Here is a 60,948-nt window from a genome sequence, read left to right on the forward strand (position 1 = left end):
TAATCTGCCCCTGTCCCTAGCTGGACGCATTAATTCAATAAAGATGGTAACGCTACCTAAAATCTTGTACTTATTCCAAACAGTCCCGATCTTCATACCCAAATCATTCTTTAAAGAGCTTGACAGGCATATCAGTACATTTATATGGAACAAAACTATACCTCGCGTACGGAAAACAGTTCTCGAGAGACGTAAGGAGAATGCTGGGCTAGCTCTACCAAATTTTTTATACTATTATTGGGCTGCAAACATTCACAAATTAGTAATATGGTATGGAGCTTCTATTGGTGGGAGTAGTCCGAGTTGGTGTCTAATGGAACAACATTCATGCTCGTCCGTTTCTTTGGCCTCAATGTTGTGTGCTCCACTGCCAGTGGCGGTGGGTGCACACACGGACAATCCTATTGTAAGAGGCAGCTTACGCATATGGACCCAATTTCGGAAACATTTTGGTCACATACAAGCTTTGGTGTCTATGCCTCTTTCCTCAAACTTTCTTTTTAAGCCATCGCTTATAGATGCGGCCTTTCTCACCTGGACTAGAAAAGGCATAAACAGTGTGGGAGATCTTTTTGTAGATGGCACGTTTGTTTCTTTTGACTATTTGGTTAATGAATTAAGTTTACCAAAAACACATTTTTTTAGGTACCTTCAGGTCCGTGATTTTGTCCGTTCCCAGTTTCGTTCATTCCCCTTAAAACCAAATATCGGCCCTCTTGATCATTGTCTGACGGTCAAGCCTCATCTTTCGGGTGGTGTCTCCCAGCTGTATACTGCTATTCAGGCCATGAAATGCCCTTCTCTACTGTCTCTTAAGGTACAGTGGGAGGAGGATCTAAACACAGAATTGACGGATGAAATTTGGCAAAGAGCTATACATAAAATATACACATCGTCTATCTGTGTTAGGCACAGGTTGATACAATTCAAAGTATTTAATTGCCTGCATCTCTCTAGGACCAAATTGGCCAAAATATATACTAATGTGGATCCCAACTGTACGCGCTGTCACCAAGCCCCTGCCTCTCTGGCTCACATGTTTTGGTCATGCCCAAGCATAGGCACATTCTGGTCTGAGATATTTAATACATTCACCTACATCTGTAAAAAGAATATGGATCCAGATCCTATAATTGCAATATTTGGGGTGGTACATGGTAAATTTGGGGTATCAAGAGACCAATCTCAATTAATAGCATTTTCTACACTGTTAGCTCGTCGACTAATTCTTACAAATTGGAAATCTTCCTCACCCCCAAAACACTCACGTTGGGTGTGCGAAACTATGTCCTTCCTCCAGCTTGAAAAGTTAAGAACTATAGTCCAAAACTCAGCAGAAAGGTTTCAGAATGTATGGCAACCTTTCTTCGATTATTACGAAACTGCATTTGATGCTAATTCTTTAGATTAAAAAAAAAAAAAAGGTATGTTGTCATCTCCTCTTTTCCCCTCTCCTTATTTTTTTATTTATTTATTTATTTATTTTTATTTATTTATTTATTTATTATTTATTTTTATTTTTTATTTTTTTATTATTATTATTTATTTTTATTTTTTGTTTGTTTTGTTTTGTTTTTGGGTGTTCTGTGTGCATTCTCAATATTTGTGCAAACCTTGGATGCCAATCTGCGACGAAAGGGGATATGTGAGATAATGTATAAAGTATGAGGTTTGTGGATGGGGATGCCTTGTATGACATAAGAGAATATATGTCGGTTTGTGTTATGTACATTTAAAACAATAAAAACACTTTGAAATAAATAAAAAATAGTATTTGAAAAAAAAAAAAAAAAAAAAAAAATGTATATTAGTCATTCAAAGATTTCTTTAAATTAAGTTAAATATAAATGTGTATTTGCTGAATGCTGACAGAAAATTAGAAAGTTTGACTTTGACTCTAATAATATAAAAGAAATTGTTATAATACATTTTTTGTATACATTTCAAATCCTTTGTTTAACAGTTCTTTCTGATATTAGACAGATTTCTGTCCATATTAAGCCACGGACACACTACACTTTGAACATGCGAAATACATTCGGACGCTCAAGGTGCAAGACTGCAACACTCCAAACAAAGTGCAACTATACAGTACCTGGCTCAGTGTCTTTATTCAAATGCAAGCTATAGTGCTGAGCTGAGTTCACACATTAGAGCCAGTGAGAGTTTTATTCAATATTCTGTCAAAACGTTTCACTTTCGTTTCTATTTTTTTATGTAGAACGGGGTTTCCTAGATCTGTCAGAAACAATGCAGGACCACAACCGTTACACTGAATTTTTACAATGTACTGTATTATTATTACATCGGTTTCATAATGAGATGTTTATAGGTGGCAATAACCTTGGTGGGTGGTGGTTTATTCTGTGGCTCAGTCGTTTATTTAGGTGGATCAGCATGTACAAACTAAAGGAGGGTCAAAACAATCCACAAAGCTGTGTGTTTGGCTTGATGAGGATAAAAGATGGGCGAGATTCAGTTTTTTTTTTTCATCATTAATTGCATTCGTTATTCATTGAGCAAGTTCTAAATGGATATTTATATTTTTGCAGTTTCTTCAGCAAGCGTTAAAAGCATGTCCTGTGCTCCGTCTACCAGCACAACTGAAGACCTTTCCCCTAATACTCGTTTTCCTCATTTGTTATTTGGTAATTGCCCAGATTTACCATTGCCGCCTTCTTTTTTTATTTTGAGACTCCCTCATTCAAGATGTCCGAGACCACTTGGGAAGTGGTGCTGAACAACCTTTCCCCTCAGACTGGAGGAACTGGCAAACTACATCTCTGGAGAATTGGACAGTAATGAGTCTCTTGATGGTGAACAGTATGTTGTCATATGTTTGTGGACACAAGGCTGCAGTATTGATGTGTTGGGACTGTTTGCGTTGATCACTCTACTGCACAGCCGGAGACCTTTCCACACTTGAAGCCCTGGTGCTTCATAACAGAGCATCCATGGTCGAGGGGTTCTTCAGACACCTGCCGCCATTCACTTTTGTTCAGCAGCACGAGGCAGGGAAATTCTCCTATCATGAAAAAGGTAGTTTTTAAGTCACAGTTTATATAGGCTGTTTTACATTTTACACAAACCTTAGTCTACTCCAAAAAACATGCTGAAAGAAGTTTTGTTTGATAGAAACAAAACCCTCTCTGTTGATTTTTTGGTTTCATTTTTCTCTAATATGCAAACTAATTCTGCTTTTTAGATTGCTTGTTACCAATCTTTCCTCCCTGCTGCGACTGCTCCACTGGGCAAACAAGCTTTTCCAAGGGACAGCCAGTTATTTTAACTGAAATGAATGGTAAAACGTTTTTGATTATTTCTTCATTTTTTGTTTCTTGTGAACAAGAGATAATTGTTTTTCACTGAAATTTCTGGAAGGTACAACCTCTTCCTTCCATCAGTAAACTACTCCTGTGGATAAACCTTGCCAGTGACCATAAGTGATCTGGTTGAAAGTGGATACTGGCTAGCCATTGTCAATTTTTAGACCTTGTATTTGGAGGACTTGTACATCACGTATGATGATCTAAAAATCACTGCCCCAGGGATGTCGAGACAAGCTTTTGTCAGCATGCTCGAGTGTCGTACAAAACTCTTCGGGCCAGTGAGTGGACTCATCATTTAAGTTATCTTGTTTGGATCACCTTTTAAATAAAGGATACATTGTTAGGACATTATTCTTACAATCCCCAAAGTTTCAGCACATTTTTCTTGACAGAGCCCTTTCTTCATCATGACCACAGTCTGAAGCCAACCTTCGAAACAGTTACTCACTGTTTAGTTTTTTCACTTTTGCTCTTTTAACCCACAGCTTATTTTGTAAAAGGTAACTGTGTAAATGTCTGTATTTGCCCTCATCTGTTTAAGAATCCAGGGAAAGGGAGATGTGGTGTGGGTCAGTGGACGAGAGTCCGCCAACAAGTCTGCAAGCAAACTAGACGAGGAAGGTGTTGAAGATGCTGTGTGCTGTCATGGGGTTTTGCTGAAGGGACTGAATATGTTCCGTGGAGAAATATTTGTATACCCATTATATCTCCAGAAACAGCTAGCTTCACAGACCGTCCAGTTTTTTTTGCTCTGATGTGGTCTGCAAATATTGGCCATATCTGCAGAAAGTTGGGGCCCACTGTCCAGAGTTGGAGTACTTTCTGAACATGTGCCCATTTCTCTCCATCATGCATGCAAAAGCGCATTCATGAATATGTAGAGGTAATAATGACAATTAAATTTATTTTTTAACATTTGCACCGAACATTATGATCGTCTATCCTCTGCCCCTACTTGTAGTTTTGCACATTGCTTGAAGCTGGAACAACAATCGGGAAGGGGGTTGAACAGGTTAACACCTTCCTCTCTCTAGCAGCCTTATGTTCCAAGTATATGTCAAAAGCCGGTCAGCATTTTTAATGTATAGTTGTGTCCAAATTGAGACCAAGTGGTTTGAATACCGATGCTCGACTTTTGCATTTCAGAGTTCCATGCATAGGGGCTCCCTTAGAAAACAACTGTGTAGTCAGCACTTTTACACTGATCAGGACTCTAATAATAAAAACGTGTGACATGTTAATTAAGTGTAGGATTATATCCAGGTCTATGTGACAATATTAGAGAATGATCAATGTAGTATCTGACCTGTGGTCCTTATTGTGAACCTAAATTACTGCACATACATTGTGTGTCAAGTTCGCACAGACATGCTAACAATCCAGGAAAGTTGCTGAAACAAGCGAAAAGGCTGGTGGGCAGGAAATAGCCCTAAACTGATCAGCACTCTGGAGAGTCGGGCGAAAGGATGGGTTTTCGTGAAGACCTTTATGGTCTTGGGTTAGGGAGTCACCACGGACGAGGTCACTAGGGCAATGTTGGAGGTGCAGAAAAGATACAAGGGACAGCAACGGCAGAGGTTTCGATATTGGCGATTGTCCTGGTAAGGATTATTTCCGTTTTACAATGTATGGACTTTGGGGAGGGGAAGCAGCAGGGGCAACGTTCCCGGGGGCCCGGGTGTACATCCCGAAAATTAACTTTAACAGGGATTTACTAAGAAGGCAGGTGGAAAACATGCATATGATTAATGAATGTATAGAGGAGGTGGGCCAGGGTATCCCATTGCTACCCAGGGAGAGGTTTAAAACGGAGGGAGACAAGGTCCATTGGAAGGAACAGACGGTGGTGGCCATGTTCCGGCACTGGTTAGATTACATCTCAGCGGACTGAAAAGTTGGATGCTCAGTTGGAGAGGAGTTTTCTTTTTGATGTTTTGATTTGGTTCATGGAGTGTTTTGGTTTGGTGTGTTTGTTTAAGAAGTTGGTCCAGGGAAAGGACTTTTTTTGTTGTGGTTGGTTAAAAAAATTATTTAAAAATTTTCTGGTTGGAAGAAAATAAAAGTTGGCCAGGGAAGCAATGATGTTCCAGGGAGGAGAACAAAACTGATTTTTGTGACAATCCTGGGTTCTGATGCTCCCTATATAAATTAAAAAAGGAACTTGATAAGAGACGTAACCCCAGTTGTTTTAAGCGGGTAGTACCTCATAGTAGGAGAGGTGTGAAACAGCCCCAAGTTAAACTAAGGTTAAACGGTTGAACGAAAGGTGAGAGTTAGATCTGAACCCGCCCACACCCTAACCTTAACCCTCATAGGAGGATGGGCGGAAATAGCTCTGAACCTACCTCCACCCTAAATTAACCCTCATATGATGATGGGCGGGAAAAGCCCTGAACCTACCTCCACCCTAAACTTAACCCTCATAGGATGATAGGCGGGAACAGAGCCATATAGAGAGAGAGTTGCGACAAGGGAAGTTCGAAATGTTTGGTTGTCACGTGATTCGTGTAGACTTCAAATAGTTCCAGGAAGTGCGTTGGCGGCCATTCAAACTGATAGAGTAGAGTGACAGAACTGCGATTTCTGGTAATAAGGAGTCAATAAATGCATTTATTTTATATATTTATACAACAGACATATGTATGTAGCATGAGTATGTAGTTACAGCGATGTTGTTTTTAAAATATCAAATCGGGTAATATTTGAGGATTAGTGTTCAATTACCGTTATTTTAAAAACGTATTTCAGGCTAACGTTAAGTTTTATAAACACGGGTTGCTGTTGCCTTTTTACGTTACATATTGTCCATTTTTTCACTGATCTAATGTTAACTCATGTCATATTGATGACTTTCAGGTAGTACAGAGACAGGCTGGTGACAGGTGATTTTCAGCTCACACCGCACTATGGGTCAATTAACTGTTACCAGCAGTAATTAGCATGTTAAATAAATGTAAAATGAAGCTTACTGTTTATAATTCTTACAATTACATATAGTAATATAATTATGTATTATAAATAATATACCTATTATATCTAGTATAATTCTTACAATACTTATTCATGTACACAATATATTCAGGTTTAAAACAACTTAAGCATACTCGTATATAAACATGTAGACTGCCATTCAAAAGTAATGATGCTGAAAATTCAGGTTGGCATCACAGGAGTATATTCCATTTTAAAATAGAAAACAGTTATTTTAAATTGTAATTATACAATTAACTATTTACAGCAATTCATGAATACATTTCTAATAAATTTTATAGCATGACAAGCTTTTTGTATGTGTCCTTTCTTTCATGTTGCCCTTGCATAGTCTCCACCGTGGTTTACTGTGCTGCATGGGGATGCTCCACTCAGTCAGAGAAAGGTGTGCGAATGTATGGCTTCCCCGCTGACACAGAGAGGAGAAAATAATGGTTGGATCAAGTCAGCAGGAGCAATCTAAATTTAAATAAAAATTACAACAACAAAAAATTGTTAGATTGTTAATTTATTTGCACTTTTTTACATTGACAATGTTTTACTAGAAATAGGGAACAAGCAAAGCCTTGCAAAACCCAGGGAGCTGAGACTCATGGTGAGACATTGCAGGGAGTCATCAGTGTTACCTATAACTGTGCATTTAACCACCATGTGATATGTACTGTAAGTGGGTAGACAAAAAAAAAGGTGTGTGTGGAAACTAAACTGAAGTCAGTATGCATACAAATTGCGGCAAAGCAATTTGTCATGACCAAAAAATTCAAGAGCAGGCTATGACCAGATGTTATTCCCACAATCTTTGTACATTGTCCTGTGGTCAAAAAGAGGAGGGCCCTGCTCCACGATGCACCCCTAGACCTGTGAACAAGAAATGGCTGCTGATTACAGCTATGTTATTTCAGGTGATTCATATATAATAAGTACAAACTCGTACTAGTTGAAGTAAAGTGATGTGATATTTTCAATATTTAAAATTAGCAAAACCATGTATTCTACCTCTATCAGTTTCAAAGGTTGAGGAAAAAAGAACGAGGACACTCAGAGAAAGGAAAGTGAGAGTGAAGAAAAAGGACATGGCTAGAGAGGAGAGACAGGGACAGGTGACACTGCCCAGTCAACCAGCAGCAGTCAGCATTCCAGTGAACCATCAGCCAGTTACCTGGGTCTATTAAAAAAATAAAGAGACATAATAGTCAATTAATCACAACGACTAAAAACACTCCACCCATGTTTTTGCAAACTCAATTCACTCTAAATGTATATCAATAGGGTGCATTGTATTATTAAGGAATTTAATACGTGTAATAAGGAACAAACTTTATAACCTAATTTTTACCACTTCCACTCACCGCTGTCACACGTTATATTGAACTAACGTAATAGGCTAAGTAACGTTAGCTAACTTTCCCCACCCTGCAAAAAAATATGTTTATACTCCTTTTTTCTAATTGCAAACACGATGGATGAAACTGAATTATGAGAACAGATTTTAAAATTATTAGGGTGTTCGTTGCTAACTTTATTCAGCTCCAATCCTAGCCTAATCTGTTAGTTATCTGATAACAAACCTTAAATCTACTCATTTAATGAGTGATAATCTACTAGAAGGTTTTAATTTGCAATTTATGGTTATTAAGATGTACTGATAATATTCAATCTTATTATTTAAACGTCTTACCTGTTAGAAGTGCGTCGCGGACGGTTTGTTCTGCTGCATCTCTACGGCGCGGCATCGGTTTGCTGCCACTTCCGGGAACTATTGAGAGGCTCCACGAGCCGCCATTGCTGTAAAAAAAGCGTTCCATTGGAGTCAATGGAGTTGTCGCAACTCTCACTCTATATGGCTCTGGGCGGGAATAGCCCTGAACCCATTGTCCTGGTAAGGATTATTTCTGTTTTACAATGTATGGACTTTGGGGAGGGGTGGGCTGGTAGAAGTAATGCAAGATATGATGTTTTCTCATGAAATCTTCAGTGCACATGTGTAGCTCTGACATTCCTTGCATACAGCAGTGAGGGAACTTTGTTCAAACAGCCTGATATTGACAGAGTGAAAAAGAGGATGCTTTGTATTTCGGCATTAAAATTCAGCTTATAGCTTAAGGAAGATTCCGACAGGATCTTCTAAGCATGGGTGAAGTACTTGTGAGCGTCACAACTTCTAACCACAACTACAGTGTCCAAAAGTCAGAAGTGCTGATGGGGTATTTGCAAGACTGAGGCACTCCTGAAATGTACGCGTGGTGGATTCCTCTTGATGAAAGACTTCAGTGTCCCTCAACAGATGTCAGCCATGCACTGCTAATTGTTTCTCCAGAGTGCTTTGCTGTGTTCAGAGACAGATCTGGAATATATGGATATTTATTTATTTATAAGTGTTTCACTGATGCAGGAATACACATTCTTCACAAGTTGAGATGTGCATTAAGGATCAAAAGAAAATACAAGCCATACATTTTTTCCAGTCAGGATATACCCAATTCTGATGCAACAAACCAGACTGGGTCCAAAAACATAATGCAAAAGACCATATCTCCATTTCGGTGTCAAATTCTGTATAGTCCAACTTACATCAGCACAGTCTGTCACAGGACCCTTCTTCCAAATCAAGATGTGTAATAGAACATGATAAGTCAAAAATGTTCATATTACAGCCTCTTGCTTAACCGGGAAATATGTTCATGCTTGTGACAGTGCCTGCTCAGTTTCTTGTGCAGTTCCAGAAGAGCGAAGACTGGAGTGGATCTGCCACACCTGTGACAGCCATCTGAAGAGAGGATCCATACCTTCTATTGCAGTGGCAAACAGATTTGAATTGCCTCCCATCCCTGGAGAAGTGCTTGAATTGAATGTACTTGAAAGACAGCTAATCGCCAAAATTGTTCCTTTTGCAAAAATAGTTGCATTCCCCAAAGGACAGCAAAGATCAGTGTATGGTGCTGTTGTGTGTGTTCTGTCTGAGGTGGAGAAAACAGTCAACTGTCTCCCAAGGCCTAACAGTGAGTCCTACAGGTTAATCTGAAAAGACACATCAAGTTCACAGGATACCAACACTTCTATACAGTGAATATGCACAATGTGCTAGCAGCGTTAACAAAACTGAAAGCGATGCATTCAGAATACAGGGACATCTTGATAAGTGATGCTGCCACATTTTAATTTCTCTCTGATGATGAGCTGAATGACACAGAGGAGAAACAGGAAGTTGGTGTCTCTGAACAGGATGACCAGAATGTCAGCACAGAAGAAAAGGATGAAATCAGGCCTGGCCTCACTCTGGACACATGCATGCAGCCACTTGACATAGCTATCGTAAGGTGAGGGAATCTTCAGCATTACTCCTGCTCAAGGATAAAAGCCAGTCGGATTTTTCAAGGTTCCCAATTTGGAAGCCATGGCTTTCCCTGTGCAGTTTCCCACTGGACAGAACACAATTGATGAGGCACGACAAGCTGCATTATCACCAAGCATGTACTTCAATGCTAGACTGTTCTGCGTGGATACTCGTTTTGCCAAAGACCAGAGTTATCTTCTGTGCAGTTTGTCACTGAAACACACATGGCTAGAAACAGCATGTCTATCCAGTTGCGAAAAGGCAAACCTGTTATAAAAGATAGACGTAGAATCTCCAACAAGCATCTTCAGGATGATCTTGATGATGGAAAACTGGTCCATAGCCGTGACACCACAAGGTTTATGCCACCCTTGAGAGGCACTGTCTTATTGGGAAAAAACTTTCCAATTATCAGGCAGTTTGGGACTCCTACTTTTTTATGCACTTTCAGTGCAGCCAAAATGCGATGGTCAGAAGTGATAATGGCAATCAAGGCTCAGCAAGGTGAAGAGGTTGTCTTTTCAGAGATTTAATGGATGACGAAATGTGAAATTCTTCGAGGTAACCATGTCACCGTCATACGGATGTTTGAGAAATGAGTGGATGCGTTAATGACTCATCTGCTTTTGTCACCTGCACAACCCATCAGTGAACTCAAGGATTACTTTTATTGTATCGTGTTTCAAGCCAGAGGAAGCCCACACATTCAGATTGTGGTGTCTATGATCATATAAAGGTGTTATTCCACTGAGCTACTTAGAGAGTACAGCAGCAAGAAGGACGAAAGAGTAGTGAGGCAGCTCCAGGAAGGACACTAGGAAGTAAAGGAAGCAGCAGCAGCATACAGGACGCAGTGAAGATTAGTGTGGCAACTCCAGGGAGGACACAGACAGAAGCCCCTTTCACACTGCATGTTGGATTTGGAAAATTGCCGGAATATTGCCGGGTAGCCTACTGTGTGAACGCAAACACGTCCTGGGATTGATTCCGGGATAAATCCCGGGTTGGGGATCTAATAACATTGCCGGGTTGTTATAAGATGTCACTTCAGTCACTGTACTACTGCACAGGATAACCACATTTAAAGGAATATTGTAATCTAAATTAGATTTTGATGTTTTTCAGGAACCGGCGAGTCAGAATGTCTGAGAAGATCAAGTGTGCTTCTCCACTGATGATGATGAGCTGGATACCAGCTTATGTGCTAATTTCTTTCAGTAAGTTTTAATTTACTTTTTTATTATTATTTTTTTTAGTTTAGTAGTAAATGTGTATGTAGTGATTTTGTTATTCATTTATTAAATACATTGGCAGAGGACAGGACCAGATGTGTTTGGAGTTGAGGACAATACTGAAGACTAAAGAAGCAACGGAAGAAGCACTTTAAAGCAATGAGGTAAAGTTTGTCAATAAAACTGGGAAGCTCTAGTGTTTCAGTGCATTTTATTATACAGTGTGTTTGTTCAGAGGCATGTGGTTTGATGTGAAATCTTAGATTTTAAAGTGTATAAAGTGGATCTCAGAAGTGAGAGAGCAGAAATGTCTCTTGCAAGACATACATCTGACCTGAAAGTTTATGCTTTATAAGTCTTGCAGAATTAAAAAATGTAATTCCATTCACTAACATGATCATATCTGTTTTACCTCCTCTACCTCAGGGTGTCCAGTCTGTTTGTCATGTCAGATCCAGCGGCTAGATGCCGGGAGATGCTTCATTATACCCCTGATTGCATTTAATCATTGGACGTTCAAATAATTAATTTTAATATATTTATAAATTATCTTATTATCATATTAAATATTTGGTCTCAATTTAATATTTTATATATAAGCTTAAATAAGAATGTTATTAGAATGTAGGATGGGTTCCCCCTGATGAGTCTGGTTCCTCTCAAGGTTTTTTATCTCCTTAAGAGTTATTTTCTTGCCACCGTCGCCACTGGCTTGCTCACTGGGGGTGTTGTGTCAAATCCTGTGTCCCTCTTGCATCCCTGATGACCAGGGTTTCCAAAACAACAGTTTCTGAGTTTATTAATATTTTTTTTAATGAATTAAATCATAGAAGATTTTAAATAAACAAGGCTCCACAATTAATTTGAAATAAAGTTATGGCTTAGTTACTAACGATAAAGCAGTAAACCCTGTGACGCCATGATTAACAGTCCTTTCAGAACTGCTAAGGGGCTTTGTTAAAAGGTTTACTGAAATCACAGGGCTTATGGGTTTACTCCTTTTATAAATACTTGCGCAGTTTTGAATGCCAACATGCACAAGGTACACTTTAGAAACTTGAAGGATTTCAAACAAAAATAAGTACTGTGTAAAACAAGTGAACAAATAAGTTAGTAACTAAATATACACTCACCTAAAGGATTATTAGTACTAATACTGTGTTTGACCCCCTTTCGCCTTCAGAACGGCCTTAATTCTACGTGGCATTGATTCAACAAGGTGCTGAAAGCTTTCTTTAGAAATGTTGGCTCATATTGATAGGACAGCATCTTGCATTTAATGGAGATTTGTGGGATGCACATCCAGGGCACGAAGCTCCCGTTCCACCGCATATCAAAGATGCTCTATTGGGTTGAGATCTGGTGACTGCGGGGGCCATTTTAGTACAGTGAACTCATTGTCATGTTCAAGAAACCAATCTGAAATGATTCGAGCTTTGTGACATGGTGCATTATCCTGCTGGAAGTAGCCATCAGAGGATGGGTACATGGTGGTCATAAAGGGATGGACATGGTCAGAAACAATGCTCAGTAGGCCGTGGTGTTTAAACAATGCCCAATTGGCACTAAGGGGCCTAAAGTGTGCCAAGAAAACATCCCCCACACCGTTACACCATCACCACCATCAGCCTGCACAGTGGTAACAAGGCATGATGGATCCATGTTCTCATTCTGTTTATATTTGTGTTTTTTTTTTTTTATAATCTTGTTAATGCAGATATTAGATCCTTTTAATATGAATTTAAATTCATATTTAAATGTGAGCTAGTACGACATTATAGGGTGGGATTTGGCACAACAGGCGTTTTCTAATCTTTATTGTCGTCTTTATTGAATCTTCTTCAATGGCACATTAAAAATGTGTTCTTGTGAACTTCACAGAAGGTCCAGGGGGTATCCCAGTAAGTAAAGTTACTGTCACATATACTCCCAGTTGATTAACCCAAACCTCGCTTGCTCGAGGTATGCTGGTTCCAAAAACGATTTTTCATCAATGCCACAATAGGTCTCTGCATAGTTTCACTGTTTATATATTTTTCATTTTTAATGTCAGGACTAAGGATTACAAAAAATTAAATAACCTTATGGTGTCCAGAAATCCTTGATTTTAATTAATTGACAAAGACCTCGTGGTTAATGCTTAGCATCAAATCTACAATAGTAGTACTATTAACCTTGTGATTCTTTACGGGAGTGAATGCACATCAGTTTGCCACATAAACCAGCATTCTCAAATGGGCTGGGGGTAGCATGAAAGAGGTTCATTCGAAGTATAGTATGTTTTCCAAATAAAATCGAAACAGAAACATATAAGATGGCGGATGACAGAGTACCTCATGTATGGATTGTTGGGAGTTCAATTATTCGAAGGCTGTATGCTCACATCGGTGAAGAGGGCCTCGACAGGAGCCTTGGCCTTCACTGCAGTATTACTTGGGAGGGCAGAGGAGGCAGACTTCTGGAGCAGTTGCTTCCAGTGCTGCGGTCTCTCAGAGCCAGAGCTCCAGCTCCCGACATCTTGATTATTCACCTCGGTGGAAACAGCTTGTGTCGGGAGGTCCGCAACCGACTGGATCTCCTTCGGGAAATAAAGACGGACCTGGCTTCCCAGACTGCTAGGTCTGCATACGGCATCGAACGGAGCCGGCGTTGGCTCAACAATGAGATTGCAGGCTTCTTGGCAGAGAGACAGATGCGCTGCATTCGTCATTCAAACATCAACCTGTCGCATCTGTCCCAAGACGCAGTCCACCTGAGCCCAGAGGGCAATGAGCGCTTGCTGAGTAACCTAAGAGAAGCTCTGCAGGCAGAATTCCAACGATGAAGCCGTCAAATGTCCTTTTAAGGGCAACAACAGCTCTGTTAAGAGCCACCCTTTAATTCAAATAAAGGGCTTTTTTTTCCAAGTCTCCTCATGTTACATAATGTTTTTTTTTTAACATGACATTTATATCACAAACAATGATAAGAAATCGTATGACTTTAATATAATAAAGTGAATTAAGTGAATTAAAGCAATTGTGTTTGGCATGTAAGAGGTTCAGGGTTCAAAACCACCCCTGTATAGCATTTTTTCTAACAATTTACAATAAGTTTCATTAGTTGACATTAATTACTACATTAGTTAACATGAACAAATATTAATACATTCTGTAGCAGTGCAGTTCATTATTGGTTCACGTTAAATTTATTGTCAATATACATTGTAAAAAACGTGTTATGTAAGGAATAATTGACGATGGGCCGTTGAATTATACTCCGCTTTGTGTCGTGATCGCATCACCACTATTTTTATAATAATTCAAATGTCCCAGAGTCAATGATTTGCTTATACTACGGTTACCACACTTAAAGACATCGGTTAATAACACTCAATTAATCATGCAGCCCTAATTTCCACATTCTGTCACACTGGTGATGACTAAACGCCTCTGAAAGAGGTGTATACTGTATTAATGTTAATTATTCATTGATTATTTCATAATTAATTTAAATAAAATGTAATTAAAAACACTGGTGTGATTAAGAAAAATCACTTTTACATTGTGAAGAAGATCCCACTCATGTGCTGCTACAGGAGTTCAGAAGAAGAAACTCTTATCCTAGATCAACTTCTGATGATTTACTGCTACTGAAGAAGATAGATGTAGAAGTCACAGCTGTTTTCTTTAGTCCATTTTGATATCAACTGTTTGTGTTGCTCAAAACATGAAAAATTTGATTCTATGCTGCTGCAGTTCGTTATGAAGTCTCTCACCACTGATTATATTATTTGTTCACCAAATACTTTTAAATGAAGAACAAAGATAAGCAGCAGAGACTACCAATCTGTGTCAGCTGGAGAAATTATTTATTAAGTTGACACATGACTATTTATTGCTTGTATTGAACATTTACTGTTATTTGCATGTTAATTTGGTAGTATAGCACTTCTGAGGAAAAGCAGTGGGGGAATAAATCATTTAAAAGCCAAACAAATTTCATAGAGAAGTATGGCGTTTGCTTACTTGATCGCAGACGAGCTGGAAGCAATAGAAAATCCATTATTTTTGCAATACATTGAGCAGGATGAGCAACGAAGATGAGTAAAGGTTAAATGTAAAAAGTATATTTTTAAACAAATTATAGACACATTATTAACTTAGCTTTAAAGTTACTAGACCTATACCTAGAATCAGAAAATTATATGTTAAATAAAAATACTGTATCGAAAGTCTAAAGTCTTTGCAATGATGTAATGGGTGTTTTTTGCAATCAATAGCTCTTGTTGCTTGCCAATAATTGTTATTATTTTGGTTAAATTAGAGAGAATGACTCATTCTGACAAAGTTTTACTCAAATTTTAACACTTCTGTATAGACTAATTATTTAATTAAAATCCCTATTCAACATAAAACACTGATAATAAATGTTTGACTAATGTACTGTATATTGTGAGTACAATTCCTCTTGTTCTTATATAGAATGGTTCCAAAAATAGACACTTTTGTGGAGGATGTTGTCCCTCTCTACAGTCTCTCAGAATTTAGAAGTCATTTCAGGCTTTCCAGAGAACAAGTGGAGGTTTGTACTGGACTGGTTAATCTCAAATTCATTGAACTATTACAAGTGTTAGCATGTTGTCTTGATTACCTATTTTTCTACCTTTTGCAGGATGTCATCACTACCCTTGGTCCTGTGTATATGAATTTACAACAGACCAAACTGCCACTCACGAACAGTGTTCTTGCCTGCCTTTGGACACTGGTGAATCAGGAGTCATATCGTGGGGTGGCAGATAGATTTAACATGTCAAAATCCACTCTTGCCAAGCATCTCCATGAGTTTTGTTACAATATTAACACATACATGGCCCACCACATATCCTGGCCCAGAGGTCAAAGGCTGGAGATGTCAAAGTCAGGGTTTGACACAGCAGGTTTCCCCAACACTGTATGTGCAGTAGATGGGTGTCACATTCCTATAATGAGACCCCACTGTGATAATCCCCTAGCATACATGAATCGGAAACAGTTTTATTCTGTACATTTAACCAATACGATAAAAAATGTATACGTATACAGTGATACGCGTCTCCGTGTGGACGGGGCCTGGGTTTTGTGACAGTCAGCGGCGCTTCTGTCACATTAGTGTGGGTCACCCTGAGAGTTGGCATGATGCCAGAGCATTTCGCTTCACAGAAGTTTGTCATGTTCTTGAAGAAGATCCTCATTCACTTGTTCCACAGGGAATGCACATAATTGGGGATTCTGCCTACCCTTTGTTGCCTCAACTTAGGAGGCCTTGTAGAGACACTGGCCACTTGTCTGCTAGGCAAAGATATTTTAACAGAAATCTCAATGCAGCTCGCGTGATTATTGAGCATGCATTTGACATTCTAGAATCTAAGTTTAGGAGGCTCCATTACCTGCAAATGAGAAGCATTTCTAATATCAGCTCAGCAGTCTCAGCCTGCTGCATTTTGCATAATCTGGGTTTAGAGCCCAGTTATCAAGTTGTTGTGGTAGGTGATGGTGTTGATGATGAACCATACCCCCAGCAACCCCACAACACTAATGCATGTAATTATAGAGACCAGATTTATGTCCGGATCTAACTTGTATGTGTATACTTAACATACAAAATAAAAGATGAAAAGTAAAGATTTGAATGTTCAGGAAATAAATTTTGAAATAAAGAAATTTGTTTTATTGAACAAAATTATTTTGTCATTAGAAATTGTTATTTGGGGAAAAAAAACATAAGGTGTAAATCAAAAGAGATAACATCTTTAGATTATAATTTTATTGGGGTTCATGTGGGTTCTGTAATAATGCTTAATTTGCTCTCGTTTTTTCCCCATTTTTTTTTTAGCTCCTCCACAATTGTTCCCAAGCTGGTCACCATCTTTTTTTCTAAGGACCTTCTCCGCCTCTCCTGAAGTCGCCGCTATCTCTCCGGGTCTGGCCTTACCAGGGACTCAAGCACAGCAGTCCTTCTCTCTGCATGCTCTTCATAAGAGTCCAGGAATTGTAAGGCTGTGGTCGTCTTTGCCTTCTTGTGACGTTTGCATTTTGTATGGTAGCAGTTCCTGGCTGTTCATCCATACTAGCATCTACCGGCTGGTCTTGAAGAGAAGACGTTGTGGGCATGCTTGTGGAAGAGGTCTGTTCCAAACTCAAGAGGTGTGGAATGAATGGTGCCAGGTGGTGCAGTACCGATCCCCGATGGCCCAAATAAGTCATCCATTAGCATGTTAAACACAAAAGATATTTAATGAATGTTGGTTAACAGACAGTTGAAAGTTGCCATTGACTTCCATGGTAGGAAAAAAAAAGTATACTATGAAAAGTCAATGGCAACCTTTAACTGCGTTAACCAACACTCTTTAATACTTGGCTGAATGTCATGTCACTTCACTTCACTTAAAATATAATTTTGTGTTCAACAGAAGAAAGAAACTCGTACAGGTTTGGGACAAATTGAGGGAGAGTAAATTATGAAATCGGAATCAACTAATTAACTCTAAACACCTGCAAAAGATTCCTGAGGCTTTTAAAAACTCAAATGAACCCAGCCTGGTTCATTACTCAAAACCGCAATCATGGGTAAGACTGCCGACCTGACTGCTGTCCAGAAGGCCACCATTGACACCCTCAAGCGAGTGGGTAAGACACAAAGAAATTTCTGAACGAAAATGCTGTTCCCAGAGTGCTGTATCAAGGCACCTCAGTGGGAAGTCTGTGGGAAGGAAAAAGTGTGACAAAAAACGCTGCACAACGAGAAGAGGTGACCGGACCCTGAGGAAGATTGTGGAGAAGGACCGATTCCAGACCTTGGGAGACCTGCGGAAGCAGTGGACTGAGTCTGGATTAGAAACATCCAGAGCCACCGTGCACAGGCGTGTGCAGGAAATGGGCTACAGAGAAGCAGCACTGGACTGTTGCTCAGTGGTCCAAAGTACTTTTTTTGGATGAAAGCAAATTTTGCATGTCATTCGGAAATCAAGGTGCCAGAGTCTGGAGGAAGACTGGGGAGAAGGAAATGCCAAAATGCCTGAAGTCCAATGTCAAGTACCCACAGTCAGTGATGGTCTGGGGTGCCATGTCAGCTGCTGGTGTTGGTCCACTGTGTTTTATCGAGGGCTGGGTCAATGCAGCTAGCTATCAGGAGATTTTGGAGCACTTCATGCTTCCATCTGCTGAAAATCTTGATGGAGATGAAGATTTCGTTTTTCAGCACGACCTGGCATCTGCTCACAGTGCCAAAACCACTGGTAAATGGTTTACTGACCATGGTATTACTTTGCTCAACTGGTCTGCCAACTCTCCTGACCTGAACCCCATAGAGAATCTGTGGGATATTGTGAAGAGAAAGTTGAGAGACGCAAGACCCAACACTCTGGATGAGCTTAAGGCCGCTATCGAAGCATCCTGGGCCTCCATAACACCTCAGCAGTGCCACAGGCTGATTGCCTCCATGCCACGCCGCATTGAAGCAGTCATTTCTGCAAAAGGATTCCCGACCAAGTATTGAGTGCATAACTGAACATAATTATTTGAAGGTTGACTTTTTTTGTATTAAAAACACTTCTCTTTTATTGGTCGGATGAAATAAGCAAATTTTTGAGATAGGAATTTTGGGTATTCATGAGCTGTATGCCAAAATCATCAGTATTAAAACAATAAAAGACCTGAAATATTTCAGTTGGTGTGCAATGAATCTAAAATATATGAAAGTTAAATTTTTATCATTACATTATGGAAAATAATTAACTTTATCACAATATGCAAATTTTTTGAGAAGGACCTGTATTTGTGGGTCTTGGGATATCTCAAATCCAATGCATACGTGACTCCCAAAAGATAACAGCAGGCTCTGCTGAGATTCCCAAGATTGCGGAGAACAGTGATGCCCTCAATCACAACTCCTACATCGCTGACTGCCCCATCATTGTCCCGAAGGATGTAGATTTTTATGACCTCCTCTGCCAACTCTGCTTGTACGAAGACGGGGTAGATCAGCTGAACCCTACAGGCAAATTTTAAAGATAACTGGTTAGAGCTAACATTCAAACCTGAATGTAACAAGAAAGCGACAAATACACAAATAGCACCTGAAGAAGCAAACATTCTGTTGGACCATATGATAGGTAAAATCTCAAATCAAAGTTTACTAGGGGGAGGAGTTGCAAAAATTAACAGCATTCTTCTTAACAAGAGGACAGGTTAATTTTCTACATAGGGACATTTATTTTTAACAATAAACCTAAAAGAAAAATGAAAAGAGACCAACTGCAAGCTTTTATGCTGTAAATCAATGCTATAGGCTTTTATTGAGGTCCGCATTATTTCAACCAATTTCTTTCTAAACAGGTTTAATATTTAAGTAAAATGACTAATGGTTTTGACACAAAAAAGCTTGTTTAATTGCACTACTTGAAAAAAAAAAATGCATTGCATTAACCCTCACACTCAACCCTTAACCCTCTAAATAATTCTGTGGCTTAGTAAATATTACAGCAATATTTAACTTTAAATGATATTCAGAGATTTTATTAAGTTAATACTGTTTGAGCTACAGGAAAGCCATCTTTTGTATAATAAAGTAGAGCATAGGCGCTAGCAAAAATGTATAAGATTGTAAATGTGTACCTTGAAATGCAAGTTGCTTTGGATAAAAGCGTCTGCCAAATGCATAAATGTAAACATAAAATTAACTGTTGTGTTTTTAGTCAATTATTATATCTAAAATGTACAGTTATATTTTATCTATATTTTGACGTTTTTATGACCTTTTATGGCCTTAAATTCTTATTGTTAAATTTATGACTTTTTATGGACCCGCGGAAACCCTGTTTTTTAAATAAATGCAAGCTTAATGAGCTTATTTTAGAAACATTAAAAAGCTTACTGTTTTCAAACTTTTGACCGATATTGTATGTGATCTAGGTTTCAGTGCACTAGAATGATTTTACAATGGAGCAGGCCTTAAACTGTCCGACTCCCTGTATTGGGAGCTGATTCAAACGTACCAGTCTGTTATGTCCACGCCATTTTAAATACTTTTGCATGGCATATTAGTATTGGTGATTTAAGAGCTCATACTTGAGTTCATGTAGTAATTATGATGTTTTACAAAAACGTGACAGCTTTTTTCAAGACAGAATTGTCATTTGAAAGTTCATAAATGATGTGTTCCCTTTTGACAAGCCACTGACCCCAAAGGGGAATCTGTACAAAATCGTTGTCCATTGGGCATGTATAGTTATAGTTGCTGGACCACGGTTACACTTATCGTTAGACTTTCAAATGGCGGTTGAAATAAACGGTGATCCAAATAGTACGAACGTTAACCCACTGCAAAAAAAAAAAAAAAAAACTAACATACATATGGCTGCCCCACTAACTAACTTAGAAAATTACACTGTTATGTACACGTACACACGGTCAATGTTTAATCAACTTTTGAATAAAGTATTGCAAATATACATAGTTATAAAATGACTACTTACAGGAAATTCGAGTAATGCGGTTCACGTCGTTGCTGAGAAAAGAAGTCCTTCAGTGACAGGTGCCTCTTGCTTGAGCCGCGAAACTTGTTTAACTTATTAAGATGACGCAAAATACAAACACAATTGTTAGGAAATCCTTAATTAACTTCTGAATTAAACATTACAAACATAATTAGTATTAGCTGGCTAAATTACATAACGTACCACGATATGAGAGGAGTGCGGGCCTTGCCGTTGCTGAGGCAAGCCGTCCTTCAGGTGACTTCGATTAAGCTACGAAACTTGTTGAAGATGACGTAAAATACAAAGACAATTGTTAGGAAATGCTTAATAATTATTCACTTTTTAATAAAGTGTTACAAACGTAAGTAGGATTAGCTGACTAACGTTACTTACCAGGAGTTGTGAGGAGTATGGCTAGTCGACGTCGCTGCTGAGGAAAGCTGATTTTTTTTCCTGCGGAGCTGCACACGTCATCACTTTAGCCACGAAATGTACTCAATTTATTTAAACTGTCATTTATTAAGCTGGAACTTTATTTAGGAAAATTGTTAGGAAATACTTAAATAATAAACAGATCAGTACAAGTAAATAATTATCAAATATTTCTATTAGAATTCACCAGAAATATTGAGGGTATATAAAAAATATAATTAGTTAGTTAAATACTTATTTTCATTACATAAACTTAAATAATATATGTAAATTTTAGAGAAATTATTTGTTGGATTTTTTATTATTCTTTTTAACCTGACCCACTCAAAATATCACTTAAATTATTTCAAAAGTTAATATAGCTCTTTACTAAGCCACGGAATTATTTTTTACAGTGTATATGTATATTAAGTAAATGTGTACCTTTTGTTTCAACAGCTGATACTTTCTCCATGTAAATAAAACACTTACACAAATCATTGATGACTTATTGATAACTATTTCACAGTCATGTGGTTTACTTACCATTTTGCATCCTTTCAGCGATGTCCTTGGAAACCGTTAGCATGACAACATTGCCTTTGCTGTCTAACACATTAATGGTTACAGTAGAAGGAAATCCAAGGCACTCTTCTTTAGAAAATTATAAAAAGCCTTTATTGAATTGGCTATTTCATGATAGAAAGTATAAAAGACATGGGGGAAAAGACAACAACCCACGCGTAGCGCCAAAAACAGCCTTCTTCAGGCTATGTATTACAATCAAACAATTTACTCTTTTTATAGATGCTGATTAGAAACACCTGAATGACAAATCACATGCACATACAGAGAATCCACTAGGAGGTTACATAGCAACAAAAGGCAGATCACAAAAAGGTCTATTTCTTCATTCAAACCAGGGTATACTGTGGCCTGTAACTCATACATATAAAACGTTTCTCTCTGTAGAAGTAATTTTAATCGGTCACCACCCCGAATGCTCTTTTTGATCATTTCTAAACCCTCAACCATTAGGCCTTCTGGATTACTATTGTGCACATTTTGAAAAAGTTTTGCCATAGGGTAATCTAAATTAGCTTTTCTAATGGCATTTTTATGCTCCGATACTCTGTCTTTGAAACGTCTCTTGGTCCGGCCTACATAAAAACATCCACATTGGCATGATAACCTGTATACCACAAAAGTGGTGTTGCAATTAATGAATGTCTTTATGTTATACCTCTTGTCTTTTTTAAAATTACAGAATTCTTTGCATTCTTTAATGTTAGAACAATGGTTACAAGACCCACATTTAGAAGTACCTTTTAATTGTCTGTTAAGCCAAGTGGTCTGTTTTTTAGCTGGAAGATGACTAGATACTAGCCTATCTCATTGAGTTGGAGCCCTCTTGAAACTAATTTTTGGAGATGCAGAAAACACTTCTCTAAGAACAGGATCACTCTTAATAAGATTCCAATTTGAGTGTATAATCCTTTTTTATGGGATTGGTTAAAGAGCTATATTCTGTCACAAAATAGGCCTGATTCTGTGAACAGGATGGTTTTGTATTCTTCTGGAATAGCTCTTCTTTTCTTTAATGGTTACGTTGGTCTGTATAAAAAAAGAAAGTCATGCAAAATAAACATACACAACCTATATATTAACAATAAAGTAAATACAGTAAAGCAATATTTAATAAATATGATTTATAAGATTTATAAGATAAAGACGACATAAAAACGTAATGAACTGTTTTAAAAGTCCATATGAGAATTTCTGAAACTGAAGTCGTCACAATAAACTTGAAACGCACGTCATCAGTGAATCCAGCCAATCGTGGATCAGTTGTGTCGTCATCAGAACCTGTGCAGCCGCTCTTCAGAACCTGGGCTGGCCGAGTTTTCCGGCTAGTCTTGTATATCTCTCGCGGTACTTAGATGGCACACGTCACAGTCATGTGGCATCAGCGCTGTATCAAGTCGGACAAAATTTCTAACCTGCATGCACTGCTTCAAGTCAGCGGACGATCGGTCTACGCAGAGCTTCATGAAGTCGAACAAGCCTAATAACATCATGCTCCTCATAATCCAGCTAATTAGGTTCCTCGAACTCACCTGCCGCTTATGATTAGTATCGCTGGATTGAGTTAGCTGATTTAATTGCGCATTCATGCGCTGGCTTAAAAGGCGATATGTATCGATAGTAGAAACACTGATCAGCAACACTGTGATTAGCTGCTCACCATAGCCAAAGATCACGCTCAGTTTTTCATCGCAGTAGAGCAAGAGTTATTGCTAGTTATTGCTAGAAGGATATGCTGAATTTGAAACCTTAATTAAGATGCCAGGGAGAAAGAGGGCTGGCAAAAAGTAGCAGACAAATTGAATGCTTAAGTGCTCCATGTTATGGTTCTATCACTTATAACAGTATATATTGTTGTACTTTTAGTAATTTCATAATTGCTTAATGTCAGAGCCACCTCAAGACCCACAAGAACACGGGAACAAGTAAAAGTCAAGCATAAGAGCATTCTCCAAAATGATAATCTTTTCTACTTCTACTGTTTAGTGTGTTTTACCAAAAAAGATTTCAATGATATGTTTATAACAGCAACTAAGAAAAAGGCGGAGCAGAAAAAAAAGAAAAAACAGGGTGGTGGTCCTTCACCCCCACATTATCCCCCGGCAGAAGAGTTGGCCCTTGGGTTAAATGTGAACCGACCCATTGTGGAGGGCATCCCTGGGGGCACCTCTTCCTTAGACCAAAATCCAGGGACCAGTAACAGCAACACCTTCATTACTGGTAAAATAGTTTTAAATGTATCTTGCTACACTGTAAATACTTTGTTGCTGCATTAAATTTAAGTGTGCCAATAATCCAAAATGGGAGTTTCTTTTGCACAAAAGAAGTGAAGAAACCCTCTAAGATGACTGTCCTTTTGAAGGAAGTACTTGTAAGTGCATAAAGAGCGTAATTTATAGTTGTGTACATATTATTTCTGACTTGCAGGAGGAAAGGCCAGACAGGCCTACTGCACAAAGTGATAAAATGTGGGTAATTTACTATTTTCCTTTTGTTGCATGAGGCTTGTTTATTTGTTTTTGGTTTTGATAATTACTTATCAAAAAATGGCACAGGGTGACATCCGTAATCAGAAAATAAACAGAAAATACAGTATTTTGACCTGAAACGCCTAAAATTAAGAGGGAGAAATAGAACTTGATACTTTAAAGAAGAGAAAACTGGAACTAGAAATGTAGTTGCTTCATCAGGAACTTCAGAGTAAGTGCTAATACACTTTCACACAGAGGATTACTGCTGACCATGGATAACAATATCTTATTGCAGGCAAAAGATTACCGTCTGGCTTCTATTGACATAATCATTGTAATAAAACTCAAGGAAGTAATCATGATGAATTGTATTTTATTAATTTAATGAAGGCTTTTTAGTGTAAAGAGAAAATGTAATAAAAAATGGTGTTCCACAATCCTGTCCCGTGCAGCTCTGTCACTAGGGTGGTCCAAGTGCACTGGCTGGAGGTCATCATCAGACTGCACCTCCACCACCGGGGGCCTCTCCTTTCTGATGGTGGCAATATTGTGGAGTACTGCACATGCAACAATAATGTCAACCGAGCCTTCAGAATAGAAAACCTTTAACCTGGCCAGGAATCAAATTTGGAATTTGATGCTGGGTTCCCTCAAGATCCTATAGCTTCTTGATAATTCCTCAGTTTCCACAGCACATTAGGGGCATAGTCATGATTGAAATAATGCTGCTGCCTTTCCATTCACTCACCTTCCTCTCCCAGGCCTTTTTGATAACCAACTCACCATGATGTTAAATCCATTTACGAGATACATGGCCATAGCGAAGGAAAAATGCATTGCTGATCTGTGCCTAGTGTGCAGGTGTGAATTAAGAGAAGGTGAATAATTGTTATGCGTTCTGTGTGAAAGCAATGTTGGTCGGCAATATGCTCTGGTTTTTCACAACGCGCCCAGTGTGGAAAGGGCTTAACTCTGTCAGCTCTTAAAAGTTGTTAATATCTAGCTCTGTGGCACTGACTTAATGCAAATTGATGGAGCTGATGAATTATGCAGCCATTCTCAAAAAGACATAGATTGGAAGCTAGGGTTGGGTATCAAAAACCGGTTCCATTTTAGAACCGGTTGCAAATTTTAAAGAACCGGGTATTCGATAAGACGTGTGCATTTAGATTCTGCTTAACAATTAAAGAGAGCAGCGATCGCGCTGCAGATTCCCAGTTTGTGTCTGTTCTCGGGCTGTTCCGTGCATTTCAACTGTAGAAAAGGTTATTTCGAGCCGAAACTGACTTCTTTCATATTTTGTTGACCAATATACAGAAAACTACATCAGTATATCATCATAAACACAGGCGTTTTTGTCTTACATGAATGTAAACCGATGAAAAAAGAAAACACACGTACAGTATTTTTGCTTAAAGAGCCACCATTTAAGGTTACTTTTTTGGTTGTAACTTTTCTCAAGTGTGAATTTTTGCATGAACGTCAAGGTATCGTTTTTGACTGAAACCCTTTCCACACTGGGAGCATGTGTAAGGCTTCTCCTCAGTGTGAGTTCTCGTGTGCCTGTTAAGGTATCCTTTATGACCGAAACTCTTTCCACATTGTAGGCAGGTGAAAAATCTCTCAGTATTGTGAATTCGCCTGTGGGCATAAAGGTTTCGTTTTTCCTTGAAACCTTTTCTACACAGATTGCAGGTGAAGGGTTTCTTTCCAGTGTGAACACTCATGTGGTTATCAAGGTTTCCTTTTCTGTTGAAACTTTTTCCACACTGTTTGCAGGTGAAAGGCTTCTCTCCGGTGTGAATTCTCATGTGAGCTTCAAGATTTACATGTTGACTGAAACTACTTCCACACCAGTGGCAGATAAAAGGCTTCTCTCCAGTGTGAACTCTCATGTGGACTTTAAGGTTTCCAGGATCACTGAAACTCTTTCCACACTGAGTGCACATGTAAGGCTTCTCTCCAGTGTGAATGGTCATGTGCCTGTTAAGGCTTTCTTTATGAGTGAAACGGTTTCCACACCGAGGGCATATGTAAGGCTTTTCTCCAGTGTGTACTCTCATGTGCCTGTAAAGGCTTCCTTTATGAGTGAAACGGTTTCCACACTGTTGGCAGGTAAAAAGGCTCTCCGTAGTGTGAATTGTCCTGTGGATGTCAAGATTTTCATTTTCTCCAGTTGTGAAATCATGAAGAATCTCATACTGATCATCTTCTTCAATTTCATTGAGTAAGGCTTTCTCTTTCAGTGCCATTAAGTCTAAGGTGGAAAAATAAACAACACAAAAGTTAACCCCAGTTTAATGGCAGAAAATAGTCAAGATCAATAGATATAAACATGTTATGCATGTATCCTAGATCCCATACCAGGGTGTCAAAACTTGCTCTTGGTGGGACCGTGTCCTACAGAGTTTAGATCTAACTTGCCCCATTAATTCTGCTTTTCAGAAGATTTTGAAGTGATATTAAAACATTGATTATCTTTAATTGGAGTTTTATCACTGATCAAGTGATAAATAAGTCTGTAAGTCGACTATAGATTTGTATTTATTTGTAGTGGTGAGTGGGGTTTCATGAGATTCTTAGTACTTTGTTTTTCTCTTGTTCTGTATTGCACAAATTACCTGCTTTGGCATCTAATCATCGATACAACAACCAGGGCTCAACATTAATCCTAGATATGTTCCTGTCATTTAGACAAGTAAATCTATCATTCATTTGTCCAAGCAAAAAAAAGTTGTACATTTTTTTTTTTTTTTGGTAAACGTAATTTATTTGTAACATAAATCTAACATTGCTTTCTAAAAGGATAATATTTGTGGCATCTTTAATATCAAATTTTTTAATTTTACCAATACATTAGTTGGAATACAAAGACACTATAGTGTCAAACAAAGTAAGTATCAACAAACCAGAAGAAACACAGAAACTGTAACGATTGCCAGTTGTAGTTCCCACAAGTTCTGCTTCAGGGCATTCAATCCCTCACCCTTACCACTCATCCTGGACTCCCATTTTCAAGGTTCCCTCCAAACAGGAAATTTCATTATCAGTTCACACTTGTCTCATATCAGTAGGACTATTTAAGATGCACACACACTGAAGCTGCGTCCCAAAGTGAAGGGTGCACACTTTAAAGCCTGGATTTGTAGTGTGATTGCAGCACAGTTGCACTACGAAGGCTGTCCCAATGCGTGGGGTGCACATTGAAGGCTATCTTTGAAGTGCTATTGTATCACAGAGTCACTACATTGGCTGTCACAATTCAGCATGGACCCTCCAAAAACTGCATTCCAAGGCCAATAGCGTCACTACAGCATTATGAAGGCTGCCAGAATTTGAAAGCCACTTTGTATTTTATTTTTGTGGTGTCATGCAAGATATCTATAAAGGTTTTAACCAAACTTGAGCACTTCAGTATTTCGTACGAATATCCTGCAGTGTCATATTTTAATAATGTTAAGATGGCAAACCTGTCTTTATATTTTTCATGAGTGTGTTCTCATTTTCTCTTGTTTTAGGATAATTCTGGAGAACCTTGGACACTGCAAACCAGTGTTACTTGGCCATGGTCTTGGCTAAGCTGGAAATACATCACAGTGCCACTGGAGAGTGAAACATTCCCTCCATCTCCTCCATTATGATGTATAAAATAAAAACAAATATTAATAATTCTGGCTCCATAACCCAGAAGTGTGAATTTGGCCAGGCTGTCAAAACACCATTGCAATGCGACAAGAGCGGTAATCAGGAACGGCTTGTTAGGAAATCCCGCAAAGGCAGAGCATCCTTTATGGACTTCAGAGTGTTCAATTTTGTGATGCAGCTATAGGGTGCTTCACATTTCTTATTTTTGCATCCTTGTTTCCTTTCCTCACCCCCTTTCCTTACGTCTTAGCTGCAGCCCCACTTAGGATACAAAGGAAAGAAAAGTAGGATGGAGGAATCAAAAGAACTTTGTACTTTGAAGTGACGCTTTTGTGGCAAAGAATATTCCTAAGCGTCATAAGCTGCACCAAAGGGATCTGCTCTCCTGTTGTTGGTGATGATGGCCACCGTGAGTGCATTTCTTGCTTGGGGGGAATCCCATCCCATACAGAATATTATGGAATCTCACCTCTCTGCACATGTGGATAGTTTTCTTTTAAGAAAGTTACTCTGAGGCTTTCTCAGGAGCCTGTGAGGGAAAAACAGTGTGGCAAAGGATCGTAGTGCTCGGATGTGAGCAAACTCACATCGGCTCGTCCACACAAAATGCAGTGAGGTCTCAACTGTCTGTGACATATCAGTAATATTGTCTTTGTATTGGCCTGGTGACTCTAAGGTTATCCTGAAACCAAGGCAAAGTAATATACCTAAGATGCTCTCTACTCCATTCAGGGCACAGGTCATTACACTTTCTGCACTTCCACCCTCAGAAGAGGACCAGGAATTGAATTTACTCTGCACTGTTAGGGCACTGAAAGTTTAGACTGAGCATTCAGACTCTTAAGCAGTCTGAACAGCTCTTTGTTTGCTTTGTGGCTGCGTTAAAGGGCATCCGGTCATGTAGCAGAGACTTCCAAGTGGATAGTTGACACTACTTTGCAAGCCTACTCTTCTGTGGGCCTGCAATGCCCCATTGAAGTACGAGCATTGAACACACAGACAGACAGACAGACACACACAGCAGTGAACACACACCCAGAGCACTGGGCAGCCATTTATGCTGCGCGCCCGGGGAGCAGTTGGGGGTTCGGTGCCTTGCTCAAGTGCACCTCAGTTGTGGTATTGCCGGCCCAGGACTCGAACCCACAACCCTAGGGTTAGACATCTACTCTCTAACCACTAGGCCACGACTTCCCTTCTTGAGAGGGATATTGATAATCTTCATCAAAAAAGACCATTGGTGTCCAACTGTGCTCAGGGTGACCTACAAGCTCTCCATTCCTTGCAGAAAATGGACACTGTTCATTGGCAGATAAAGGACACAAACGGGAACGAGCGCACTTGATGATACGCTGTGTTTCCCACCAACTGGCAATCCGGAGTGGCAAAAAAATTTTGGTAAACTGGCATTGGGCGGGTTTCACAAACCAAAACAGAGACCGATATTTCAGGCCATAACACACAATTTCAAAGGCGAATAACTGACTGTAGCATTGTCTTTTCAGATAAACATGTTAACTTAGCATGTTTCTAAAATATCTGCAAACATATTATGGTATTATTATGCTTAAGTAGAGTCAACATCTTACAATACAGCACCTTTAACAACTGAGCATTAATTATATATATATATATATATATATATATATATATAATTTTTTTTTTTTTTTTTTTTTGTTAAAATTAGCATTAGATCAAAACTCCTTGATGTACTGTTTTTGGAATAAATGCAATCCAAATTACATTTGTCTCCTCCCGTTTTTGCTGATACGAAAAATTGTCCGATCCTTGACTCAAAAACCGTAATGTTATCCGAACTGTGAGTTTTGTGATCTGTTGCACCACTAAAAGATACTGACGGATTTCTTACATTAGCTTTCAACAACCAAATGATTAACGAACAGAATTGCAATTTTAAACACGCAAATATCCAGTGAGATCTGATTTGTATGTGTTTCTTAAAGAACACAACACACTTCAAAATCCCCCAGGACATCCGTTCGCCAGTTGTATAGGAACTCTTACGGAGCCATTATCAACGTTCAATCTAATTTTAAGAGAAGTCCTAAGTGTCATGAGTTTCTTTATAGAAGTAAAGGAAAACCAGTCTCCTCTTGGTTTATACCAAATGTTCAATTTTAGGGTGGAGTATCCCTTTAAATGCTAGAACTGAATGGTTTAAATTTTAGAAGCAGATAATAGGTTTAATGGCATAGAAGAAATATATTTTTGTTTAGGGTTAATTCTGTATTATTGGTACAAATCAAATGCATAATAACAAATGGCCAATGTGATCTTCTCATTTGTCTGGTCATGTGGTCTCAACATGTCTGTCACAAACCACTCATTTCGACACTCATGTTACATTCTTCATAAATATAATTCATTTCTGTACAGCTGGACATTTTTATTAAGGATCAGATGATTGAGTTCTGTTTTGAGAATAAAAACTAACCTGTTTGTTCCTCAGCATCTTCATGTTTGACTTCGATCTTCACGTCTTTACTCTCCTCTTTAATAAACTCCATCTTTATAATTGTGTGTGTCTCCGTCGCTTCAGCATTTTTTTGTGTGTGTGTGTTTGGACACTTTTTCCTGTTTAAAATTAGAATGATTAACAGATAGTAAATGTTTCTCAAAAATAAATGCAACAAATGCAAACTAAATCTTTGAGTTGCACCTCTAGTGTCTAGTTCATAGTCAGCAGGAGTGAGAGTTAAAATACATAAATTACCTTATTAAATATACATATTATACATAAAGGGAATTTAATTATAAAATTATAATTATATTTAGTTATATAATATGTGTGCATAATATTTAATAGATTACACTTAAATCAATAAATTAGCAGTTTGTAAAAATGGCCATTACACAGTTTGTGTTTGTTTTCGTTTATCGCCACCGCGCTGATTCGAATCACTGAATCATTTCACGAATGACTCGGTTCAGATGATTTGGCTTCTCAGTTTCTCTCTTTTTTCCAGTATTTGAACGATGCACTTATTCATGACAGAGGGAGCAAATTATAGTAATACAATATTGCAACGTTATATTTAAGATTCATTCATTCATTAATTCTTCGCAGCTTGTAAAAATATGTTCATTTACGGAACAGTTTGCATTTAAAATATTAAACCACACAAACCTTTCTTCAGCTGAATCACAACAAACGCAGGGATGAGTTGAGGCTAGACAAGGCGCAACTTTATGACGTCACAACACAGGAGCAAAATAAAAGTCCCGTTTACACACTGATGTCTATTATATGCACGATATTAACGCATTTCCCACAGTTATTAGTATCATAAATCTAGAAATTCATATATTTCCTTTTTTTTTTATTAATGGTCATTTTCAACACTATACTTTGTATTGTCTTACCTTGTCATTAAATTACATACAACTTGTTAATGCTGCTGCATAAGTGTTTCTATACAAAGGCTGAGAAAGTGACTGAAAATCTGACATCTTTCACTTTTTTGACTAATCAATCTCTTATTATTTATTCACTCTTTTTATTCTTTTGGAAAGTTATTGAAATACTAACATGTATTATTTATTATTTTGCTATTGGGGCAAATGCGAACACAAAAATATATTTGTTGCAGTTTCCATTCATCACTTCATAAGTTTACACAACTATGAAGACTTTCACTTCCGAGAGAGTCTATATGTACATATATGTAATTAGGGCTGGTAATTTAACACGTTAATTAGATAAACTAATTATGCGTAAAAATTATTAACACATTTAACGATCTTCAAATTCGAAAAGTTTTTACCCCCTGGCTCTTACCTTAAATGGTATTACAAAGTGGTGAATGAAGAATTTTTTGATCCGTTTTATAGAAAATTCCTTCATTTTATTTCGAATCTGTGAATTGTATTAATTTGTTACCAAGATTTAGCTAAGAAAAAAAATAAAGGAGAAACAAAGAAGTTAATGGTAGCCATGATATAGCTAAAACAGTTAATAAATAATAGGACTTACGTTAATTTACTTCACAATTTGTGTTTTGTCAGAATGTTTTATAAATGGTACCATTAATATATTTACAGTATATCAAGCATTTGGGAATACAAATCACTTTAAGAGGATGTTTTTATAGTTTCTACTAAAAAAAAAAAAAACATTGTCAAATAAACATTTGTGTCTCATGGGCTGGATTTGCCAAGGACAAAGCGCTGATTTCTGCGTGAAGACATGCTGGGTAGTTGTGGTCCAGTTTGGCTTTCTCTTTGGTCATTTTAAATCTAAATGAAATTATGATATTATGGTGCATCACAATGTATTAAATCATAATGTATACATAAATCATAATGTATACATATGACCTACAGCCAATGAGAGAGCAAGATACAAGGGAAGGGAAATTTCAGAGGCAGGAGTTGTAATCTTACTTCATTCCTGTGGCTCAAGTGGTAGAGCATTGCGTTAGCAGCGCAAGGTTGTGGGTCCAATTCCCAGGGAACACGTTAGGTAAAAACTGTTAGCTTGAACAGTGCATAGTGTAAGTCGCTTTGGATGGAAGCGTCTTTTAAATGCATAATTTTAATTTATTCCCTTATCGCCGTTGTGTATGTGTTTAGCAAATGAGACTAAGTTGTTGGAGATTCTGTCTAGTGAAATACTGTGTACAGTGCTTGTATTTTGTTACACCCCATTCCCCATCCTAGACCTATGTGGATCATCTGCCATTTCATACAGTCGATTGATGACTAATATGAGGCAGAGCAACAAATTACTGCGTGATGGAGCCTAGAGAATACCCCTAAAATTCAAGATATAGGGCAAAATGGCCGTTTGAGATTATGTCTCATATTTACATCACACTGTTTAGAAATATAGAAGTAGAAATAGAGAAGTAGGCTAAGTGCAATTTCACACGAGTGCAAATGTGATACTCATCTTACACAACAGTTCATTAAGAAGTTAATATTGTGTTATATTAGACACAATGTTGTCTGCTTTGCTCAATTTTGCCAACCAGAAGATAAAGACAAATCAGAACGGTTCATCCCCGAGCAACCCACAGCGGCATTTAATTTCTTAATCCACGTTTTGATTCATTGTGGGGGCAAATTAATTGTAACTTTATTTAATAATAGAGGTAATAATCATAATAGGCCTAATAAAAATAAGAATGTAACAGGTCTACATTAATTGAAAATGCCAAAAATCTTAATATTGCCAATAATCTATATTTTTGGCAATATCTCTGTCTAACGTAGATGCAAGATCATAGTTTTCAGATGCTCCCCAGCAAGGGGAGGTTATCTTAGGGCCGTTTGCAGTGTGTTTTCTGCGTTCCCGTCCGCTAACGTTACGCCACAGGGAGATCGCACGCTGCCTGTTACGTTTTTAGGCTGCCATGTTGAGTGTAGTGGCACTGAGAACATCATATTTCACACACTTTAAAGGGGGGGGGGGTGAAATGCTCGTTTTCACTCCATATCCTGTTAATATTGAGTACCTATAGAGTAGTACTGCATCCTTCATAACTCCAAAAAGTCTTTTTTTTATTATATTCGTAAGAGAAAGAAAGTCTATACCGACTTTTCCCGGAAAAACACGAGCGCCTGGAGGCGTGACGTGTGGGTGGAGCTAAAGAATCACGAGCGCCAGTAGGCTTTTGTGTTGAGAGCATGTGGAAGCTGTGACATTACCGTGAGGACAAAAACCATCATCCAAAACAAACCATGGCTTACAGTCAGATTCAGCGTATATTTATGATCCAGAATCAGATCCCGAGGCTGAAACTGAACGAATTACCAAATTAAGGTAATTCGTAAGTATATATGTGCAAATAATAACACTGATGGATTATTCACATAAACAGAGGACAATGAAGTAACCAAAAATCCAAAGAAGGATGGTCAGAAATATATATATGCCTTTATTCTTTCTGCTGTGCATTATCAATATAAGTAAAAACACAAGCGTAATAAAATAAAGTTTATTAACAAAAAGATACTTTACGAAATGAATTCCATGAATGGATGAGGAAGTGAAGTGCATAAGAATGATGAATGCAAGCGATTTTACTGAATGTTACTATGGCAAAGTGGTTAAATAATCTTAGTAATGTATTTTTGATGTTCAGTCAGATTTCTCCAAAAAGCACAAATTCAACAAATACCAAAGCATCATCCTGTGATGCTGAAAAACTTGAGTTGGAGACCTTCCTTTACCTCTAACTTTTGAAGACCACAGAGAACACAGCATAACATTAATCAACAAAAGAAACATAATACAAATTAAAAGCATGTAAACAAGTAAATACAATTAACAGCATGTAAATGGCTATATAAAATACATTTGAAGAAATGAGTAAATACAAGTAGAGATGAAGACATAAGAGCATAAATGAAGAGTTTACAGTCATGTGTAAGAGTCTATTTGGCATCCCACAACATAAACATTAAGAAAATGACCAACTGACTCTTTGTTTAAAACATTTTAAAGAGTTTACATTATTTAAATGAAATGTGACATGTGTAACAAATGTAAGAAAAACTTTTTTTAACTGTAATTTGATTACGAGCCACTTAAAGTGTAATTATAACAATCAACACAATCACCAGGCTCCACCAGCTGATTTGGGTGTAAAGCATCTGAATATCAACAGCGAAATGGTCTGCACTCAAAAAATGTCCTTTGAAAATGTTTACCAAGTCTAAACAGGCGATTAAACTTCTTCACTGTTAGATGAAACATCTGTCTTAATAACTGACTTCAAAATTACATTTTTAGAGTGTGAACCATTTATGTATTTATTTTTTCTTGATTACAACATATAACAAAACTATAACAACATACAGTTATTCATATTTGAAATATGTAGCAACATTACATGTTTAACACAGTTCAAGTCAGAAGTTTACATACACCTTGCAGAACTTGCAAAATATAAGTTATTTACCAAAATATTTGGTACTGGCCTTAATAAGAGGTTTACAAATAGTTTACAAGAGAAAATAATAGTTGAATTTATAAAAAATTACCCCATTCATAAATTTTTGAGATCCATCTTTTCACACTGAGGACAAATGAGGGACTATTACAGAAGGATCAAATGCTCATTAATGCTCCAGAAGGGAAAACCATGCTTTAAGAGGGGTGAAAACTTTTGAACAGAATGAAGATGTGTACATTTTTCTTATTTAGCCTAAACATCATATTTTTGTCATTTAGTACTGCCCTTTAGAAGCCACAGAAGATATGTTCCTCAAAAGACAAAATAAATTAAATGTACCCTGATCTTCAAATTCAAAAAGTTTTTACCCACAGGCTCTTACCTTAAATGGTATTACAAAGTGGTGAATGAAGAATGTTTTGATCCCTTTTATAGAAAAATTCCTTCATTTTATTTTGAATCTGTGAATTGTATTAATTTGTTACCAAGATTTAGCTAAGAAAAAAAATAAAAGAGAAACAAAGAAGTTAATGGTAGCCATGATATAGCTAAAACAATTAATAAATAATAATTAATTTACTTCACAATTTGTGTTTTGTCAGAATGTTTTATAAATGGTACCATTAATATATTTATATCAATCATTTGGGAATACAAATCACTTTAAGAGGTTGTTTTTATATTTTCTACCCCCCAAAAAAAGAAAACATGAAAGATTAATTGTTAAATGCATTTGCAGTACGTATACTCAATAATATCTATTATTATTTGCTTCTTTCCTGTTTTATTTATTATTTACTCTAATTTAAGGCCCTGACCTCAGCAAAACATTCATGGGTGAACTCATGGGCTGGATTTGCCAAGGACAAAGCGCTGATTTCTGCGTGAAGACATGCTGGGTGATTGTGGTCCAGTTTGGCTTTCTCTTTGGTCATTTTAAATCTAGATTCAATTATATTATGGTGCATCACAATGTATTAAATCATAATGTATACATAAATCATAATGTATACATATGACCTACAGTCAAAGAGAGAGCAAAATACAAGGGAAGGGGAAATTTCAGAGGCAGGAGTTGTAATCTTACTTCATTCCTGTGGCTCAAGTGGTAGAGCATTGCGTCAAGCAGCGCAAGGTTGTGGGTCCGATTCCCAGGGAACACGTTAGGTAAAAACTGTTAGCTTGAATAGTGCATAGTGTAAGTCGCTTTGGATGGAAGCGTCTTTTAAATGCATAATTTTAATTTATTCCCTTATCGCCGTTGTGTATGTGTTTCGCATATGAGACCGAGTTGTTGGAGATTCTTTGTTTAGTGAAATACTGTGTAATGTGAACTAACCACTGCTTCAGTGATACTTTTAACACTCTGAGAATGGACCGATGCAGAGCAGTGTACATTTAACACGGGGGATTTTTGCATGTATTTTGTTACATCCCAACTCTGAGTATGGCTAGAATCTTTTCTGATTTATCAACACAGTTTCACATATGATCCAAAAGAAGTGATAAACCCAGGATAGAGCGGCTGAGTGAATGTGGTCTGGACTGTGTGGATGAGACTCATTGTGTCCGAGACGCTGTAGAAGGACAGAGTTCCTGCGCTGTGATCCACAAATACTCCTATTCTACTGCTGATGGGATTCAAAGGGAGATCAGTCTGTATGTCATTGTGTATGAAGGAGCATCTGTCAGAAGAGCAGAACAAACTCCAGGACTGATCATTACGTCCAAACCAGCTCTTATAACCGTCTCCCTTCCTGCTGATGCTCTTATATGAGATTGATACATGCACCCCATCTCGTCCTCTCCACTCAATTTCCCAGTAACAGCGTCCACACACACTCTCTCTACACAACACCTGACACACATCATCAAATCTCTCTGGATGATCAGGATACGGCTGGAAGGTTTTACTGAAGGTAATCACTCTGTTCCTCTTAGACAAATGGAGGAATTTGCTCACTGTGTTCAGATCAAGAGTGAGCTGATGGGAATCTGATGGAGATAAAACATAAAAACCAGGAATTATGAATCGGTTTGATCTTTTCATGTAGCTAATGTCATTATCATGTATCATGTCAGTGTATCTGCAGTGTCTTTTAAGACCCTTTATTTATTATTTTTTTCTCTCTTGTTTCAGAAGTGTCCAGGTGCAGTGCTGATAATCACTGGTTCTTCCTGGTTGGTGTTCTAGGCACATCTTATCAGACCTGTTGTCACTTCCCATAGTAGAACATTGTGTGAAGAGTGTTAGATTAGAGAAAGTTTGTGTTTAAGAATAAGAATGAAAACCCCTTGATTTTAACATCATTTGATCTGATTAGAACTTGATTAGCCTAATTAAATAACTTGGGATAAACTTAAATCAAAGAGAAATAAATGGCATTATACTTTCCAGAAACTAAAACGAAATAGTTTTTTACTCATTTGATCAACCATTGCCTATAAAAGTAGCTTTCAAATGTGAAGCAAGTAAAGGCAGTCAGATGAAATATGCCAAGTTCAATGTCATCAAAGGGACTGGCAAACCACTGCTAAGATGGGACACAGCCATAAAACATTACAGCAGTCACAGAACTCAAGCAATCACTCCATTTACAATATCCAGAAGTGTTTCTGGGAGTCAGTGATGGTGTCTACAGACTAGGGGGTTGAACGACTTTTGATTGTTTAAAGTCAACTTTTATGTTATTAAGATACTTGCATGAACTTTTGAGTTTCTAAGCTATTTCATTGAGAAATACAGCATTTTCTTCACTCAAACACTGTATATAAAGACAGTTTTTTTGTTATGTTTTTTAGTTTGAAGAGCGGAGAAGTGTCTTAACATTTGCCATCTTAGTTGTAGACTACTGTTTTATATATCCTGACTTCCTTGAGCCTAGCGCTTCATCGTTTATATCATGAAATTTTGGCCAAATGTATTCAACCAGGAAATTTGAGCACCCATATAGTTACATAAACTGTATTACCTGAAAGTTGATGAAAATGTAATGCAGTGTACCAAATGCCTCAGATGTGGCCATTCTAATGATGGACAGAGCTCAGATATTATTAATTCGATGCAAAATAGCTTTGGACCCACTTTATATTAAGTGGCCTTAACTACTATGTACTTACATTTTAATTAATAATTTATTACAATGTACTTATTGTGTACATGTTTTTACATTGTACTTATATTTGAAAAAAACCTACATGTAATTACATCTGTAAATAATTTCTGTAATTACATTTATAATTACACTGTTGACCCATACTTTACACCTTAACCCACCCTTAAACTTACCCATACCTCCAACCCTCTCCCTAACCTTACCCCATCACACCTCAATAGCAGCAAAAGCGTTTTACAATACAATATGAACACAGTAAGTACATTGTACTTATTTTTTTATGTAAGTACATAGTAGTTAAGGCCACCTAATATAAAGTGGGACCATAGCTTTTAATTCCATTTGATCATAATTTTCATAAAATGTTAAGTGCAAGGGGCTGATCATATATAAAGGCACAATAACAACTCTGATGAGGCAGTGTTTCATTATTAATATGTATATATAATATATTTCAGTGATATTTCAATATATATTTCAGGTGGTTGTCCAGCATCTTCAATAAACAAGCTACAGGTAGTCCAAAATGCAGCTGCTAGAATCCTTACCAGGTCAAGAAAATACGTCTTTTATTGATTTTTACCATACATTTCTGCCATACGTACATCAACCTGAAATAATCACATAAATTAAGATGACAAACGGGTCTGGGGGCGGGGCTAGTGCATTAACTGCGATAAAATATTAGAAAAATGTAAACATAAATAAATATTGAATATTAACACACACACACACACACATATATATATATATATATATATATATATATATAGAGAGAGAGAGAGAGAGAGAGAGGGGTGCTGGTCATATAATTAGAATATGAACTAAAAGTTGATTTATTTGACTTATTCCACTCAAAAAGTGAAACTTGTATATAATATTCATTCATTACATACAGACTGAAATATTTCAAATGTTTCTTTTAATTTTGATGAGTATAACTGACAACTAAGGAAAATCCCAAATTCAGTATTTGAATATTACATAAGACCAATACAAAGAAAGGATTTTTAGAAATCTTGGCCAACTGAAAAGTATGAACATGAAATGTATGAGCATGTATAGCACTCAATACTTAGTTGGGGCTCCTTTTTCCTGAATTACTGCAGCAATGCAGCATGGCATGGAGTCAATCAGTCTGTGGCACTGCTCAGGTGTTATGAGAGCCCAGGTTGCTCTAATAGTGGCCTTTAACCCTTCTGCATTCTTGGTTCTGGCATATCACATCTTCCAAATCACAATACCCCATAGATTTTCTATGGGTTAAGGTCAGGTGAGTTTGCTGACCAATTAAGAGCAGGGACACCATGGTCCTTAAACCAGGTACTGGTAGCTTTGCCACTGTGTGCAGGTGCCAAGTCCTGTTGGAAAATGAAATCTGCATATCCATAAAGTTGGTCAGCAGCAGGAAGCATGAAGTGCTCTAAAACTTCCTGGTATACAGCTGTGTTGACCTTCGACCTCAGAAAACACAGTGGACCAACACCAGCAGAAGACGTGGCACCACAAACCATCACTGACTGTTGAAACTTTACACTGGAAATCAAGAAACGTGGATTGAGTGCCTCTCCTCTCTTCCTCTAGATTTTGATTTCCAAAGGAAATGCAAAATTTACTTTCATCAGAGAACATAACTTTGGACCACCGAGCAGCAGTCCAGTCCTTTTTGAAGCGAGACACTTCTGATGCTGTCTCTGTTGTTCAAGAGTAGCTTGACACAAGGAATGCAACAGCTGAAACCCATGTCTTGCATATGTCTGTGCGTAGTGGTTCTTGAAGCACTGACTCCAGCTGCAGTCCACTCTTTGTGAATCTCCCCCACATTTTTTGATGGGTTTTGTTTTACAATCCTCTCCAAGTGCGGTTATCCCTATTGTATGTACACTTTTCTACTACTAAATATTTTCCTTCCCTCGCCTCTCTATTAATGTGCTTGGACATAGAGCTCTGTGAACAGTCAGCCTCTTTTGCGATGACCTTTTGTGTCTTGCCCTCCGTGTGCAAGGTGTAAATGGTTGTCTTTTGGACAACTGTCAAGTCAGCAGTCTTTCCCATTATTGTGTAGCCTACAGAACTGTACTGAGAGACCATTTAAAGGCTTTTGCAGGTGTTTTGAGTTCATTATCTGATTAGAGTGTGGCACCAGGTGTCTTCAATATTGAACCTTTTCACAATATTCTAATTTTCTGAGATACTGAATTTGGGATTTTCCTTAGTTTTTTATATGGTTATAATCATCAAAATTAAAAGATATAAACATTTGAAATATATCAGTCTGTGTTTAATGAATGCATATAATTGAATGCACGAATGCTTTTTGAATGGAATTAGTTAAATAAACTTTTTGACGATATTCTAATTATATGACCAGCACCTGTACATATCTTCTTCTGTGGCTTTCAGCATAGGTGGATGCATTTTCTCCCTCTCCCTCTGTAGATCTACTGCCAGATACGTCTCTGCCTAAAAGCAAGTTATACTCTCTGTCTGTTCCCGAGAGGGAGGCCATGGAGAAATATATTTCTGATTCTCTGGCATCCAAATTCATCCGTCTCTCCTCTTCTCCAGCGGGGGAGGGGTTCTTTTTTGTGGGGAAGAAGGACGGTTCTCTGCGACCTTGCATTGATTACAGAGGGTCTAATAACATAACGGTAAAGAACACATATCCTTTGCCATTGATGTCTTCAGCCTTTGAGTGGTTGTAGGGAGCGTCGGTCTTCACAAGACTGGACTTACGCAATGCTTATCATTTGGTCCGCATCAGGAAGGGGGATGAATGGATGCTTATCATTTGGTCCGCATCAGGAAGGGGGATGAATGGAAGACCGCGTTTAAAACCCCTAGGGGGCACTTTGAATACTTGGTTATGCCTTTCGGGCTCTCCAATAGCCCAGCGGTCTTCCAGGCACTCGTCAATGATGTGCTGAGAGACATGGTCGATCAGTTCATTTATGTATACCTGGATGACATATAGATTTTTTCTTCATCTCTCCAGGAACACGTTCAGCATGCCAGACGAGTGCTTTAGAGGTTGCTAGAGAATGGGCTTTTTGTCAAGGCGGAGAAATGCGCTTTTCATGCACAGTCTTTCCCTTTCCTAGATTACGTCATTTCTTCTGAGGGAGTGCGTATGGATCCTGACAAGGTTAAGGCTGTGGTGGATTGGCCAAATCCAGATTCCCGTAAGGCCCTACAGAGGTTTCTGGGGTTCGCCAATTTTTACCTACGTTTTATTCGTAATTACAGTCAACTAGCCGCACCTCTGACTGCCTTGACCTCCCCCAGAATGACGTTCAGGTGGTCCGAAACAGCCAAAGCTGTATTCACCAACCTAAAGAGCCGCTTCGTTTCGGCTCCCATTCTTACGACTCCTGATCGGTCACGTCAGTTCGTGGTGGAGGTCGATGCGTCAGAGGTGGGGGTAGCGCAGTGCTTTCTCAGTGCTCTTCTTCAGACTACAAGATGCATCCTTGCGCATTCTTTTCTCATCGCTTGTCACCTACCAAACATAACTATGACATTGGTAACAGGGAATTGTTAGCATTGGAAGAATGGTGACATTGGTTAGAAGGGTCGGGGGTACCTTTTATCGTCTGGACTGATCACAAGAACTTAGAATACATTCAATCTGCCAAAAGACTCAACTCCAGGCAGGCTCGGTGGGCTGTTTTTTTCGGTTGTTTTGACTTTACTCTTTCGTACTGTCCGGGTTCTAAAAACATCACTCGTATTTTTGATCCATCCAAACGGCCGGCTACTCCCGAGTGCATTTTACCGGAGACTCTATTCATCTCCACACTCCGATGGGAGGTCGAATCGAAGGTCAAGACAGGCTTAGAAGGGGTAATATCTCCGTCCCGGTGCCCACCAAACCGATTGTTTGTGCCGGAGGAATTACGATCTGACGTTATTCAGTGGGGTCATTGTTCCAATGTAGCCTGTCACCCAGGAGTAAATCGTACTAGATTTCTAGTTAAGCAACGATTCTGGTGGCCATCTATGGCTTGCGACATTCGAGAATTTGTTTTGGCCTGCTCAATCTGTCTGATGGGTAAGACTTTCAATCGACCCCCAGATAGGCTTCTTCAACCACTGTCTGTCCCTTCGAGACCCTGGTCCCACACAGATTTTGTTACCGCCATCCCAAGGCAATACGGTTGTTTTAACCATAGTGGACTGGTTCTCGAAGGAGACCCATTTTATTACCTTGCCCAAATTGCCTTCAGCCAAGGAAACAGCGGTGACTGTCAATCACGTTTTTCGGTTACATGACCTCCCGACGGACATGGTCTCTGACAGGGGATCCCAATTTGTCTCCAAATTTTGGCAAGAATTTTGTAAATTACTGGGAGCCACTGTCAGTCTATCTTCGGGTTACCACCCCCATAGCAACGTGCAGACCGAGAGAGCCAAACAAGATTTGGAGAGAATGTTGCGATGTATTGCCGCCAAGAATCCTTCCTCTTGGTGTCAACAACTCTCTATGGTGGAGTACGGTAATGTTTTCTCTTGGTTCTAAATAAATGCGACTTATAGTCCAGTGTGACTTATATGTTTTTTTTCCTCATCGTGACGTATTTTTGGACTGACGCGACTTATACTCAGGTGCGACTTATAGTCCGTAAAATACGGTACATTTGGAAAGAATTTGGTTTATTTTGCCAAACAAATTGGACCAATTTAATAAGATTTGGTTTCCACTATCTGGATGCGGAGTTTGAGTAGTTTGGTGTTAGTGTGGTATGGTGTTGATTGTAACATTAATGTGGTATGGTTTAAGTTCCTAGGGCAGGGAGGGTGCTTTTTTTTCTCTCTACCTTGTTGTTCTGGTGCTTTGTATATTGGTATTGTTTCATATTTCCTCTTCTTGTTTGTAATTTTGGATTATAGGATGTATGTTACAATGTGTATTGGAATGTTGGATTCCCCAATAAAAAGATTTAAACAGAAACAGATAAACAACAGGAGTCTTTTCAATCTGATTAAACCATCATCAGATTACTAATGGATTATTTGGGTGGATATAAACTCAGTGCGTCTTTTTGCTTGTTGACTTACATTGTAAGAAGTCATTCCTGGTCAAGGGAACAATGTTGGTGAATGTGACTATAGAAATAAACAGAATAAGTCATTATGTCAGCAGAAAATTACATTATAAATAACTCATTTCTGAAAGCAGATGAATCTCCAGGAATTTACCTCTGTCAGAGATCTTTTTGAGCTCATCTTTGCAGAAATCCTCCAATTTGTCTCTCAACTGTTGGACAAATTCTCTCACACCATCAAAACAGAAGGGAGAACTGAAGGGAATGTTGGGCATGTCTGTAGTTTCAGCTGGTGCCGATAGAGCCTGGGAAATCTACAGAAAACAGAAAGGCTATCACATACACACTTCACCCAGTGCACCACTATCAGATTTGTTTGCCTCCTGTCGACTTGACTTATCTTTAGTAACACACTTCAATTTAGAATATTCACAACATCAGCTATATTCTTCAAATTGAATCTTTAAATTTGAAACCTGTTCAAATTTACACAGCAAAATCCCCAGTGTTAAATTAAAGCTCTATAGTGTTTATATAATGCACACTATAGATTGTTAACAGTAACACACTCATGCAGTTGTTAATTGATAATTAAGTGACTATTAAGTGAACTGAAGACAGGGTTTGCAGCCCGTACTTCATTGTATCCAAGAAAGGTGGTGGGTTACGACCGATCTTGGACCTGCGTGTCTGGAACCAGTTACCTTTCAAGATGTTGATGCATTTTGGGTGCATCTGTCCCTGAGATTGGTTTGCAGCGATCGACATAAAGGAAACTTACTTTCATGTGTCGATCCTTCCGCACCACAGACCACTGCTGCGGTTCACGTGTAAAGGACGAGATTATCAGGTTCTGCCCTCCAGGCTGTCCCTGTCACCCCATGTCTTTACGAAAGTTGCAGCAGCAGCCCTTGTTCCGCTGAGAGAACAGTGCGTTTGCATTCTCAATTACCTCGACAACTGGCTCATACTAGCTCAGTCTCAGTTTCTGTTGTGCCATTAGGGGTGCTCTTGCACCACAGCTGGGTCGGGCATTTGGGTCAACTGGGAAAAGAGCAAACTCTCCTAAACACAGAGGACTGTTCTTCTCTGTATGGAGTTGGATTCAGTCAAACAGACAGCACACCTCACGCAGGGACGTGGTTAACACAGATGCCTACACCTCCAGCGGGGGGTTACGTACAACAGGCACACAGTGTCAGGGGTTTAGACAGGCCCACAACTGCCCTGGCACATCAACTGCCTAGAGTTGTAAGCAGTACACCTTGCCTTGAACCATCTCAGGGGGCGCTTACAAGGTAAGCACATGCTGGTCGACAAGGACAACACTGTGACTGTTGCGTACATTAACTGACAAGGTGGTTTACACTCTTATCGCATATTGCAACTTGCCCGCCACCTCCCCTGGAGTCAGAAGCAACTTAGGTCACTTTGTGTCATTCAAATTCCGGGCCTGCGAAAGTATTTGAGTCCCCAGTGATTCTTTTTGCACAGACACTGTGCAAGGTCAAGGAGGATGAGGAACAGGTCATGCTTGTGATGCCTTACTAGCCCACTCTGACCTTGTTTCTGTAACTAATGCTCCTCATGAAAGCCCCTCCCTGGCAGATTCCTCTGAGGAAGGATCTACTGACTCAGAGACAAGACATCCTGTAGCACCAGCGGTTCTAAGTGACCTACCCCCAGGAGGTAGTTGACATCATCACTTCGACGAGAGCACTATCTATGAGACACCCTTACGCCTTGAAGTGTAACCTGTTGTTGAGATGTGTTCTTCTCACCAAAAGGACCACCGAAGATCCCCGATCAGAGTTGTCCTTTTTGCAGCTGGGGTTGGAACGAAGGCTGTCTCCCTCCAACTTTAAAGTAGAGGTTGACCGATTGATTTTTGGCAATTTTAAATTAATCGACATCGGCATATTGTGCTGCAAAGTAGGCCAATTTATAGGCAGGCGCACCAGCAGACAGCTAAGCTTTGTTGCATACTAAGAGGCTGCGTTAGAGATGGAGCAGCTGACACTCTGCTAATGGCAGGGCAAAACAGCCCATTTCGAGCGTAATTACATTTTACCCGACTAGAATTGATGCCGGAAAGTTATCATATTCATAAGTGCAACAAGTCATTTGCATGTGAAAGTAAAAACACATTAAATTTAGACAAAACTTCTGGGCTGATTATAACGTGCACATTCATGTTTCTCATGAATTGTGTGTGTAGGTCTGACAATATCCTCCACAATGTCATCACTCGTGGTCAGTGCACTCTTAAGCAGTTATAAGCAGCACGCTGTGTAATATGTGTAAAATCTTTTATTTTTGTTATTATTATGGCCATTTGACTCATAGCAGTGCCCAGTGTTTCCTATACATTGAGTTATTTGTGACGGCTCGTCACTATATCAAAACTGACTTCTACAAATGGATTTTCCAAAAGGCTTATACTTCGTTGAATAAAATGAGCGCTTCACGTTTCAAAATTAAAATGCAGCGCGGGTGTTTTTATAATAATGTGTCTTTGACAAGAACTGACTGTCTTCAGAAAAGCTTCAATGTCATTTTCGTTTCATCTTTTCTGTAATAACTGATAAAGTAGTGTTTGTGTGTCAGCGCTTATTTGATTACAACCATTACAGGAGAAATCACTATATCCCTGCTCCAGATAATTAATTTGCAGTCTGTGGGAAACACTGGTGTCTGTCAGTAAACATAAACCAAAAGAGTGCTCCAGAACTATTTTGAAAAGGTGCTTACGTTTTGAGCCATGTATTTTTACTCTAAATTCGGCTAATACTACTATAACTATCTTGTTTCCTGCAATAATAATTTGCTCTAATTCACTTTTATGAGATGAATTAAAAAAAAAAATCACCCAAATATAAAGGTCAAACAATCAGCATCATATATCGGCCATCGGCAGCCATGATTTATAAATATCGGAATTCAACCTCTACCTTAAAGTCTATGTCGCTGCGATTGCTGCTTACCACAACCCTGTGCAAGGGAAGTGGTTATGGGACATGCTCCGGGGAAGTTGTGGCCTAATGGTTAGAGGGTTGGACTCCCAATCGAAGGGTTGTGAGTTCTAGTCTCAGGCTGGACAGAATTTTGGGTGGGGGGAGTGCATGAACAGCTCTCTCTCCACCTTCAATACCGCGACTTAGGTGCCCTTGAGCAAGGCATCGAACCCCCAACTGCTCCCCGGGCGCCGCAGCATAAATGGCTGCCCACTGCTCCGGGTGTGTGTTCACAGTGTGTGTGTGTGTTCACTGCTCTGTGTGTGTGCATTTCGGATGGGTTAAATGCAGAGCACAAATTCTGAGTATGGGTCACCATACTTGGCTGAATGTCACTTCACTTCACACTTTTTCATCAGGTTAACCAGGGGAGGAAGGTTAAATCCTCCCCTGGCCCCCTCATCACCTTCTTAGGACCTGTCTCTAGTGCTCAAAGCACTACAGCAGGGCCCATTAGAGCCTTTAATCATGATCAATATGAGAACCATACTCAAAATTTGTTGTGCTCTGCATCTAACCCATCCAGGTGCACACACACAGAGTTTTTTTTTTTTCATCTGTTCTTCTTTATAATAACAAAGATAAAATAAAAAATAGCTATATTGTGATTATTAATATAGTAATTATTAAGAAAAGAAGTGTAGAAAAAGATGCATAGCTGCTCTTTGTATTTGCATTGGAACCTTGAGAAAACTAGATTTTTCTAAAAACTGCCTTTGCTGACTCTATTGACTTCGAACAGATGTAGTCATACATTTACATTGTTCCACTGTTAAAAGTTTAATGTCATTTTGATTGTTAATTATTCCATAATTTTTTCATTTTTTATTTGCAGTTTTGCTTGGTTAAATGGTCTATGTAAAGCAAACAAACTATTAAAGGAGCATGGCACTCATATCCTCCCTGGTGAAGAAACCAGCATATACTGGATAGGTATGTTTTGAAACATGACAGCTGGTTTAAGCTGGTTTAAACTTGTCCTTAGTTGGTCATGTGCTGGCTCTCTTAACCCAGAATTTTCCTCGCTAAAGTGCAGTCACTGGTGAACAAAATGGATGAGTTAAGTCTTTGCATTACCCACAGTAAGAGACTTATGGATTGCAGTGCATTGGTTTTCACAGAAACATGGCTACACACCTACATAGCATTGATCAATAATGCTATTGAGCTAGCTGGATGCTACATGCTCTGGGCAGATAGGACAAGAGGCAGTTGATTATCTCTTAATATTTTTCTGTTTTTTTCAGTGATTGAGCACTTGAGCTGAATGACCTCAAACCAAAGGTGAACTGCTGTAAAGACTATTGAAATCTAAAGCTTCTGAGGAGTCAGAGGCTATTCCCACCATGAGGATGGAGCCAAATTTCACAAGAACTATCACAGAACTGAAGCAGCCACATATATATACTTGTGATATGACTGACAGGACACAATGAACAACTCTGTTAAATGCAAGTATATTTTACATAAAAGATACAAGACTTTTCCTGAAACCAAGTACATTTCAGATTTAATAAATGATGATACATAATATCATAGAACACATCAGATGACAGAATTCCTGAAAACATTGAAGTCCATGGCTCATTTCGCTCTCATTAAATGTTTCTGTGAGTTCACTATTGGCTCTTTTCAACTGCGTGGTACAACTATGCTCGGTACGACATGGTACGGCTCGGATCAGTTTGTGTTTCCATTGCAGTTTAGTAGCACTTTAGAGAGAGTGGGATTATTCACGTCGTTATAGTTGTGTCGCCTCTGCTGCTGCCATCCTTGAAAAACTTTTTCATTCCGAGTCACCCCATCAAGCTCTCGCTGGATACGCTCCTCGGCTATCAACGAGAGGAACATCTGTAGTCTGTACTGAATCAAAAGACAATAGCCTCTTTCACACAGTAATACCAGTAAATTGCCGTAAAATTACCGGAACGACTTTACCGGTAAATTAAAAAACGCCCTGTTCACACAGTCAACGACATTCTGTCTTTTTTCCGGAAAAGCACCATTCACACATCCATTCCAAAATACTGGTAAATTCTGTGACGTCATTAAAAATACAAGCGCAGCTGTTTAGAAGTTAAACATGGAGGGTAATACATGTTCAGTATTTCTGTTGATGGTTTCATTTTTGTTTCAAACTTTAGTATTCATGCAACTGCTTTTGTTACAGAGACATCGTAATAGACGACTGGTTTAAATAATTATACTCCCCGTTAATAAAACACCTGATGCTGTTGGGAGCTGACCAATTTAGTGAAAATCGGTTTGAAAGGAGTAACAGCACAATGAAGTTGCGAATGTAAATTGCAGTCTGTAAGACGTGCGACATTGCAGAAAAGGTGTGTTCACAAATGTAGCCTATGCCGCATCCAAATTCATTTCAAATAGTCTATCAGCGCAGATACAGTTCTGCATTCAAATTGAGTTAAAAAGATGTCGCAAAGTACCGGAAAAAAGTAATTACCATGAATGTGACAGAGGGAAATAGTACAAATATATTTGAATTATTTATTAATAAACTAGTGTTTTCTGAGTCTGTGTCCCAAGGATGAAGTTGCCTGACTCATCATCTCCTCATTAGACGCGCCTTCTATATAGATTATGATTGTAATGAGTTTTTTTGTTTGTTTGTTTGTTTTCATTTCGTTAAGTAGTAATTTAAAGCTTTTTACAGATATATTTATCACGTCTGTGAGGCATGTATTCGCTGAGTTTCGGTTTATTTTTGTAAGCGCTCCTGTTCAAGACGAGACGGCAGAAAGCATTTTTATTTTCTGTATTTTATATTTCTTTATTTTATTTAAAATTTATGCTTTTAGCAGACTTTTTTTGTTATATTATTATCGTGCTGGCACCTTAATGTCCCTAAAAAGCATGCTTTATCTTGCACTTTCCGCACAAAATATTCGATATAGTGCACATTTATATTGGTTTAACGTTAAAACATCATTACATGCTTGAACTATTTTATATATTTAGATTTTATTTTAGACAATTTGTGATGATTTGAGAAGGCTAAACTGATCAAACATAGGCTGTGATCAACTCTCCCTCTCTGTGCTGGCCGCTTGTTACTTTAAAAACAAAACTTATAGGCCTGTTTAACGATCAAAAACTGCTCCAATAATACAAAACTAAACGATTTTAATAGCTGATCACTGCTCCGACTTCTCGTTTGTACCCTATGTGTTTGCACCCTAAGTTGTGAAACTTAAAGTTATTATTTTTTTTTTATTATTGTGTTCGGCATGGTGGGCTGCATGAGATTTCATGACGTGCCGCGGGCTGAGATCCACTGGTTTAGAGCTACAGGATTTGTGGAGCAGGATCCCAAAATAGATTGACAAAAGTCATAATAGGAACAAGAAATACTTCCACTACTACTTCGTTTGTGATGGTCGTTTATTTTTTAGATATTAAGACGCAATGTTTTCAGTTTATTGATGACCTGACTTTGTCCTGTGAATGCATTGCTCTCGGAGACAGTTAACAGTTATTTTATCATACGTTACTGCATCACTAACAGTTTCTCTCAGATGATGACAAATTTCTTCATCCGCCTGGATAAGGAGAAGCGCTTTAATTTCACTGTCGCTTCAGTTGGATGACATTTATTTTATTTTATTAAACAGTGCGTGAATGCCTCACATTGTTACAATTGGCCCAGAGTAGACGTCTTACGTCACCGCGTTCTGAACTCGTACGTGCTCATACCGGTAATTTTCCTTCTGTGTTCACACACAGCAGAATTCCGGCAGTTTACTGGTAATGTTACAACTTCTCATACCGGTAAATTGCCGGAACGAACCATATCATGCTGTACAATTCAGTGTAAAAGCACCATACGATCCTGTTCTTCTAAATGTTACCTGCAGGTAAAGGACGTGATCCCTTGTGTGTGAAAGCTGTTCCAGCTCAGCGTCTCTCTTCCTCAGATCATTGATCTCCTGCTCCAGTTGCTCCAGTTGTTCTTCAGCTCGACTCACTGCAGTCTTTTCCTGATCTCTGATCAGCTGTGTCACCTCAGAGCGGTGTCTCTCAATGGAGCGGATGAGCTCAGTAAAGATCCTCTCACTGTCCTCCACTGCTGTTTGTGCCGAGCACTGTTAGGACAGACATCCCACACACTGAGCTTCAATGAATGAGGAGAGTCCTAACCAAAACTAAGACAGACTTCTCTTCTTCTCCAGACTCACCTTATGAGACTCCACAGCCTCTCTCAGCTGCTGAAGAGATTTCTCTCTCTGCTGAATTCTCTGCTGGATTGTTCTCTGAATGTCCTTTAACTGTTTCTAGAAGACAAACCAATAAAAGTACATTTGAATATAAGGGTGTATGGGTACACAAATATGACGGTTCGGTATGTCCCTTAGTTTTAACGTCATGGCTCGGTATAGGGCTGCCCCCGACTAAAGATATTCCTAGTCGACTAACACACTGGCATTTTAGCAATTAGTCGAATAATCATTCATTTATGATATTAATATAAAAACTTGCGTATATACAAGGAAAGGTATAGTCCAAGTTGAAGTTTAACACTGAATGAAACATTCACACAATGAAAATGAAGCACTTAAAACAGAATAGTAAAGCGTTTAAAGTATACAGTGCTTACGGACACAAAAATCAGTGGCCTGAACGTTATAGGCTAATTATAACATAAAAACAGCAATCAGACTGCCTCTGCATTTAAATAATTTATTATCAAAAATACAAACTGTAACAGTAACATGTCAAAAAAAAAAAAAAAAACAGTTTTGAATAAAATAAAATAAAATTTGTTCTTTAAAATAAATTAAATAAACGTATTAGTAACTTAGGCCTAGTACAAAACAAGGCGAAAACAAAAACACAAAACAAATAAATACTGTAGCAAAAATGCTGTTTGGTATAAAATTACAGTGGAAAATTAATATAATTTGTATATTGTTCAAAAGGAAAATCAACGAAAACTAACAATTTAATAAATGCACATGGCACATTGCATAACGCCAAAACAAATTAACAGCCTAAGTATTTGATTAAATTGTTTAGAACAACTATATTTAAGACAAAATGTGGAAACAAATAATTTAAAGAACACTAATAATCAAAAATATCAGAGCAAAGCCGCAAACTGCCATTAAGACGACGAGTCTAGAAGTGAAACAGCAAATTGCAAACATCAGACTAATTTTTCTTACAGAATAAAAAAAAAAACTTCTGCATTATATGAAAACGAATAAATAAAAATAATATGTATTTATTTATTTGTATAGCCTAACCGTTATAAAAATACCCGTTTTTTATAGCCTAACAGATAGCAAACAGAAACGCTACAAAAAGGAAATTAAGCATTCTTACCTAAGCTTTCAATTCGATTTAATTTTTTTCATATTATGTGAGAGGAACAACAGCTTGTCTACATTTTGGGAACAAAGGAGCTTCTTGACTTGTTCACAATGAAGCCGGCCTTTGAAAAGATGCGCTCTGATGGAGTGGATGTGGAAGGGATACAGTGGAGGCGTTTAGCTGCTTTAGCGAGCTTTGGATATAGATGTTTTTTTTTTTTTTTGCCACCATGCCAATGGTCCCGAATCGACCTTTGTTTTATCTGCCAAGTACATTTTTAGTTCATCCTTCTCTTGCATGCTGCTCCTCATCAAGTGCGCTTTGGTATACCGCGAAACACGAGATCTCGTTAATCTCTCATTGCTTTGATGTCAGCACCTGATTGCATAATTTTTTCACGTGATTTTTTTTTTGACTAACCACCTAATCAAAATGTATTCGACCAAGCTCTCTTCATATCGACTAACGATTAGTCGACTATTTGGGGGCAGCCCTAGCTCGGTATGATTTCAGTATAGCAGGGGGAAAACTCAACTTTTTTTTTTTTTTGTAAGTGATTTACTGAGCAAGTTGCTCTTTATTTGGATACATTATTTTTATGATTACATTATTATAGTTATAATTAAGTTTTTCTTGATAAAAATCAACCTCAGTTTATGCTTTAATCCAGTGGTTCTCAACCTTTTTTTCCAGCGGGCCGCACTATGGTCCAAGACTCCAAGTGCAAGTCTCGCGGGCCGCACGCATATAATTTACATATTACGTCACCAATACACACATATAATTTACATATCACGTCACCAATACAAACCAATCTGATTTGTAATATTATAGCCTAAATATTATGATATCTAAACTATTACATTCATTGAAATAAATAATTCTACTCCCCATAAATAAAACACCTGATGCTGTCGGGAGCTGACCAATTATGGGAAATTCAGCTCGAAAGGTGTAACAGCACAAAGAAGTTGGGATTGTAACGCCTGTGTTATACTTTCCGGATGAGCAATCCAGACGCAGACTTCTTCCATTTATACTTCCGAAAGCGCATGCTGAAAACGTGCATTCACATGTAGCCTATGTTGATCCAAATATGGAAGCACTTTCGAATTGAATAATATGAGGTTTTCTCCAGAGATGTTTTGCCACATTTATTCAATTAAGGATTGCTACATAGTATATGGTGTTTCTATTTGCCTGACCTTCTTCAAGTGAGTTGCGGGGCAAACAGAAAATCCAGCACTTCTCCTTCAATACTGACACTGCAACTATTCTTGTTTGTACATGTTCATTCGCTGGCATTTTTCACATTTCTTTTTTTCTCCCTTAAAAACTAATTTGTCATTTCTGATGCTCAATTTTACCTTAAAGGCAATTTACCTAATGGCTGTTGATGACTATTTGAATTGAATTCTGCCAAAGTGCGCGCTTGTATGTGTTCGTTAAATGCGTAAGGTTATGTGAGTAGGTCTGATCATGTCTGAAAATAATATATGAAAAAAAAAACACATAAAAACATTAGGATATAGCTTATATTTCATTAGTAGCTTAAATTTTTTAATGTAAAATATACAATTAGTTGTAAATCTGAAAGTTTTTTTTTTTTTTTTTATTCAGCATACGGTGCGGGCCGCATTTGAATTTGTGACGGGCCGCGGATTGAGAACCAATGCTTTAAACTACAGGAAGCCCTTTTACATTATAAGGTTACAATTGGGGCTGCAACAACTAATCAATAAAATCGATTATTATCAATGATGAAAATCATTGTAAACCATTCTTATCATCAATTAGTCGGTCTGCCCACAGTGCACGTACACATGGAGCCGGTCATATCAAATTAAAGCACTGAATAACGTATTTCTATGGACAAAATGCATCTAAAAATATGAGAGGAAACCGAATGAGCTCCTGCAGGAAAAGTACATGATCCAAGTTGCTCAAAACAGGATAAATATTAATTGCATTAGCGTAATGGCTTGCCTGTCAGATGCTTTGACAGATATGTATGTGTCCTCGGTGCAAAAAAACTTTCAGTTAATGGTCATATCCTTATCTGTAAATGTCACAACTTCACGCAAGCCTTTCCATTTTCGCATAAAGGCCAGTCATGACAGTCTGCGTTAAGACAATATTCAGCGCAAAAACATTCACTGTGCCGAAATATCTGCTGTTTAATATTTATATTTAAGTTTAAAAGTCAACATGCAGTGCAAGTAATTTATGAGAATAGAAACTGTGAAAGGACATCAGCGTGTAATTGCCTGAATATAAATATCAGACGCTTTTACAGGATAAAGAAGTGACAGTAAGAGGAGACTGACTGTGATCAAAGTTCACGCGATACATGTTCCTACAGATCATTACTGTGATTTTATTCATCTTTATCATATTTATTGTTTACATTTTTTAAATAAAGATTTAAACTATTCACTATATAATTTACAGTAATTTATTAAAATAGTTTTTTAAGGTTTGTGCTTTAATTATGTGAAAATCATCTTGTTTACTCAGTTACAGAAAACATTATATTGATTTAAATTTTCTAAGATACTTTTTGTTGGTAAAAGTCAGATGCGAGTAGGCGTCAACTATCATGAAAATCATTGTGATTTACACCTGAGAAGACAAAGGGCCGCATAATGAGCTGCATAATGAGCTGCATAATGAGCCTCTCATTCAGCTGAGCCACTGAGAGGGAGGAGTTACAAGAAAGAATGTGAGAACAAAATAAATCTATATAATTTTGTTTGTAGTATATTAAGAATATGTTTAATTATCCCAAAACATAATTTAATATCCACTTGGGGGAGCAGTTAAACAGTTTATTAGGAACAATCAAAGCTGACTTTCAAACTAATTTTTTGGCATCCTTACTTCAGTCACACAATCCTTCAGAAATCCTTTTAACAATCTTATTTTCTAAAAAAAAAAAAAAAAAAAAAAACATTTATTGCTATTATTATTATTATTATTATTATCATTATTATTATTATTATTAATGTTGAAAAGAGCTGAGACATTTTTCAGGTTTTTTAGAGGGGATAAATTGAAAGAAGAGCATTGTTTGTTACATTTACAGTTACATTTATTTGTTACATTTATATTATTTACATCAAGCTTTTGAATGGTATAGTATTGTATATTGTTATTGAAACTTCATAATGTTTCACTTAATTATACATTTAGTCAGGAATTATAGTTTGGAAAAAGTCTAAAATGTTTACACATTATGTGAAAACTAGTACAAGTATATAATAAATAAAAAGAGACTTACTCATGTTTATGATCTCTGCTGAATAAAGTGCTTCATTCTTTTTTTCTGAGGAAATCCATTTCTCAAATCCTCAACCACATCACATCTTTTTGGGGTGTATTATGTCTTATTCCTCTCATCGCGAAGCAAACAGTAAAATAAAAACACTTGAAGAACAGTCTCGCTGCTTGTGGGGTGTGTTGCAAGATGCAGGGAGGGAGGTTGGGAGGTAGAGAATGAAAAGAAGATTTGAAGATTTGATGTTGAAGGCAGACCTGCTGGTCTGCATGAGCAAAGACTATAGAATACCCAAGACGTGTCACTCCTTTAGAGTCTTTAATACATACGAGTCAAGGGGGAACAATTTAGACCGTTCAATTTGACCAGCCTGCGTGTCTTTGGGTTATGAGCCATATTGCTGTAATCAGCTGAAAAGAAGGGTATAGGAATGGATGTTGGAATGAAAGGATGTTTGTGAGTGGAGTTTTATGAACAAAGTGTGAACATAGAGAAGAGAGATCAGGTTGAGTGAATGCAGGTGGAATTACGTCTTGCTATGATGGTGAACTCGGCCCGCGGATCTCACTGACGGAGAGCAAGGAGGTTGGGCTCAGAACCTCAGCGTGTCGTTCAGACCAGGAAAGTACACCTGTCCTTCGAGAGAACGAGACTAGCAGTGCGGTGTGACATGGCCTGGTATATATGGAGGTTCTTAGAAGTCAGGTGATTGTTTGAGGCGTGCCCCTGCCCCGAATTGTAGTTAATATCAATTAACTCCATTTATATAAATAATGTGATTCATATTATTATTATTATCTTTTACATCATTATTATCTTTTATACACAAGCAATTTTAGTTGAAGTTATTATAAATCGTTTATTTTAAATAAATATTAATGTATACATATCATGTAATAAATAAGCTGTAGTATAAAAAAATTATAAAATATTCAAAAAATAAAAAATCTGACCTTGTCACATGTCTCGATCACTATATATTTTCAAATGTATAAACTAACTTAAGTTTCACTTGTGACTGCACTGATAGAGCAAGATAATTTTATTTGTCCTCCTTAATTTTTCATATGACGTTTAGCAAAAACTAAAACTTTTAGTTTTGAATCTCGCTGGGTCTCTCGCGAGAAGTAAATCAAACTTGGTTTGTGTTGCAAGGCTCGTGATTGGTTGTTCGCCAGTGATGTCACACATCCATGTGCACGCGCTCTACAAACTCAGAATCAAAGCCTGAGTTGACAAAGAAAGTTGACGAACATCATCATGGTACCAACAAAGCCAGATTGAAGAGGTTTGGTTTTGTCAACTCAAAACTGATCCTGTAACTCTGAATTTGTTCAGCTACCATCATGGTACAGGCCGCTGGATTTGTATGGATTAATTTATTGCTACCGTCATGTCCCTTTTTTTATATTGAAACTTTTGTATCCTGTTAACTTTCGATTTATGTACAGATGAGACATTTCTCAAACTACCTTCTTTTGTGTTCCTTAGGAGCAAAAACAATGTCATACAAGTTTGGCATGACACAAGTTTTTGAGTGAACTACAGTTTTAAGTTCATACCTGTTTCTCTGCCCTCTGTGCTGCCGCTGACTCAGTGTCATGGTTTTTATGTTCATCCATACACAGCACACAAATACACTTCTGGTCAGTGCGACAGAAAACCTCAAGGAGCTTCACGTGTTTCTGGCAGATCATCTCCTGCAGTCGTCCAGTGGCTTCAGTCAGATTGTGTCTCTTTCCTTTAAAGAAAGTCTCATGCTGTTCAAGGTGGTTCTGACAGTAAGAGTTCAGACACACCAGACAAGACTTGACGGCTTTGTACTTTGTGTCAGTGCAGACATCACACTGAACATCTCCAGCTCCAGCGTCACAGTCAGCAGAGAGTCTGGTCTTCTTCAGTTTCTCCACCACTTCAGCCAGCATGGTGTTTCTAGCTAAATCAGGTCGTGGGCTGAAGGTCTGTCTGCACTGAGGACAGCTGTAGACTCTCTTCTGATCCTCCTGATCCCAGCAGCCTGTAATACAGATCTTACAGTAACTGTGTCCACAGGAAGTAGTTACAGGATCCTTCAGGAGATCCAGACACACTGCACACAAGAACTCATCCTGAGAAAATCTGGCTTCTGCCATTTTACTGCACAATTACAGAGAAACAAACACAGGACAGCTCAGCTGCTCTTAAGTTTCAGTTTCCGTGAACTGAGGAGTTGAAAGTAGAGAGACGTGTGCAAAAAGGGTGTATCTGCAAGTCTGCAAGGCCACAGATGATAAAATGTCCACTAGATGGCAGTCTCCGACAGAAACTAAGAATACAAGTTACATATCATAATTACTGCAGGACTGAAAACTGTCTGGATTTACAGATCCATGAATGTTTTCATGAACTATCATGAAATTTTTTATAATTTTAATGATAAGCAGTGAAGATTACCATGATGGATAATTATAGGATTATTACACAATGGAAAGACATTCTTCAGAGTTTGGAGTGTATCTCCTCACAGTATGTGTCCATCCTTCAGCAAATATTTCTCATTGTGAAAGTGCATTGTATGTAGGTGAAGCCCAGTGGAAGGTTAATTCAAGTGCTTGGTTAATATTTCTTTAATTTTATTTTCTAATATTTATTATTTGTGTTTTATGTATGCCGTTTTCTCAAATATTTGAATAACTTTATTTTGATTAGGAAAAGGCAAGAATGAATGTTAAACTGTTATGTTAAAAGTACTTAGTGATTGGTCTGAGATGTGATTGAAGACTACAAAGGCGGGAGAGAAGAAAAACTGGGAGAGAAGAGGGAATGAGCGTCAGGAAGCGAATAGAGAAAACGTCCTAGTTTATCTAGTTTGTAAAGGTATTAGCCTGTGTAAGTTATCGACAAGAAAACTGATTTAGGTTGAGTATAACGTTGAGGAGAGGAGATAGAAATTTCTCCTCGTATCATTGGATAACAGAACTGCGTAGTTGATTCGTTTACACTAAACTTTTACCTGAGCGACTGTTCGCGGTCGTGAAAAACTGCCGTTGATGGCATCTCTTACCAATCTGAGACCAGGAACATCCCAGATAGCGTCACAGAAATTCTCAGTGGTTCCTCTGGCAATGTTGGATATGATCACTGATCTTCATTCTCTACTCAGGGACAGAAATTTTGAGTTGGAAGTTTGAAACTGCGTCACAGGACGTCTGACGCTGGAGAGACAGTAGATTATTTTGTTTGCTCATTGAGCGAAGGGGCAAATTGTTTGTGTGCCTCAACGTACCCAAGCATCGAATCAGGCCTGCAAGAGTGTATTTATTTTATTTATGGTAATTTCAATCATTGAAAGGCAGCTGGGTTTTGATTGAGTTTAGGACATTTGAGTGAACTAATTTGTGTTTTTGAACTTGAGTTTTCAATTCACTGCCATATATTTAAGTTTTTTGTTGTTACCGATTTGGTTACATTTATTATTTATCTATTCTGCTTGATTTAAGTAAATTAATCTGTTTATTTCATATGTTAGCATGGTTATTTTATTGGTTTGTTAGAGACCTTTTTTGCTTTTGTTAATTGTATAATGTTAATTAATAAAAAGAAAACAGAATAACATATTAGAGAATCTAGTATTTTCAAATTTAAACAACAAAAGCATAACTGAGTTGAATTGAAATTCAATGTATACCACCCAGATGTGATATACAGGGGAGAAATGACAGAAATCAGATATTAAAAAAATTAATTACATATGATATTGACTGAAATTGGAATGATATGGGTTCCAGCCCTGTCAGTCTATTGGTGATACTGGGAAAATGGATAGCCCTTGGACCACATTTACATATTTTGTGCATCAACTAATGTGGCTAAATCTGCTAAGGCACTGGTTCTGAACCCGAGAGGTCATGGGTTCGATTTGGATGGGTTAAATGCAGAGCAGGAATTCTGAGTATGGGTCACTATACTTGGCTGAATGTCACGTCACTTTCACTTTGTCTGTAAATAAAATGTTTCATTAAAGGGTTCAGCCAAATTTTTTTTAAAACACCCTCTTGTTTGTTCCTAACTGCACTGCCATTGGTTTAATCTGTAAACTTTTTTTAAACCAATGACAGGAGCCTATGGCGATGCAAAGGCCGCCAAAATGGGCAGGGGCGAATGGCTATATAAGCAGGCAAATCGCCATAGGAAATCAGATCTAACTCCTTCAGTGACGGCTGAATGCCTTCGCAGGAACGAGCTCTTGCCGTTGAAGAGGCACCACAGCGGATCAGCTGAGACCGCTGACTGCCTGCAAGCACTGGTGCTCTTGAAGACAGCCGCTCTTCAGCGCCGATCTCGGGCAGCCGCTTCTCGCTTCCGGCCACTTCTCAGCAATCTCCTGCCGCCATCTGCCGATCACAGAAGAGCAATTTCCAGCGGTTTTCACCACTCTGAAAGAGCGATTTCTAACGCCGTTTTAATGACGATGGCCATGGTGAGTGCATCTTTTGCCTGGGTAAAGCCCACGCTGACCAAGCCGTGGTGTGCCCCCTACTCGGCCCACCTACGTACTTCCTCCTCCGCAGCTCTCACCTCAGTAGACAGGCTATCAGGAGAAGGGCTACGAGCAACTGCCGCCCCTGGATGAGGCCATGGCTGCTCACCTCTGCTCCCCATGGCTGTGGGGTGGAAAAGCAAGTCATCCCAAGCCATAAGACACTTCCTGCCCAAGCGCTCCAGCTCTGCCCCAATTCCCCCCAGGACTGCGTTGACTCAGCACCAAAGCAAGCCTGTCCCTTCTACCTCCCAGGCGGTGCCCCCTAAGGAGCAGCACCCAGCTCTCCCCGCTAAGCGCTCTAAATGGCCTAGACGTCAGGGCCCCTGGCAAAGGATTGTGCCGGACCTGACATCCACTAAATCCTCCTGGGGGAGAAAGAGGAACGGGGAAAGTCCAGCCGCGGCCAGACAACCCCTGAAGCTCTCTCGACTGCCTGCTATGCGACCTGGCCCCACCGTTGTTGCATCCACGCAAACCACCATTATTATGAGGAACGCAATAAAAATTTCACATTTTCAAAGAGAGCAGTTTTCCTCTTCCACACTCAGCAATGTTCAGGCCCCTAGTCAGCGGCCTGCCATCCGACATTATCCAACCTCTTGTCATGAGGGCCGAGGCCTGGCAGGCCATCCCCGGAGTGTACAAGTGGGTGTTGGGGATAATAAAACACGGCTTCTCACTGCAGTTCGCCCGAAGACCCCTGTGTTTCCAGGGGGTTATTCCCACTTTGGTAGAGCTGGACCACGCTCAGGTCCTCTGCACCAAAGTGATGATGCTGCTAAGATAGGGAGCCATAGAGATAGTTCCTCCCTCTGAAAGTGGATCGGGGTTCTACAACCATTATTTCCTTGTCCCCAAAAAAGATGGCGTCTCAGACCCATCTTAGATCTCAGACTCCTGAACCTCTCCCTCATGATATGGAAGCTCAGGATGTTGACATTAAAGCAGATTCTCACGCAGATTTACCCCCGAGGACTGGTTCTTCTTGCTGGACCTTAAAGACGTTTACTTTCACATCCAGCAAGTCCCCCATCACAGACGATTCTTGAGATTCGCATTCGAGGGTGTGGCTTACCAATATACAGTCCTTCCCTTTGGTCTGTCCCTAGCTCCCCGCACTTTCATGAATTGCATGAACGAGGCGCTTTCTCCTCTGAGACAGATGGAAATCCATGTTCTGAACTATCTCGACGACTGGCTCTTTCTAGCACAGTCGCAAACCGAGCTAGACCACCACAGATCCGTGCTCCTGAGCCACTCAGAGTGCCTAGGACGCAGGGTCAATTTTGCCACTGCTCCTGACTTAGTTCATATGAGGGCGGTAATATCACCAGAGTGTGCTCTGGTACTTCAGCACCTTGCGACCTCCGTCAGGAACAAAGCCTGTTTCCCTCTGAAATTCTTCCAGAGGATGCTAGGGCTGATGGCCTCCACCTTCCCCAGCTTTACAGCTCTGCCTCCTACGAATGCGGCCTCTGCAATACTGGCTGAAACTTCGGGACCCACCTCATGCTTGGCGGCACGGCTGCTTTCGCATCAGGGTCAACCAGGCCTGTCTAGCAGCCCTGGAGCCTTGGATGAACCCTGTTTGGTTCAGCAGTGGGGTACACCTACAGGCAGTTTCCAGAAGGGTGGTGCTCTCAACAGATTTGTCCAACCTGGGTTGGGGTACTTTGTGCGAGGGCAGACCAGCCTTCGGCTTGTGGTCGCACAAGGAGAGCCATCTTCATATCAACTGCCTTGAGATGCTGGCAGTAGAACGAGCCCTTCAATCCTTTAAGGCCATCTTGAAGGGGTGCTATGTCCTAATCCAGTCGGACAACATGACAGTGATGTCCTACATGAATCACCAAGGCGGCCTTTCATCCAGCCGCCTCTGGGCACTGGCAAAATGCCTCTTGGAATAGGCATTACCCAGTCTGCGGTCGCTCAAGGTGATGCATATACCTGGTGAGACGAATCTGGGAGCAGACATGCTATCATGGAGCAATGTCACTTCGGACAATTTGATGCTCCATCCCCAGATGACAGACACAGAGTCCTCCTGGTGGCCCCACTCTGGAGGAGCCAAGTTTGGTCCTCGGAGCTGTTCAGGCTTTTGATGAAATGCCCATGGCCGATCACCCTCAGGCAGGACCTCCTCTCTCAGGCGAAAAGGACAATCTGGCATCCACGACCAGAACTCTGGGCTCTGCATGTATGGTCCCTGCATGTAATGCTCATCATATC

The 60,948-nt window shown here is 38.7% G+C and overlaps 2 protein-coding genes and 1 long non-coding RNA gene across 3 annotated transcripts; 1 reads left to right on the top strand and 2 right to left on the bottom strand.

Annotated features, from left to right (window-relative positions):
* Nucleotides 1-10,777: 10,777 nt before the first annotated feature.
* LOC113067462 (uncharacterized) lies at nt 10,778-11,013 on the top strand. Its single transcript, XR_003279349.1, has 2 exons — nt 10,778-10,871; nt 10,969-11,013. It is a non-coding gene; the product is annotated as an uncharacterized LOC113067462 (long non-coding RNA).
* A 13,192-nt stretch (nt 11,014-24,205) lies between these two features.
* On the bottom strand, nt 24,206-30,701 carry LOC113066989 (gastrula zinc finger protein XlCGF7.1-like). The gene is made up of 3 exons (XM_026239164.1): nt 30,643-30,701; nt 29,950-30,089; nt 24,206-26,106 (listed from the first exon to the last, which is right to left on the bottom strand). The coding sequence occupies exons 2-3, from the start codon at nt 30,020-30,022 to the stop codon at nt 25,307-25,309; spliced, it is 873 nt and encodes a 290-aa protein (XP_026094949.1). The 5' UTR covers nt 30,023-30,089; nt 30,643-30,701; the 3' UTR covers nt 24,206-25,306.
* Nucleotides 30,702-33,379: 2,678 nt separating this feature from the next.
* On the bottom strand, nt 33,380-56,397 carry LOC113066160 (tripartite motif-containing protein 16-like). The gene is made up of 6 exons (XM_026237871.1): nt 55,760-56,397; nt 49,786-49,881; nt 49,459-49,692; nt 42,730-42,889; nt 42,589-42,636; nt 33,380-36,409 (listed from the first exon to the last, which is right to left on the bottom strand). The coding sequence occupies exons 1-6, from the start codon at nt 56,327-56,329 to the stop codon at nt 35,886-35,888; spliced, it is 1,632 nt and encodes a 543-aa protein (XP_026093656.1). The 5' UTR covers nt 56,330-56,397; the 3' UTR covers nt 33,380-35,885.
* Nucleotides 56,398-60,948: the final 4,551 nt, after the last annotated feature.

Source organism: Carassius auratus, chromosome 4, assembly GCF_003368295.1.
Source record: "Carassius auratus strain Wakin chromosome 4, ASM336829v1, whole genome shotgun sequence".
NCBI classification, from domain to species: domain Eukaryota; kingdom Metazoa; phylum Chordata; class Actinopteri; order Cypriniformes; family Cyprinidae; genus Carassius; species Carassius auratus.

Bases quoted from the DNA above. Each gene is read 5' to 3' on its own strand.
- LOC113066989 (XM_026239164.1), bottom strand. From the start codon at position 30,022: ATGGAGTTTATTAAAGAGGAGAGTAAAGACGTGAAGATCGAAGTCAAA. The intron at 26,107-29,949 runs GTTAGTTTTTAT...TTTCCACCTTAG, and splicing joins AGATGCTGAGGAACAAACAG to ACTTAATGGCACTGAAAGAG.
- LOC113066160 (XM_026237871.1), bottom strand. From the start codon at position 56,329: ATGGCAGAAGCCAGATTTTCTCAGGATGAGTTCTTGTGTGCAGTGTGT. The intron at 42,890-49,458 runs GTAACATTTAGA...TGTTTTCTGTAG, and splicing joins ATCACGTCCTTTACCTGCAG to ATTTCCCAGGCTCTATCGGC. The intron at 36,410-42,588 runs GTAAGTCAACAA...TATCTCCATCAG, and splicing joins CAGGAATGACTTCTTACAAT to ATTCCCATCAGCTCACTCTT.